This window comes from Canis lupus, chromosome 38 (assembly GCF_011100685.1).
Source record: "Canis lupus familiaris isolate Mischka breed German Shepherd chromosome 38, alternate assembly UU_Cfam_GSD_1.0, whole genome shotgun sequence".
In the NCBI taxonomy this organism is placed as follows: Eukaryota; Metazoa; Chordata; class Mammalia; order Carnivora; family Canidae; genus Canis; species Canis lupus.
Genome location: NC_049259.1, coordinates 6,709,961 through 6,782,049, shown reverse-complemented (window position 1 = coordinate 6,782,049; position 72,089 = coordinate 6,709,961). Strand labels below are relative to the sequence as shown.

At 37.9% G+C, this 72,089-nt stretch overlaps 1 long non-coding RNA gene across 2 annotated transcripts; it reads right to left on the bottom strand.

Moving 5' to 3' along the window:
* Positions 1 to 39,704: 39,704 nt before the first annotated feature.
* Positions 39,705 to 63,400, bottom strand: LOC119868013. 2 transcript variants are annotated; one of them, XR_005385509.1, is made up of 2 exons: positions 63,142 to 63,400; positions 39,705 to 41,524 (listed from the first exon to the last, which is right to left on the bottom strand). It is a non-coding gene; the product is annotated as an uncharacterized LOC119868013 (long non-coding RNA). The 2 variants fall into 2 exon arrangements; XR_005385510.1 differs by lacking the exon at positions 63,142 to 63,400 and adding an exon at positions 49,460 to 49,657.
* Positions 63,401 to 72,089: the final 8,689 nt, after the last annotated feature.

Here is a 72,089-nt window from a genome sequence, read left to right as displayed (position 1 = left end):
GTTTTCTCTTCCTGGAAAAGACATTTATGATTCCACTATGTCTGCCTAGTGGAAGTCTTTTGCCATCAAAAGTTGATTCAAGAATCACTATTTTAGTGGAACTTTCTCCAAGCCCTCAGACTGGCCTAAGCAGAGGCTGTGGATGTCCAGTCCACATCTCCTAGCCCTAACCTCTCAGGCCACTCAGCCCCGCTTTCCAACTGCCAGCATCTGTATTTCTCTGCTAAAGGACACATGTTGTCTGCCTCTGCGGCAAGCCTACATTGACCTGGGTATGTCCCCAGGGTCACTTTCAACCAGTGACTGGTCAAAGTTGAAGTATAAATATTTCAACTCTGTGCCCCTTGAATGAAAAATAACTCTGGGACATGGGTTTTATACTAGCCCAACAGAGTTTTAAAGTCTAATCATCCTCAGTGGTGACTGGCTAATAATGCACGCTTCCTTGTCCATTTTCCGTTTCCTGTCATCCTTGATCATGCCTCTATCAGCATTGTTTTTGCTTATCAAAAACACTTCTTGCCATTTGAGTTTTTGTCTTAGGGTCTGCATTGGGGGGCACCTCAACTAGAACATCCTTTCTGCTCATGTTCCCACTACACTTGGAAAATAATTCCATTCCAACAATCATTTAAATTTGTAATGATCAGTCTTCCGATGCTACTAAATGTCTTGAGGTCAGGAACTGGGTCTAATTTGTCTTTGTATTCTTACACCTACAAAAAGAAAAATTAACAAATTAACAAAAAAAGAAAATTAACAAATATTATTTTCCATATGCTTATGGAGTAAATGAGTAAATTTTTAATGGGTAAATGAGTAAAAAGAAGAGATGGAGGAGAGAGTAGAAAAAGAAAGTTGGATCATGATAAATGATCAAATATAAAAGTGATTGATGAGAAATCAATATTTCTACTTATTGAAAAAGTATAATACGTGGGGTGCCTGGGTGGCTCAGTCGGTTAAGCATCTGCCTTCAGCTCAAATCATGATCCCAGGGTCCTGAGATCCAACCCCATTTCAGGATCCCTGCTCAGAGGGGAGTCTGCTTCTTCCTCTCCCCCGCGCCACTCGTTCTTTCTCTTTGTCTCAAGTAAATAAATAAAATCTTTTAAAAACCCACTAATTTCCTCTTATCCAAACTTAAACTTTCTTTATTACAAAAAAGTATAACTGATAAAAGTAAAATCCTATCTATGTTTCACATAATCCATACGCACATTAAGTAGGTGGAAATGTTTATTTCATAATAATTAAGTGCTTCCCATTCATTTATATAATTATTAAGACAACCTACTGTAGTGTCTGAGAATCCTGCCACAGAGTCCAACTGCATGGGATTGAATCCTAGCTTCCTCTGCACCAGCTGTGTGATTTAGAGTCGTATGAGTCGTATGTCTCTGACTTTACTGTGCAAACCTAAGAATCTTACTGAATGCACATTCTGATTCTATAGGTGGTGAGGTGGGCTTGAAGTGCTGCATTTCTAAAAAACTCCCACAGGAAGCAGATGTAGCTGCTCGAGTAGCCAAGGCCTGGGACAAAGGACTTCTCTTGCTTCTATTTTCCTCATCTTTTAACAAAAGGGATAATAATAATAACCCTACCTCACTGGGTATTGAGAGGATAAAAGAAATAATATATGAAAAGTACCTTGAACAGTACCTAGAAAATGCTATCTATGTTAGCTATTATTGTTATATAATTCATGGTTAATACTGACATTTATATTTATATTAAATTCAGGGATAAAAATCACTGCTGATATATATATTTAATGGTTTTTGAATAGTTTGTATATTGTTAGGATAACTGTTATTGTTATGAGAAAAAATACAAAAGCCATTTTATGTACATTTCACATCCACATGCATACATTAATTGAATGTAAATAATAGCTGATTTTCAATAATTTAAGAAAAAGTGCCAGTTTATTTTTAGCTCCCAGGTGGGAAAATGCAGCAATAACTGGGACCTGGTCAAGACCATCGATTGGAGTACCACGCAGGCTTAGAATCAAGTCCTATCTCTCCTTAAGCAAGTCAAAAACCCTTGTAAGCCTCATTTTTCTCATTGTCAAATGGGAATACTTTCAGTGCTCTGAGGAAGAAAAGAGATAATATCTGTCAGGCCTTTAGCCCAGTACCTGACGCAGAGTAAGCACTAATAAATGTCAATTTTAGGCATTGTTCTCAACAAGTCAAAGAGCCCAGGTATGCAACATATATCTATTAGGCACAGGTCTAAGAACTAGAAGTTGGCTGACAAAAGATAAGGTGGTAGATCCGGCTACCTGATGGCAAGAGACTAATAGGAAATCAGAAGCAAAAATAATGTGGAAAATGTGTAACTCAGGAGAACCAATCTAAATAAGCAAGCAAGCAAGGTAGAGGAGAGTGCCCAGGAATTCCAAGCATGAACAAAGCATTGCTTCAATATCATTGGACTCAACAGAATTTTGATCAGAGCAGAACATGTGATACTAAATGTCATATTTCAGAAGTTAGAGAAATACTGAGGAGTTGATGCTGTAGATTTGTTCTGACCAACAAGAACTACCTAATCGGTGGGGTGGGAATTATTATAAAATGTTAGAGGAGAAAAAATAAAATGTCACCTTCACATTCTTAAGAGCAAAACTGGCCGACATGAGACAGTGAAATACTTACTCCAAGTGACATGAAAGCGTATTTCAAAATATGAAATGATAACTATAATTTCATATTAAGGGCATCAAAGTGACAGATGAAGCTGAGCAAGACAAGATTAGTATTAATTCACAAACAAACTCTTAGCAAGGGCCCTCAAGACAGACGTGAGAAGTCTGGATGCTGTACAACACTGCAGAAAGAGCCCCAAGATTTTAAATCAAGCAGATCACGATCCTCCTGCCACTTGAAAGATAGCATTAGTTTAGTAAATGCCTTGACCTCTCTGTCTTGACTGAGGCACTTCTAAAAATGGGAAGAATAATAATAAAGCCCAATTCTTAAAACTGCAGGAATGTAAAAACATGTGGTCCCTGCTCCATGTTGGGCAAATAGATAGGAATAAGACTACCTACGCTATAGGACAAGATAGGAAAATGAAATGCTGAGGACACAGAACTATTTCCACAGGGACGTTGTGAAGGAAGAGTTCAATCCTGATTAAAGAAATCAGAGCTTTATGAAAGAGATGGCAGGGGTGCCTGCGTGGCTCAGTCCGATAAACATCCAACTCTTGATTTTGGCTCAGGTCATGATCTCAGGGTGGTGAGATCCAGCCCCTCCGGCCCCTCCATGCTGAGTATGGAGCCTGCTTAAGATTCTCTCTCTCCTTTCTCTCTGCCTCTCTCGAAAGAAAGAAAGAAAGAAAGAAAGAAAGAAAGAAAGAAAGAAAGAAAGAAAGAAAGGTGGCACTCGAGTTTGGCCTTGAGTTAGATATAGTAAGTGAAGGGAAGAGAGAAAGAGAGTGAGTAAGCTGGGGGTGGGGGAATATTCCAGGCAGTTTTAGCAAAGACAGAACATGAATATCTAAACATGTTCAGGGACTAGTAAGAAATAAAATGTTTTGGTGCTCAGGAAAGAAGTCAGTGGCCAATAGGAGAAAACAAGATTGGAAGATACGTAAGGATCAGATCATAAAAGACTTCCAACAGCACAACAAGGTGGTTTGACATTCTCCGCATTATCAACACCTTACATTTTTCATAGGCCTTCATTTCCACGTCAGTCATCTTTTTTAACTAAGGTCCCCCAAAATTTCAGGACACCTGAGTGGCTCAGTCGGTTGAGCATCCGACTCTTGATCTCAGCTCAGGTCTTGATCTCAGGGTTGTGAGTTCAAGTCCTGCATTAGATATGGGGCCTACTTAAAAAAGTAAATAAGTAAAAATTTAAAACATAAAAATGGAATTCCCCAAACCTTTAATGTATATAGATGGCCTAATGTGTTCCCACTTTAATACAAACAAAGAAACTGAGTCTGAATGACTTCCTAAGTTACCAACCAACAAATATAAGAGTCAGACTAGAAAGTAGACCTGTTGATTGGCCAATGCTCTTTTCCCACTACCATGCTCTCTCTGTAGGCACTTGGGAGATACAGGATCTTGAATGCCAGGCTGCAAGACTGGTTTTTCAGGCAAAAGCTTTAAATAAACACAACAGGAATTTGCACTCTGGCAGCAGTACATAAGGATGCACTGAAGAGAAGAGATGCTAAGGCTAGATCTAGAATATGAAGGAAAAAAATCAACAAGATGAAATCCAATCAAACACAGTAGTAAAATTGTATATTTAAGTTTCAGAATATATACTTCATAAGTTCAGGTTGTATAAGAACTGAATTAATAGTTCATGAGAAATAGATCCATGACTGTTAATTAATTTCATTACTAATGTAAGCTTAGTGTTAGGGAGCTGCTAAAAATAAATGTCCCGTTTAGCTGTGTTATGAGAAAATTAATGTCCAGAAATAAGACATAAATGAGTTTGTATATTGCTTACACCAAGAAGCGTATCCTCTTGAGCTGTAAAAAGGATGCTCTTGATGAGCTGAACAGATATAAAACAACTAAGATGATGAAAGACCTGAAAAACACTTGTGAGTTTTTTGAGAAAAATGGAAATTTAACAAGAGAAAGGTGATGGGGAGGGAGATAGCTTTCCAAGGGCAAACTACAAGGCAGAATGAAAGCCAATTGTGGGGTTTCACATGTTTCAGCCAAACATAGAACATTTTCCCCAAAATTAAATAATCTGTAAAATACCAAGCTTGATGCTCCAAAAGGACAAGCAACAGCTGAGAGGCTATATGAAGCAGGTTGGGGCTAATTGCTTTCATGGAAATAGGTTTGCCTGGAGGGTTTTGAGGTCTCTAAAAATTTTTGATTTCATAAGTTTATACACACACACAATTATTATGATAAACTCAGCAAATTCAGAATGAAGGGGGGATATAAATTATGGCATTTAAGAAAAGAGAAACTGTAACATATCTCATTCAGTTGCATATACTGTCTTATATTTTTTCCTTCTAATTCATCAGTGGAGAGTATTATGACACATTTCTATACTCCAAGTACAGTGAATGATGGCTGTATGTACTGAGAGTGATTTATAAGTCACCATCTTCATTATTTATAAATTAATGAAATAGCTTACACTGATGGGGATTTTCAGTTACTTTTTATTCCTTGTATGGGTCTTAGAAATATAGTTTTGCTTTCTAAATAATTTATCAGTGTTAAATTATTAAGTGCGCAGCAATGCAATATCAAACACATCATTCAAAGCTTCTTGTTTCTCATAATTTATATGTGCTCTAAGAAAGAAACAGCTGTGGAATTGGACTTTTTTTGTTTTTTGAAAATAGGACATTTTCTTTAACCTCCGTTTATTACTATGCTGTCTTTTCAAAAATTTATAAAATAGAAAAATTCATAAAAATCATTAAATTGTAACTAAAATCACCTGATGTTCTTACATAAAACCTTATATATTATTTTACTAGTGTACTTTTTTCTAACTTGTTTTCTACATGCTTGCCTAATTTAATGTTTATGTGATGTATCACATCTTGAACTGTCAAGAGTGTGACTATATAACAAATGCCTATGTATTAGTCATCAATTTATGTACATGATAAAATCAATCCTATCATTTGCTACACTGTTAATTAGAGCCTTTTGCTAGTCAGTACTTCTGCATTTAGAAAATAAAGGGATATCACTCTGTAGCATCTAGTTTAGGCACTTAGGTGCCATTGAACTATGTTCAAATTAAACTTAAAGTGTGTCTAATTATGTTCTTCTTCTCTATAAATTGCTAATTCAAGTAGTATAGAAATCATATTTTTGACCACACATCTCCTTCCACATTCAAAAATCCAAAACCTATTTATTAAGCACAGAACCCAAACAAATTTCTTCTCTATACATAGTAAGGGAAATACAAAGAAGTAAAATTTTAGAAAGGTTTCAATGAGCTTATGGGCCGTTTGATGAAATAAGATATTTGTAAAGATAAAATTCAAGGTTCTGTAAGATATTTTACAATGATACCTGAGTAATGACAACTAATATAAAAATTATTTTGACATCATCACCTCATATTTTTTCAGATCTCGTTATATGAATGATTCCTTCTTTTGGTCAAACAATCTCAGTGAAGGCACCATTTGTTAACTGTAGATCTATGTTTGACCAGTTATACTGGTGCATCACTTATAAGACAGGCCTTTTGATTTATTACCAGTACCAATTTCCATATGATTTTTATTACTTAACACCCTTAAACATTGCATACATACAATATAGCATAAATCCTGCTGGAACATGAAATGAAATTTTTCAGTTAGCTTTGAACAATTGTGGCCAGTTATTTATTTTTTTAATGGGCACATTCTGTTCTAGTCTTATTTCTATTTAGGGGAATTTTTTTTTTTTTTACTCCAGCTCCTCAAAGATTAATTTTATTTATTTTGCTTCATTTGCCAATGATGCATATTTAGAAGGAGGGTCAGACTCAGCTATTCTAAAACAGGGCTGATCTCTTTTAACACAATATCCAATGAAACAACGCAATGAATAGTTATATACCAAATCTTATAACTACATCTGAAAGATTTTCAAAAAAATTTTCCTCCTGCATTGAAGAGGAAAGCAGAGATTTCTTTTTATGTGATAAATCCTGTTGCCAGAGAGTAGATACTCTGTGTGTGTGTGTTTGCAATTGAGTTGGCTTCTATTGGAAATGTAAAGCTAAGTCTTTAATAGTGACATGACGTGAGAAAACAATTATTTTATTTGAAAGAGAGAGAGAACATGAGCAGAGATCATGACATGGGTTCCATCCCAGGACCGTGAGATCATGACCTGAGCTGAAGCCAGATGCTTAACTGACTGAGCCACCCAGGTGCCCCAGCATGAGAAAACAATTTCCTAAAAACATTTACCTAGCTAAACTAGATGCTCCAGATAAAGGAAAGCCTGATTACATGGAGACCACTTATGAATTAAGAAAGTTAGACCTACTTTAAATTTGTTTTTGTAGAAGTTAAGCACCTCTCACAGGTTTATTTTTAAACGTAAGATGGTAGTTAATGGTAGCACTAACAAATATGTTCACATATTAATTAACCTACCACATGACTATGTGAACACAAGTTGTACTAAACAAAGCTTGTAATTAACGATGTTTGTAATTATTATCTGTAGTAGCATCTAAGTTGCTGCCAAACATTCCTACCAAATTTAGAAAGTGTGAGGGAATATACCCACTAACTCCCTATGGTAAGATTCTTCTAGAAGAAGAGAAGAAAAACTACTTCCAAGCTTTCTGTGGAAAGTATTTTTTACATTTTAAATGATTACAATTGATGCATCATAAAATGCTGAAACTGTTTTAAAGGGGTTTTGATGGGAATTTGGGCCGAATCTAACAGGCAGGTTACATGAAAAACATTGCAAACACACGACAATTTGGTGCCAGATATCTGGTTCATGAGGAGAAAGTAGAGAAAAAAAAAAAGAAATATTTGAGACTAAAGAGGGCTTTATTGCTCTTGTCATTCATCACCAATTGTACAAATAGGCTTGGCTTTAAACTAAAAGCTTCTTGGGAGGTTTTAAGTTTTATAGCTTTGTCCTATTCCTAGGAAGGATGCTGTGGTCCTTCAGCAGATGGCCTAATCATCACATCATAGGCTCAACGGAGCTTCAGATGGAAAATAGATTGTACTTGGTCACCAACCAAGTAGGATATAAAACAAGCTATCCAGTGTCTCCAGGAGGACAAGGAGCCAAAAGGCACATTTATCACCTCTGAATCACAGCAAGGGCCTGCTTCAAAACAAGATTTTCCTCTTCACAACTATTTTAAATAGTCAATTAGTAGGTGATAGGGAGGAGCTGGGAGTGCTGCGAGCTGCATAATGATTCACCCCATAGCAACTTGGGTTCATCGCAATGGGCAGAATGATTGAAAGTTGAACAAAAATTTCTCAGAGATAGTTTGACTTTGGCCATAGATAGAGCTAGCTGTATGCATAGAAGGGAACAATCACCTATTTACTCCACCTAAGAGAAACCAAAAAATTCCACAAACTTCTCTCTACAATACAAATCTAACTGTGAAGGGAGCCTTCATAATGTCATCAGCTTCTTATTAATAAGCAGAAGTTTCACTTGAATAGAGAAACTTAGAAGTCTTTAGACTCCTAACACATTTAATAATCTATTTATTGATTTGTCAAATATTTTTAAGGCCTACCATTCTAGGTTCAGGGAGTAAAGTGGAAAGTCCCTAGTCTCATGGAAATTACTTACTAGTGAGGTGAGAGACAACAATCAAACATATCAAATTTCAGTGGGTGATGGGTATAAATGAAGAAAAAAACACAGTAAGGGTGATCATGATGGTGATGAGGGGGGAAGTACAATTTTATATCGCCCGGTTAAGGAAGGCCTCTCAGAGAAGGGGACCTTGGAAATCTGAAGGTGAGAGAGTGAGGCATGCAAATATATCTGGGAGAAGAGCTATCCAAACAAGGGAACAGCAAATGCCAAGCCCTCAAGGCAGGAAAATGTTTGATATGTTCTATATACAGCAAGTTCCTTGGTGTTTGCATTGGGCATGGGGAGTCGGGGGGGGATATGAATCACAAAGATATTTGGGGGTCTAGAGGAAGATGAGAAAGATTACATAGAACCTTTAAGGCCACAGTAAATATTTTAGCATTTACTTTCAATGAAAAGCCATTCAATGGCTTTGAACAGAGGAACAAAATGCCATTTTAAAAGAATTACTATGGCAGCTGTGTGGCAAATAGATGGAGTGGGTGAAAGCAGGCCTACTGAAGAGACAGCCATTAAAATAATCAAAGTGAGACAAGATCCTGGCTTTGGAATAAAGACAGAGCAGCTGAGGTGATAAGCAGTTGTATTCAGGATATATTTTCCAAATAGACACATAAATTTGTTTAGGGAGTATAGAAGAATCAAGGATGAATGCAATGTTTTTGGTCTGAGAAACTGAAATGAGTTGCCAGACCTATGGGAAAACTTGGGAGCAGATAGTCTTGTGGTAGTGAGAGAAGGGTGGAATTAAGAGCATAGTTTTGAACAAGTCACGTTTGAGATGCCCATTAGACACCAGAATGGAAAAATCGGGTAGGTATGGAATTACAGAGGGAGGTCAAAGATGACTATGTAAACTTGGGAATCAGTTATCATATATTATTATATATATATAATATATCTGGGAATCAGCTATAAATATCACCATCAGTTATTTGGTGATGTTTAAAGCTATGGGATTGGATAAGTTTATGGAAAATGAATATAGAGAAACAAGGTGAGGATCTAATACAAGATCTAGAGTTTGGGAACAGTAGGAGGAACAAAGAAAGACTAAGAAGCAGTGGGCTAGTCAAGCAGAACAATAAACGAGAGAATTGTATCCTGGAAGCTGAGTGAAGAAAGTGTTTCAAAAAAGAAAGGAGCAGCTGTGAATCCTGCTGATTGGTCAAGGAAGTTGAGAACCAAGAATATAGCATTTGATTTGACAATCTGCAAATCATTAGTGATCTTGACAAATGATATTTCTGCAGAGAAGTGGAGAAAGCATGATTAGAATGGGTGAAGGAGAAATGGAGGGGAAAAATCAGAGATGGACATTGTGAACAACTCCTTTAAGAGTTTAGTTACTGTAAAAAGCAGAAGAGAAATGAGATGGTTTAATTGGAGGGTGATGTGGGTATTCAACAAAGGGTTTACTAAAATGAAAATGATTTCAGCAATTTTTTTTTTTTGGTAGGGATCCAATAAAGAGAGGAGGGGTGGAAAGTGAAACAATTGTAGGAGCCATGTCCTTTAGAATATGGGAGGGGTGAGCCCCAGTAGACAATTAAAGAGTGATTGCTTTAGATAAGAGAACTGGGTGTAGTTCTTAATTGTATTAATTGATCAAATTAGCAAGCTCTTTGAGTACTGTTGATAAAGTTTTATTGAACGTTTACATTGTTTTAATCACTTGACATATGCTGTGTCTCAGCCTCAAAACAACTCTGAGTGAAATTGAGCCCACAATTTATTCATTTATTTAATCATTGAACAAATATTTAATAAAATCCTGCTTCCAAGCATTATACTAGCTGTTGGAGAATAAAAAGTAAACAATAAAAGAATATTTCAGTTGTGAAATATTCATGCTATACCAGGCTTTTTGCTAATTACTCATTTATAATCCAATAAAATAATATTTCAGTTGTGAAATATTCATGATATACCAGGCTTTTTGCTAATTACTCATTTATAATCCCTTTTACTTCTCTCACCAATACTCGGAGGTTGGTATTATTGTCCACATTTTATAGATTAGAAAACAAAAGTTTAGAAGTTAAATAGCTTCTAGGAGAACACATCAACAATGCATACTCAGACTGTCATTGCACAGTGCTACCTACATGTTCCCTGCTCTCTACGCTATACTCGATTATGCTTTATCTCTGCATGCTGCATTACTGAGCTAGACAAAAATTATGTGAAGATCAGAAAATTGAGAAGAAAAGATTGCAATGTTCCTAGTACAAGAAAATGGCTCTAGATCAGAGAATAATGGAGTAATGGGGTTGGGGCAATCTGTAAAAAGAGTTGTCAAGAAAAACTGCTCACCAAGGAAGTAACATTTCAGCTGAGACCAAAGGGATAAGAAATACTGGATGAGGGTGCAGAGAAACTTCTTGGCTGAGGGAAGAATAGCAAGTGCAAAAGCCCTGAGGCAGGAAAGAGTTTTGCATGCTCAAGAAACCAAAATAAAATCAATGTACCTGGAGTATAATGGAAGAATGTTAAGAGTGACTTGAGATGAATTGAGAGACTAGGGAGAGCTCTGATATTGCAGGGTCTTCAAGGCCCAAAAGAGGAGTTTAAATTGCATTCTAAGTTTGAGACGTCATTGAAACTCTTTAAGCAGGAGAGGACATACTAGATCTATATTTAAGCACAACTCTTGTGCAGTGTAGCAGATGTATGAGAAATACTGGAGAACAGGGATGATGCACAATCTTGGAAGCAGGGAGAGCAGTTGGAAGGCTGGGTAGTAGTAACCCAGAAGAGAGATAGTGGTGAAGGATGGACATGGAGAAAAGTAGCAAGATCTGAGAAATGGCTTTGAGATGGCATTTATAGGATTTAGTGATGACATAGATGCAGTAAGAAGAAAGAGGGATAGCTCCTGAGTCTTTGCCATAGCATCTAGGTAGATGGTGAGGCTTAATGAGTTTCTACTTACTGAGATGGAGAAACTCAAGGGCAGGGTAAGGTTTGGGAAGAATCAAGAATTGTCTTTTGGATAAATTCTGCTTGAAATATTAGGCTACTGAATGTTGGGGTCCAGTGGAGAGCTCTGGGCTACAGACATAAACTGGGGAGTCGAAGGTGAGGATGATATTCAGTGTTATGTATGGATGAAAGCACCTAGGAGGAGTATAGTGGAGTGAGAGAGGCAGGGAAGAGAAGGGAAGAGAAAAAGATTGTTTAATTAATTTAACAAGAAATAGGAAAGCCCACCAGTATGCTGATGGAAGTGATCCTGGAGAGAGGAATATTGTAGGTAATATTGAAAGAACAGTGTGAGAATCTCTAGAGGAAGTGAGGGAAGATGGGGGCCATACTCCAAAGGAGACCATAGCCATTAATTTAAGAGGGACAGTACATCTTCACTAAAAAGGGGAGAAGTAGAAAACAGGTGCAAGTGTGGGCTAATTTGTTAATCTGATGATGGGAAAGAAGATAAAGAAATCTGCTAATTAAAAACAAACCCAAGGCCTGAGGCAGGCCTATGGCCATCAAAGCGGCATGGCCATTGACAGAACAGCTTTTTAAAAACTGCTTTTAGTTGCCAAACCTGGAGAATCCCTTTTTCCCAGAGCAAAATTGGCCATAATTCTGCCCCTGCCTTGCTAGGGACATCCTGCCTGTACTTCCCTCCTAACAGGATCCTGGTTCAGGTATTTTAGCAAAGCACAGACAGAAGAGGGCTTTCCCCTTTCTGAGCAAAACATCAAGCAGTCAGATTCCTCCCCTACTGGGAGCGGGAGTAGAATCTGTTCCACTTGGTTCCCTTTTTCTTAGTCATTTCATGTGAATAATTCAAAATCTAAGTATTTGACAATTCTGGGCTTTAAACTTCATACACTGACTGTTGCTCATATCAAACTTAGAAACTGTGTCTGACAGCTTTTCCAAATGACCAGTCACAAGGGGTAGCTTCCCTCACTTGCCTTCCCATCTTATTTCTCTCCTCCTTTCTGTTCTGTTTTTATTGCCTGGTCCTCAACAACCCTTGCCAAGACATCAAAGCCTTTGTCTCCCACTTGTTCTCACCCCTTCTCTTTGCCACCCACCCTCTCTACCCATTTTCTAATCAAAAAGTATCATCCTTATGATGACCTTCATTTGGAGTCCTGTGTCCTGTGAGATGACATCCGACAATGCCACACTGTGGTTTCCAGAGTGGTTTCTATCGCAGTCCCAGAAAATCCTTAAATTTAAAAATTCTAACTGCTTGACCAAATTCCGTTTGCAAATCCACATAAATATGGTTTCCCTCCCTCCAGACAATTTCAGGAATGGCATTTTTGTATTCCAATCTATACCCAGCCCTCCCTCGCAGCACTCCCAGCTCATCCTGGGCTACTATCTCTCATCGCTCATTTTGCTCAGTCCGGTCCACCCACTCCCCATCATTCTCCTCAGCCATCCTGTCAAAAAATCAATTTGCTACTTCCTCTGTTATTAAAGTGGCTGATCCAGCAATTTTTCCCTTTTATGGAAGAGAAATGAGGATGGAAATAAGCTCTCCTCTGTTGATCCCTAACATAGGCATGACTGAATTTCTAATACAAGTACTGTGTCATTTTAGATAATTTACAGAGACTGCTGCACTTTAATCAAATCTCATTAAAATGGAAATGTTCATTATAATTCAAGAGCACTTGTGAATTGTACTAGTTTGTTCACTGAAAGCATTTACTTTTAGGGTAACACGACTATAATGAATGCTATTGAAGGAGAAGCGTTGCATATGCCCAGAACTAGACCGAGGAACAAAGAGATCTGGAAATAAAAAAAGATTTAGGTCTGTAGGGAATTCCGAGTCTCTGATATTAAGTCAGCTTCACTAGGGCTGGGGCTGCCGTGTATTCAGTCCACCTGGAGGAAGGGAGAGGAAAGATATGGTCAATTTTTATAAAGTATACCCCAAAACCTGAAATTAGGGCTTGCCCTCTGGAAACAATTACACGGTGAAGTTAATTAACACCTAGAAGTAGAAGTTTTCCCAAAAGGTAGCAGCCATCCTCCTAAATAATAACTTGTAATAATAACTTGTAAGCAGGAGGCTGAAGATTCTACTCTAATTACACAAACAAAGTGTAGACCTGTTTGGGACTCTCGTGGTACCGAAAACTGGCATTGATCATTGTACCTATAGATCTGAAGAAGAGAGTAAGAAGGGAGAAGATATAGATATTGAGTCCATGTGCATCCTGTCACACAGAGGTTCATCCAAAGAAATTCAAGGGTCCTGCTTCCAGGTGCAAACACTCTGGATAGAGCATTGGGTCAAACTGGTGACTGCTTTTAAATTTATGTTTTGCTATAACTTCAGACTGACCAAAAAGCCATAAAAATACTACAAAAATTCTTGTATACTTTCACCCAAATATTAAGTTAGGATTCTGTTTGCTTTATCCTCTCTTTCTTTCTCTCTATGCCCTCTCTGTGTGTCTCTCTCTGTGATTTTTTTAATGAATTATTTTATTATTAGTTGCAGACATACTGCCCATTTACCCCTAAATGCTTGAATGTGTATTTCTTATCCAGCCATGGTACAATTATCGAAATCAGAAAAATAACATTGATTCAATATCATCACCTATTTTATAGACCTTATTCAGATTTTACTAATTATCCCATCCCAGTAATGTCCTGTATAACAACCACAAACATCACAGATTAGCATTGATTCAGTAGCCATGTCTCTTTAGCCTCCTCTTTTCTGGAACTGAGCCTCAGTCTTTCATAACAGTGACTGTTAAGTAGAATACATCACTTATTTAACAAAATGCTTTTCAATCTGGGTTGTCTGATGTTCCTTTATGATTAGGTTAACTTTATGCATTCTTGGCAGGAACATCACAGTCATATTTTTATCTTAGTGATTGTATCACGAGGCACGAATGTCAATTTGCCCTGTTATTGGTGACATTAGCTTTAATCACTGTGTTAAGGTATTTTCTGCTAGGTTTCTCTACTGTAAAGTCACTCTTTTTCCCTTTATAATTAGTAAGTATTATAAATTACTCTATCATTCCATCATCATTCATTAGTTGGCTTTTGAATACAAGGAAGACCTTTCCCTGTGACTTTATTTATATATCACTAGTAACTCATACAATAGATCGTGGTATATCTACAATGGACTATAATTTTTTGCTATTGTTATCTATTTTGATGCTCAAATTAAGACAGACTTAGCCACAAACTGATGACTCTTTAAAAATTCAAACTCCTGGCTTTTATTGGAAAATCAATGCTCTGGGAGAAACTGGAGTAATAATACCGTGGATCTGGGAGCTGAGCAAAATCTAAGCATACCTGCCTTCCCTAACTTTTAGATTCCCCCTCCTGGTTGACTTGACTCGTTTATATTACTTAATCTAGCACTTATTTTTCTGACTTTATTATAGAAGGGGTTTTCCTAAACTGATGCACATTTTTTTAATTTCAATTTTAATCTCTGCAAAGAAACTCCCTGATTATTTTCCACATAGGCTGGCTACAGCGAGAGCACAAACTAACCACACAAGGTTTTAGTTTCTCCATTTTCCTAAAGGTTAATTCTCAGAGAAAATTATTACATTGGCAGTCTGATGTCTACCTAAGTCATGCTTGGATTTTAGCTTGGATTTTAGACCAACAGGAGTGTGTCTTTGACCTTGGAAGTAGAAAACAAACCCTGGAGCACCGAGTGAGGGCTCTGCCCAGCTTTCTGTCTCAGCAGAGTCTCAGGAGACCACACTGGTACCACTTCCATCTCCAAACAAGCAAAGGTAGTTTATACAGAGTAAATACATCACAAGAGTAAACACCAAGCGGGGGGTTTATGGAGGGCTAACACAGAAATGACTGCATAAATGGTAGTTGATAACTTCTTACCCAAGCAAGTAACTTGTGGAAAAAAAGATTAGAGAAGCAAAACATGAAGATGGAGTAGGAGCAGTGATCAGAGACTTCTGAATGAAAACTAGAGGGGAAACAAGCAAACAAAACCAAAACCTTGAGAGGTTAAGATAAATGCCAAGGGAAACCAAGCAAATCAAGCTGTCCAGGTTTCTTCTTGTGATAGAACCTGTACCTAAATGGTTTGTGGCCCAATGTTGCTGTCTTTAGCAGTTCTGTTTAGGATAACATGGTCCTGAACCGAGCTTACTGGGGAGCCCCGGTTGAAAGTGTCATAACATAAAAGTTGTTCACAGGTCTGACATCATTTAGTAGTTATTCCACTCAAATTGTCTTTTTAAGAAGTGTAAATGAATACAATTACAGTTAAAGCCTACACTATGATACATACCTGTCAAATAAACTCGATTTTCCAAAATCATGGAAAATGTTGGAGAATTCCAAAATGTATAATCAAATAGCCTTTCACTTCTGAAAAGATGAGGGATTATAAATTTATGGATGTATGACCCAAGATAGAAAAATTTATCTCGTACATAGTTTGACCTTAAGATAATATTGTTAATGTGGAACTTGTAGCTTGCATGAAATATTACTAACTTGTAGGTTTCTCACCCATTTTATTTATTTTTTGTATATTTTTTTATTGGAGTTCGATTTGCCAACATATAACATAGCACCCAGTGCTCATCCCACCAAGTGCCCCCCTCATTGCCCGTCACCCAGTCACCCCATCCCTCCGCCCACTTCCCTTTCTACTACCTCTTGTTCGTTTCCCAGACTTAGGAGTCTCTCGTGTTCTGTCATCCTCACTGATATTTCCCACTCACTTGTTCTCCTTTCCCCTTTATTCCCTTTCACTATTTTTTATATTCCCCAAATGAATGAGACCGTATAATGTTTGTCCTTCTCCGATTGACTCACTTCACTCAGCATAATACCCTCCAGTTCCATCCACGTCGAAGCAAATGGTGGGTATTTGTCATTTCTAATGGCTGAGGAATATTCCATTGTATGCATAGACCACATCTTCTTTATCCATTCATCTTTCGATGGACACCGAGGCTCCTTCCACAGTTTGCCTATTGTGGACATTGCTGCTGTAAACTTTGGGGTGCAGGTGTCTCGTTCTTTCACTGCATCTGTATCTTTGGGGTAAATCCCCGGCAGTGCAATTGCAGGGCCGTAGGGCAGCTCTATTTTCAACTCTTTGAGGAACCTCCACACAGTTTTCCAGAGTGGCTGCACCAGTTCACATTCCCACCAACAGTGCAAGAGGGTTCCCCTTTCTCCACATCCTCTCCAACATTTGTTGTTTCCTGTCTTGTTAATTTTCCCCATTCTCACTGGGGTGAGGTGGGATCTCATTGTGGTTTTGATTTGTATTTCCCTGATGGCCAGTGATGCGGAGCATTTTCTCATGTGCTTGTTGGCCATGTCTAGGTCTTCCTCTGTGAGATTTCAGTTCACGTCTTTTGCCCATTTCATGATTGGATTGTTTGTTTCTTTGCTGTTGAGTTTAATAAGTTCTTTATAGATCTTGGACACTAGCCCTTTATCTAATACGTCATTTGCAAATATCTTCTCCCATTCTGTAGGTTGTCCTTTAGTTTTGTGACTGTTTCTCTTGCTCTGCAGAAGCTTTTTATCTTGATTAAGTCCTAATAGTTCATTTTTGCTTTTGTTTCCTTTACCTTCATAGATGTATCTTGCAAGAAGTTGCCGTGGCCAAGTTCAAAAAGGGTGTTGCCTCTATGATTGGATGGATTCTTGTCTCACATTTAGATCTTTCATCCATTTTGAGTTTATCTTTGTGTCTGGTGTAAGAGAATGCTCTATTTTTATTCTTCTGCAAGTGACTGTCCAATTTCCCCAGCACCATTTATTGAAGAGACTGTCCTTTTTCCAGTGGATAGTCTTTCCTGCTTTGTGGAGTATTAGTTGACCATAGAGTTGAGGGCCCATTTCTGGGTTCTGTATTCTGTTCCATTGATCTATGTGTCTGTTTTTGTCTGCACACATTTTAGAATAATGGCTGCTATAAGGAGTCAGTTGTCATTTACGGAGTAGAGACCACAAAAAAAGAGAACACAGAAAAACCTAAGCTAAAGCAACACAATAGAATAAGATTGCTTTTTTTAAGAAATGACAAGCATATACGTTCACGAATATCATAAAGTGAATGGACTAAATTGACTTTAGACAATAATGATTCTTCAAGGGAATTGGTTGTGAAAGACTGCAGAGCAGAGGAAAATCTCAGAAGATGCCTGGAAATTTTCTCCCCTGAGAACTAAGAGATGATGCTCCTACCAACGGTTCTCACCCTTGTCTACAGACTGGAATCTCCTCAGGTGCGTGGGGGGTGGGGGTGGGGATATCAGAGCTTCAAACCACATCCAAGGAAACTGTGGTATGGTTGGACTTCAGGCCTTTTTAAATTTCTTTGAAAGCTATTTAAACGTTTATAATAGTTTAAGGATAGGTGGGGAAGTTAGGGAAATTAAAGGGAGATTACGGGTGTGAGAAAACTTCAGATTAAACAGCTAATCAGGGATCCCTGGGTGGCTCAGCGGTTTAGCGCCTGCCATCGGCCCAGGGTGTGATCCTGGAGTCCCAGGATCGAGTCCCATGTAGGCTCCCTGTGTGGAGCCTGCTTCTCCCTCCTCCTGTGTCTCTGCCTCTCTCTCTCTCTCTTTGTCTATCATAAATAAATAAATAAATAAATAAATAAACAAACAAACAAATGACTAATCACCAGGCTTGGTTAATTTATAAAATGAAGTTGCCAGACAAAATTATTAAAGGAACTCAACTATATTAAACATCAAAAGAAAGTTTAAGCACTGAGAAATTTCTAGTTTAAGCTTTAGTTTTTATCCTGAGCACTTTCACTTTCCTGATCTAAGCCTTAGAAAAGCGTGCCATTAGTTTTATTTTCAAATATAGAAATTTTTTTCTGAATAGCTTGCCAATAAAAAGAGTGAACCAGGGAGGCAGTCATTTATCAAGAGTCCACATGACCTTTAAACATTTAGAAGGCACACAAACATGTTCAATATTGCCTTGTATATTGAGCGATAAAATAACCAAGGCAATCTGTAAACAATGAACTATACAATTTTATATCATAATTCCCTGGAGCCTGATACTAAATGTATTTTAAGCTTCTAAATAACATAACCCAAGATTGAGAAATAGTATTTATTTAATACATGTTTAATACATAAGTGAATAAATAAAAAATATTTATAAGACTCAAAATTTTAAATGAATTAAATTCAAATTATATTAGCCCATTAAATATGTTTCAAGTGGCTAGTATAATATCAAATATATAAACCCCATAAATTATAAACAGTTTACCTATTTATAGTTACATGGAATAGAGGTATGATTAAATTTAAAACCAAATTATCTACTTTTCTGACAGTGGTTAACTATACAATTAAATTTTATTTTATCACACGCTTTCAGTAATTAACAATGAAGCATTCTTCTGATATTCTAACAAAGTACTATCTATCTGCTGAGTTATTACTAAGGTGGGGAGCAGGGATCAGAAACTGATTATTAGTATTTCAGTAGGCAAGTTAGATTAATGTATCAAGCAAATGAGCTGCTTGTGAGAGATAGGGAGCTAATATCTGTTCCGGACACAAAGCAGACAGTTTATTTGTGTAATAAAATAGGATTGATAGGGCACGCTTTAGAATTTATTTAGAGTTCTATAATCAGCAAGGTGAAACAAATTATCAATACATCCTATCAACTGCTGAAAGAAATAATCGTGCCCCCAAAAAATATTTTTCTGTCTTTACTTTTACTCACTATTCACATATTTTTGAAGCTTTTATATGCTTAAGGGGCTATGCCAGGCTAGGAGCTACACCACAGCGAGCAGTGCCATGATCCCTTTGCCTCAGAAACAAGGTTCAGTATTTAGGATTAACAGAGCTGGATATTTAGGATTAAAGATGAAAGGTCAGCAGGAAATTATGTGGAAGAAATCATACCACACAGACAAGGCTGAAGTCCATCAGGAATAGAGTTTAGTTCACTACCAAAAATGCACTGGAACACTGGCTATGATCCTAGCTAAGGGCTTTGAAACTTTTCCTCCAATAATTCCTCCAAGAGTTTCCTTTACATTTCTTTTCCCTATTTGCCACAGAGTTCAAGTTTGAATTTTCAGTATCACAGCCAAGCTACCTCATAGAGTAAGCTCAAAAGTCAAATCTCCCCATCCACAGAGCCCACAGCTCTAGCCTGCTACTTCCAAAACTTTTTATAATTTTCCTGCAATAATCCCAGAGAAACCAGAGGACCTGGGTTTTCCCCTTCTCCAAACTACCTGTGCTCCTCACGTCTCCTTACCCTAACCTGCAGAATGTAGAGCAAGAGAGAAAGTGGATTCACCAGCTGCTACTTACAAGAAACGGAGGTCTATTAACCAAGAAGCCATGTGGATGGGAGACAGAACAACTAGCTTCAGAGCAGTCTTGACCATCAACCTCTGCCTCTCGTTTGCTTGGCATCCTCTCTGTTACTCTTGTTCCCAAGCAAAGAAAAAAAACAAAAACCAGACTGATCCTTCCTCCCAGGGTACTGAAGAGATTAAGTTAGATAATAGGTAGAGCTTTTTTTAAACAGTGCTCAATAAATGGTAGTGATGAGTTATTTTTAATTTTTTAATTATTTAATTAATTATTTAATTTAATTATTTAATTTTAATTTATTTTTAATTATTTAAACCTGTTCCAAGTGCCCTAAACATATTGTGAGGAAGAGGGAAGGAAAAGATGAGGCCATCCAGACCCCAAAAGTAGGCCTGTTCAAAGAGTTCTGATTTTGACTCCTCCCCATTCAAACAGGGCAGGAGCTATGTATGCATTCTCTCCCTATACTTCAGCACATAGCCCAGTTCCCCATCCACAGAATCCATTGAACTGGTTCATTTGAAAACCATTGGTCTAATGAAAAATATAGCCTAATGAAATTATGGCCCCAGTCATGACTCTAATATTCAAGCATGTTATTTAACTCTATCTTGTCTTAGTATACCTGCTAGTTGGAATTAATAATGCTTGCCTGTGCGTAGCCAAGAGTCATAAGGAAAAATGAGAAACAAGCACGTCTGCTATTGTAGAAATGGAAACGAAGACATTCAAATTATAATGTATTTTCTTTCTATAAAAATATTATTTTAAGTAAAACAAGTATAATAATACCTCTCCTGGGGTTACTTTGAGACATAGAAAGAATTGATGTAAAACTCTTGCACAATGACTGACATGAAATAAAAGATTGATAAATTACAATAATTCTTTTTATTATTATTACTGGGGGGAAAGTAATTTCTGCCTCCCGAAGGAGGAATACAACGGAACAGCTGTGCAAACAACATACAAGTTCCTTGAAATTAATAGAAAATGTTCACATCTCAACTTTCGGGAGTCCATTGTGTTCCTGTTTGCACAATGAGTACACCATGTGCAATGGGAATGAGTCAGCTCTGTCCAAGCTTCCTTAGGATGTTATAAAATGTGGCATGATGTTAATGAGCAGCAGTCAGAGCTCTTTAAGACACACCGATATGTTTCGTCACAAGTACATTACAAAATAAATAGGATGTTTATTTTGATCACCACACCTTCATAGTCGTCAGTGGTATAGAAGTCAGCCTGCCATGAAGAAACTCCCAAAGCAAATGAGATGCAGATCTCTGTACAGGCTTATCATTTGGTCGGCCTCAACATGTCACCACAGGTTTAGATGATCTTTTTGAAAGTTCCCCACCTTTGTTATACATATGAAGTGCATATTACACTTGTCTAACGTGTTTTCATCATGTTATTAGCTTATTTGATCCTCACACTACTAGAGATTTGAGTAGGTACTAAGGTCTCTATTTTATAGCTTGAAAAACTGAGATGCCATGAGAAGTAATTTTAACAGACTCGATGATTAAGACAGAACTATAATCCAAGTTTCTTTCCATACATTTTGCTATTTTCATATATCTCCAAGGCTCCAGGAAAATAAAACACCTCTAAATCACCCACCATCTTAAAAAAAAAATGACCACAAACAATGCACCCAGATAGATATAATACAACTTATTCTTAGAACTTGAGCAGGAGAAAGGTAAGAGTGTAAGACTAATTAGGTTTCCAGTAGTGTTCTATATGTAAAATATGTGAACTATCCTCATGAGTAAACTGCAATAAAATATATGGTTGCATCAATGAGTGTCACAGAGCCTTATCAAAGTTAAAGATTATGAAATCTATTTGTAGGGCTAATTAAAATATCTTGTCACTGCAATTTTCTTACTATAAGAATAACAGATTTTCCCTTTTGTGATCAGTACATCATACGGGTCCTGGGCAATGAGGAGAAGTAGCCTCCTCAAGATCATCCCATGCCTTGAAGAGACCTCACTTGTACAGGAAAATCCAGCCAATCTGAACACTCACTTCAGGAAGACAGAGGTTAAATGGGGGACTCCCTTTCTTCATTTTCTACTCATGGTCCTCAAAATACATTTTTTATGATGACTATCCCTTCTTAAAGACTTTCCTTAAAATTTATTTAAACCTGATTTTACCTGACCCGTGTTCCAAAATATTGTGGGGTTTTTTTTCCTTTTGCAATTAGCATTTAAAGTAATCAAAAATTCCCTAGGAAAGAAGTTTCAACTTTCTATAGCTTTATAAATATGGAGCAAATATACCCATTTATCTTTAATTTTAATGAATGTCCCTTTTAACACTTTACTTACCTTGAGAGAAAGGAATTATCATATTTTGCAGAAGTTCCTTGAGAAATAACATTAAATGAAAAACAGCTCCTTACTGCTGCCCTAGAGAAGAAAGATAATTTCAGATGCCTGGAAAAATAGCCTTTTAGCTTTTGTTAAGAATTTAACACAATTTATTATTTTACCACCATACACCATTTTGTATACAATCTCAAATAGAACAAAACAAATTTTCAGAATTCTAGACTACTGAGAAGAGTCTGGGAAGCAACTATAGTATCTTGTCTTCAAAACTGTTCAAAGTATGGGTTATTCTATAATATAGTAAGTATCATTTCAGGGTAAACTATGATCAGCCTATCTTAAAAGACTCTGTCCCAACCTATAAATAAATAAACTTCTGCCTACCAGAACATTATTTATATATAATGATCATGATATCCACTGACCACAGGGAAAATCTCTTCCATTAGAAATACTCTGACCAAAAAAAAAAAAGAAAAGAAAAGAAAAGAAAAGAAAAGAAAAGAAAGAAAAAAAGAAAAGAAAAGAAAAGAAAAGAAAAGTAAAGAAAAGAAAAGAAAAGAAATACTCTGACCTCTTCACACAGTAACGTAAAGAATTTATACTGAAAATACTAATAATTCTTTATAATATTTTTAACTTTCTCAAGAATATAAAAATCAGAAATGGCATTTTAATTCATGCAATTGTCTCCCTTTTGATGTTGGCTTGCTAGTCTCAAATGGCTTACACATACAAAGTGAAGGTGTCCTAACACTGTGTAAATATACTAGGTGACTCTATACACTTCCCAAGTCTAAGCTAATATCATGAAGACTCTTGAATCTATAATTCTATTAGTCTCTACTTTTTCTTCAATCTGTCTTCATAACCCCAAACCTATATTTTCAATTGACATACCCAACTGACATTTCAAATGCAACGCTCATATCACCCTTCCCTAATCATCCAATAGAGACACTTTAGAGGTATTCCCTTCCATACTCCAAGTAGTTTTTGGTCACCAAATTTTTAAAAGCATTCAAAACGTTCACAGGTGCCTGGGTGGCTCCATTGGTTAAGCGTCAGATTCTTTTTTTTTTTTTTTTTTTTTTTTATTTATTTATGATAGTCACAGAGAGAGAGAGAGAGGCAGAGACACAGGCAGAGGGAGAAGCAGGCTCCATGCACTGGGAGCCTGATGTGGGATTCGATCCTGGGTCTCCAGGATCGCGCCCTGGGCCAAAGGCAGGCGCCAAACCGCTGCGCCACCCAGGGATCCCTTAAGCGTCAGATTCTTGATTTCAGGTCAGGTCGAGATCTCGAGGTCATGAGTTCAAGCCCCGTATGAGGCTCCATGCTGGGCTTAGAGCCTGCTTAAGATTCTCTTGCTCCCTCTCCTTTTACCCCTCCCCCTATGCTTGCACTTTCTCTAAAAAAATTTTTTTAATAAAATCAAAAACAAAAATGTTCAAACCAAATTGTTTTTGCAGTCAGAATAGAATTAGAAATAGAAGTGAATTTTGATGTCAGACAGCGCTGTGTTTTAATCACCAGATAAAAAAGGGAATAAGAAGACCTATCCCATAGGGGCATCTGGATGGCTCAGTGGTTGAGAATCTACCTTCCGCTCAGGTCATGGTCCCAGGGTCCTGGGATCGAATTCGCATCAAGCTACCCACAGGGAGCCTGCTTCTCCCTCTGCCTATGTCTCTGCCTCTCTGTGTGTCTCTCATGAATAAATAAAATCTATTTTTAAAAAAAAAAGAAAAAAGAAAACCTATCCCATATACGTTGTGTGAGGATTTATAAATGTAACACCTGTTAAGGAATTCATATAATTCTCAGTTCAAAGTAAGATTATCATCTCTCTTTTCTAGACTGCCATAATAGACTACCAGTGGTCTTTATGCTTTCTCTCTTCTTTTATTCCCTTCTCCACTATTCCACAATGAAGCCATTAATTGCAGTATTCTTTTAATTGAAAGCTTCCTGGTTACCAAAGGAAAACATAACTTTGTATTGGAGGAATGAAGCTGTCATCACTACAACCTAATGGTCAACCTTGGCACTACTAACAGTAATGAAATCTGACGTGTTATCTCTTGATGAGTTAAAGCAAGAGGAACTCAACATGACACGTTTTTATATCAGAGCAAAAGAAAATGTTTCGCTGGAATCTACTCAGGCCTGTAGGCCTAATTTACACATTATAGGAAATACAGAGTAACAAGCTAAACAACAACAAATCAGACAATCTGAGGAGGTAAAACATGAATAATTGGGTAATCTGTTTATCAAGTTAGTGACACAAAAAATAAAAGAGAAAAGAGGGGACTATTTTAAATTAAAAGAGGTCAAAGACCTGTAGATGTAATGATGGGCCTGGATTGTATTCTGGTTTTGATAAACCAGCTATAAAGATATTTGGGGTACAATTGGAAAGTATTAATATAGCCTAAATAATAGACAATGTTAAGGAATTATTGTTAACTTTTAAATATTTTATAGTGTTATTTGTTTACATAGAAAATGTTATTTTTTAGGGATGCAGAATAAATCATTTAGGCATGGAATCATGATGTTGGCAGTATAAAGTATTTCAGTAATTAAGAACAGTAAAGTTCACAGTAAAACCCCACAATTTTGGGACACGTGGGTGGCTCGGTGGTTGAGCCTCTGTCTTCGGCTCAGGTCGTGATCCTGGGGTACTGGGATAAAGTCCCGCTCAGGCTCCTCTGCCTGTGTCTCTGCCTCTCTCTGTGTCTCTCATGAATAGATAAATAAAATCTTTTTAAAATAGATGAAAATAAATTAAAACCCACAATCTTTAGCACATTACTATTGTTGATACAGCAGTTTTATTAAAGTGGAAATATAAAGCCTAATAATATTATCATTTTAACATATAAGACATCTAAAAAGTTGTTAGCGAGATAGCTAATTTTCTTTTTTTCATATTAAATCTTCAAAATCCAACATACATTTTATACACACAGCACATCTCAGTTTGGGGGTAGCTACATTTCAAGTGGTCAATAGTATGTGTGGCTTTGTCTTCAGTACTAGACTGTGTGGGACTACATATGGTAAAGTTCAAATTCCTCTAGAATGGCATAAAATGCTATTCTTTGTCTGGTCCTAGCCTGTATTTCCAGCCCCATCTTCTGTTGTTTACCCTCTACTTCAGCCATTTGCTAACATGCCCAACATATTCACGCATATACTTTTACATGGACCACATCCTTCTGACAGACTGAGCCCTCTGCTTTCATTAGTCTGAAGAATTCAACTCATTTGGCAATAAAGATGTTCTTTTTATTACATCTTATCATGGTGACTGTGATTTTTACTTGTGTTTGTTACTTTCTGATCCTGGCCAAATAGTGAGCTTTTTTAACAGGAGAACCTGCTATAATCATTTTTTTAAATTTTAAATGCCATAATCATTTTTGTACTCCAAGGCATATTTGATGAAAGAAGAAAGGAAGGAAGGAAGGAAGGAAGGAAGGAAGGAAGGAAGGAAGGAAGGAAGGAAGGAAGGAAGGAAGAAGGAATAACTTCACATTGTAGGTTTTCCTTTTTATCACTAATCTGAGCCTTTATGTTTTTAGCAGCTCTTCATAGTTTTATTCCTATTTTACACAACCACAAAAACATAGGACACAAACACTTTTTAAATCAGAAATGCCAAAACTATGACATCAAATTAAAGCATTGACACTGAATCCTGAGATGGGGGTCAGAGTAGCTCTAAAGAGTTTGTGCATGAGAGAGAGAAACAATCTCTTTTTTTCTCTTTTAATTTGTTTTTAATAAAGAATGACTACCTGTATGCAGGTTGTGAACTTATGCAAGTTTAGGCCTCAGTTTACTGTTTTTCTAAGATGAGGACGTTGAGGTTTTTTTTTTTTAATTTTTTTTGAGGAGGTTGAATTAAGCGATCACAAAAATCATTTCAGCTTTAGCATTTTATGACTTTAGACTTTCTCTATACGTATATATGAAACATTCATGACTGCATAAACAAATTCATTATAATACTACTTAATGGGTAAAGAGAGGGGGGATTGAGTGAAAGTAATTCGAGGATCAGAAGGAAAAAAATTGGATTTGGGCTACAGAATTCTTCTTACACCAGAGGAATCCCTTGCAACATTCTAGGTTGTTATCATTGTCTTTTCTCTCCAAGCCCACTCCTAGTTTTTGACTAATTTCTTCCACCCAACGTATCATGAAACATACCCGTGGTGCAAGTATGGCACCATTAATCTCTGAGACACACAGCTAAGGTGAGACACTGGGTTTCTAAGACATGACAGCAGAGACTTCTCAGTGTTCCCTTGGGCCTTTATGAAACCAGATATCCAGTGAGTAATGAATTAAGATATTTACTGTGAAAGATAGGCAATTAAAGCAACTACAGAAACGACTCATAAACACAGAGAACAAACTGGTGGTTGCTAGAGGGATAGGGGTGGAAGGATAGATGAAATAGGTGAAGAGGATTAAGAGGTACAAACTCCCAGTTGTAAAGTAAGTCACAGGGGTGAAAGTACAGCATAGAGAATGTAGTCAATAGCATTGTAATAACATTGTATGGTGACAGATGGTGACTACGCTTATCATGATAAGTGTTGAGTAATGTATGGAATTGTTGAAACAATATGTTGGACGTCTAAAATTCATATAACATTGTCAATCACACATCAACAAAAAAATGTAATTTAAAAAAGTTGAAATAATACAAATAAAGTGCAAAATAAGTTTGGTCACTGGGTCTTTGATTTGTTTCTTTAAAGTTTGTTGTGTTGTTTTTTATTTTTAACACATCTCTGTTTCAATCATGCACCCTGAAAGCAGCTGCTATTTACACAGAATCTCTGTTCTAGTAAAGTGAGGAAGATTCAGGTAAAATCTTGGTAACACTGGTGTGATAGGTTTGCAGCACAGTAAGATTTGTTCTGATAATATATGATATCTGTATTTGTAAGAATCCCTTGTTGAAAAAAGTTTTTTGTTTTTTTTTTTCTTTTTAATGGGGAAAATGTGACTAGAGACTGGAGCAGTGTTTCTCAATGTGTGCTTTGAGGTTTACCTGCATAAGAATTATTTGAGGAACTCAGTAAAAAGGCAAATTCTTGGGATGCCTGGGTGGCTCCGTGGTTGAGCATCTGCCCTTGACTCAGGGCCTGATCTAGGATCCCGGGATTGAGCTCCCTGCAAGGAGCCTGCTTCTCCCTCTGCCTGTGTCTCTGCCTCCCTCTGTGTGTTTCTCATGAATAAATAAGTGAAATCTTTTTTTTTTTTTAAAGGCAAATTCCTGAACCCTACTCCAGACCTGCTGAATCAGAACACTTTGTATGGGTCCTGGAAATCATGGTTTTTATCAATTGCCCCAGATGATTCTAAGGCACAGGGCCAAAAATCTTCCAAGTACAAGCAGGGATTCCTATAGGAATTTCTGGAATATATGGTAAAAAAATAACTCTTGTGTTATTAGTTTTTGTTTTTTTAAATACATTGGTGGCTCAATGCTAACAAAAACAAATCAAAATAATTTTTAATTTGTCCTTTGATTCAAGTACTCATGAGTCTTTGACTTTGTCCTGGCCTTGTTAGTGTAGTACAGCATCATCAGGAAACAGAAAAATAAAAGACTAATGAGACACTAGCTACTATATAAAATGGATATAATTCCCATAGTTTGTGTATATAAGCTTTCTTTTCCAACCTTGAGAGGTGTTATTCCTAATACTTGCAAAACAATCAGTCATGATCCATGTGACGAAACCATAATTCATATTATTCCACTATGCTGAATCAAATTTCTGTAATGAATAAGCATGTTTTAAGACAAGGACCTGTATTTTTTCCAATTTCTATCAAAAGACCATCAAATATCTTTATATAACAATATAAATGTATTAATACATTTCTAGATATCTGGATATATTTAACATTACACAAAGAGTCAATGTATCTAGATTTTTCCTAAAAATACCCCTGTTTCCTAATAATATTTTTAGCCTTTTTTTTTTTTTTAAGTGGGCTCCATGCTGGGCTTGAACTCATGACCCTGAGAGCAAGACCTGAGCTGAGATCAAGAGTCTGATGCTTAACTGACCAAGCCATCCAGGTGCCCTTTAGGTCCTCTTATTACCAAAAATTAATTTCAGAAAAATCTTCTACATTATGAACACTATTGTGGAACTGAGCTGTATAGATGATAATAAAATCAAGTATTATCTTAAATCTGCTTTATAAATAAAACTAAAATACTATCAAACAATCTAATAAAGTATTATCTAAAAGGTAGTTTAGTTGTCTTTGTTGATTTTCCCCCTAGAAAAATTCTGCCTTGGAACAGATCTAAAAAAGAGATCTTTTCTGACATAATGTTTCCTAATGTTTCTTTAGATAGAAACTTTGTGATAGTGTAATTTTCTTTTCATTTAATGGCATTAAGCTTACAGTGATTCATGATAGCCTTTGAAATAAAACAAAACAATCACACATTTAAGAGTTGACAAAAAAAATGATCCTGAGAGGACCAGGATGGACATTCTTCTCCTTTATTAGATTTTGTAATCATTTTTTATTTCATAAACAGTTGTTGAGAACTTTCTCAATGATATATGTGACAATAGGGAGGGTAGGAGATAGACAAAATTCCTGTTCTTAGATGGTTCACATTCTCAAAAGGGACCAAAGAGAATACAGATACAGGTTACTATTATAAACTATAAAAAAATACATGAGAAAATAAATGACTCATGGAAAAATAAAGACAGAAGAAGGAGAGGAGAGTAGAAGCTAATATCTAGAGTATAATCTCAATGACCATCAAGACTGTACTGGTACAAATATGAACCACCTTCGCCATCCTGGGTCCCATGATATTAGCAGCTCATCAAATTCAGAACTTCCCTTACTTTCACACACAACCACAGCAATTGCTTGCTTTGTGTTCTAGTCCTTGGGGAACTGACAGTTTTCATCATTAATTTTAATTAATTTGATAATACCTTTGGTAAATTAAGATGTTACAACCTTCCCATAATATTTACACTTTAGTATCACTTCTTTACAGAATTATTAATTTTTGTTAGTGGAGGGTGTCTTCATTTGGGTTCTCTCAGAAACTGAGCCCAAGATAAGGATTTAAGTGCAAATACTTTTTTTAGAGATGACACTAGGAAAAAGTGGAGGAGCAAGGAAGAGAAGTGGAAAATAAAGGATGAGCTACCAGGCAATTTACCACTGTAGGTAAATACTGCAAAATCTCTGTGGGGAAGTCTGGGCACTCATGGAACACATACCTCAAAGTGGAACAGGATCTGGGGTATTTTTACACCAACCACTACCTGAGGGCTACTCCCAGAGGAGTGTTAATTCTTTGACACTGTCAGTGTGCCACACAACTGACAAAGTTGATTCAGAGAAAGCCTCAGAAAGAGATAGAGGAGCTGGAAGTTAGAAGTTGGGTCAGTGTGTCCTAGAGTTAAAGGACAAGGGGAATAGATGGCACCATTGGCAGTATTTCCTCCAGAGAGAGAACATAGTTTGAAGACATTTTGAAAGAAATCATTATTTTAGTGGCTCATCCCACTTCCAACCCCACTTACATAAATAACTCCTTACATATAACTTTCTTTAGGTATACTTTGCAAAAATTAAAGTCAAGATGTGTGTATGAAATTTATATTCTAATGTCCCATGATAACTTATCATCTATTTTCATATGTCTATGTGTTGGGAAATTTCAAACTTCTTTTAACACCTCTTCTCCCAGCACCCACTGGAAGCCCAGGCACAGTGCTCAGGGGCTGAGGATAGATATGGAAATGACTCTGAATGGTTTGAAGAACGGACTAACATAAAAACAAATGTGTACTAAGTTCAATGTTAGAAATCTGTTCGGGACAGCCCGGGTGGCTCAGTGGTTTACCGCCTCCTTCAGCCCAGGGCGTGATCCTGGAGACCCGAGATCAAGTCCCACATTGGGCTCCCTGCATGCAGCCTGCTTCTCCTTCTGCCTGTGTCTCTGCCTCTCTCTCTCTCTCTCTCTCTCTGAGTCTCTCATGAATAATAATAAATCTAAAATAAATAAATAATAAATAAATAAATAAATAAATAAATAAATAAGAGAAAAATTATTACGAAAAAAAAGAAATCTGTTCAACTGAAAGAGATAGCCCAGAAGATGATAATTCCCTGAAGGCCATCAGTGAAGGCCCAAACTGGGGGATGTCTTCCTTAGGTTTTGAAGGACAAATGGATGAAGATGAAGCTGTGAGGGCACACCAGGCAGAAGAAAGAACCTGTATAAAAGATTGAGGGGTGAGGATTCACTCTTGTTAGAGTGTGTGCAAATAAAGGACATGAAAAATGTATTTGACAGGTCTCCTCCTGTTGGATTTTTAAATTGTTTTCCTCACTTTGTTTTTCCAGATAATATTACAATGATCATCTCTACACTTCCAGACTTTTGTTTCCCTTAGATTATTTTTTTTTAATATGAACTTCTGAACTGGAATGACTTGGTCAAAAGAAATGCGCTCTTATCAGGAGATACGTCTTAACTGGAGTGTGGATAAGGGAATTTTAAGCAAAATGATTCAGTGGCTTAAAGAATGGAACAGAGCTTGCAGTGGGGGGTCCTTCCTTTCTTTCTCTTCTGTTTGGGCTCCTTGCCTTTTCCTGTAAATTTCTACAATGTGGTTCAGCAGTAGGGCCACGGGCTTGGTGACTATTCTGGCTGAAGGTGCTACACAGAGCTGACCACCAGAGTCCCGACTATAAATCATCTTACATATAATAGAGCTCTGTTTTAAACTGCTTCTTTGTCAAAGAAGAAAGTTCACTAGAGAGACTAAATTGAGCTGCCAACCGGAAAGCCAGTGGTTGCCTTTTGTAAAAAGAATTTTGAATAACTTTCAAGAATATTACAATTATTTATATTTTTTATTTCTAAAGCATTGTAACCAATATTTTTCTGAAATGAGGTAGAAGTTTTTCTTTTTACTCATCAAATGTTCAAATTAAAAAGAAAGACGCTTTACAAGAGAAAGAAAAAAGCCTCTTAAACCTTTTATCAATAGTTTTTACATAAACACTGGAAAGCAGGGATGCCTGGGTGGCTCAGTGTTTGAGCATCTGCCTTCAGCTTGGGGCATGATCTTGGGGTCCCGGGATCAAATCCTGCATCAGGCTCCCTGAGTGGAGCCTGCTTCTCCCTCTGTCTGTGTCTCTGCCTCTGTGTGTGTGTGTGTGTGTGTCTCATGAATAAATAAATAAAATCTTTAAAAAAAAAACTGGAAAGCAGTATGGAGCAAATTATTTTTTTAAGTTATACAAGTCAGACATAAAATTTGTGTCAATATGTGAGAATAAGAATAATTCGAGGCAATATTCACCAAAATCAGAGCATAAACCCGTTATTGAAGTTTTAATTTAAATACTAAAAAAACATAATATGTTTACCTACACACCTATGTCCTTTACAGAGTTCAAGACCCCAGACTTGATTTAGTTTATTAGTCATATCACTGATACAAAGAAATAAAATTAAGTAAATAATCCTGATTCACACAATTCCCAGCTTTTGAACTCAGTACTTTTGTTTACTTTCCTGTTTTCAACATTTCTGGATTAGTTGCATACATGAAGATGTTCCTTATTGCTTCAGATGAAATTGCTTCAGGCCATTTCCTAAATGAAATTTTGTAATATCTTTCACTCCTTTGATTTTTTTCACATTATTATTTCTTTTCAAAGTAAAGTAAGGAAAATGTAACACAGAAAATGTTTCCACATAGGTTTGTCTGTTCCAGCTTCTATCAAAGAATGAAATTATCTTTTAGGCCATCCGCTCCTCACTTAAGCAAAGTTATTTTAAAGAGGGGCATCAGAAGTGTTATCTTCTAAATCTCTCTCTTTATTTTATTTAAATGTGCTCCTTGAGACAGAGAATCTCCATAGTCACTTCTGGCTATCCAGACCCACCCTGGCAGAGGCCTGTATCTTGCACATCTCAAACCCATTAAAATGACACAATTTGGGGTCCTCAAAACTGATGCCATCATCTGCTAACTAATTCTTACTAAGATGATGAACGTTATGGAGGTAGTCGGCTAGCTTAATTGGTGGAGCTTGTGACTCTTGATTTCAGGGTTGTGAATGTGGAGAGATTACTTTAAAAAATAAATAATACATTAAATTAATGGTGACCAATAAAAACATATTTGTGATGTTTAATTTCTTATCATTCTTTTTAAATAATCAGGCTCGGTGAAGCAGATGTTTTGAACTGACCGTGTGAACTTTTCAGAACTATTGTATGGATCTTATCCATTGCTCTTGGCTACTAAATAGCTGCAAAAGGGTAGTGATCTATTTTAAGCTGTAGTGATCTGGATGGAAGTGTTCCAGATGGTTAATAAAAGGAAACTTTTTAAAAAATAAATAAATAAATAAATAAAAAATAAAGGTTATGAATGGCTTAATGCAATCACTTTCTATATTAGAAAGAGTATCTCATTTCGAATCAGTAAATACTCTCACAATCTTGCTCCACCACCCGCTCAGTTTTCTGGACCTTCATTTTAACAGTGTAGTTTAACATTATTGAACACCTAGTTTGTGGCACTACCCTGGGTACTGGAGATACAAAAATAATTGAGAAAGACTAGGTCAATGCTCTCAAGTATATAGAAATACGTTCCACAGGGAGGGAATGGAAAGCTAATTGTTTTTGGAATTTTTTCTTTTTTTTTTTTTTTTTTTTGTTTTTTTTGTTTTTTTTGTTTTGTTTTTATTTTTTTTGGAATTTTTTCTTTTTCCCCAAAATGCTACGCTTTGGTAAAACCTCTCAGAAAAGACAAGTTCTTCTCTTGCTGGAACTGGAAAGTCTGTTTACTTTTTCTCTTTAAATCTTATTTGTCCTAGTTTAGATATAATAGGTGAAATAATTAGACAGCAAAATCACTAAGCAACCTTAGGGATTTTCACTTAGGAAAGATTTCTAAGCCCTGTATTAATAAAGCAATTGCTATATCGGGCATACTGTGAAAATAAGTGGATGAGATCTAACTATTAAAAATAAACAGAGAACATCTGATCCCTCACTTTTTTACAGGTGAAAGAAAAAAATGGAGTTTGGAGATGTCAAGTGGTTTGTCCAAGGCCATATAGCTAGTGAGAGGCAAAGGCTAGTGAGTGGCTAGTGAGTGGCAAAGAGACCCAAAGCTAAGTCTCTTCATTCATTCTCTAATTCATTTCTTTAGGGAACACTTCCAGAGTATGACTACGTGCAAACTGAGCAAAGCACTGCAGGGAACCCCAGCATGCATGAGACAGGCTCCCTGTCCTTTTCCTACTATTTAATGATGAATATCGACTGCATTTTATGACAGAGATGAAGAGTTAGTTTGAAGAGAATTTCTTTATCCAAAGAAATGAGATGAACAAAATTTAAAAGTCTGAATTATTATACAGTATGCAAGGTGACATGAGTCCTCAGAGTGGTACAATTAATGAGCCATCAAATGTGGTAGAAGCTAATGAATATTTACGCTCAAATCAGAATTGTAGCTCGGTTGAGTGAGGATAGATGACCCGAACTGTGCCTTTGATCTTAATCTCAGGGACAAAGAAGAAAGAAAAGCAGCAGCAGGAAAACGCTTTCTAAATAAAAGATTGAAAAGAAAAGACTAAGGTAGAAAAGTTACTCCTGTTCACTCACAAAAAAGAGGGTGGGAAATTCATCTTATGGGCACTCTATGTCTAAGTCTTACTTCTTCAGAACCCAACTGCAATGGAACTGTTTTAGAATTCTAGTTGAAATCTCTTTAGGTTAAAAAAAAAAAAAAAAAAAAAAAACGTATATGGAGGGGCACCTGGTGGCTCAGTCAGTTGAGCATCCAAGTCTTGATTTTGGCTCAGGTCATAAGCTGGAGCTCCATGTTGGGCTCTGTGCTGGGCATGGAACCTGCTTAAGATTCTTTCTCTACCCCTCCCCCACCTCCCTGCTTGCACACTCAAAAAAAAAAAAAGTATATGGAAAGAAAAAGTCGTCTTTGTGAATACTTTATCATGGACTTTATTGAACTGTTCCTGGATGTGATTCAGGGGGTTTAAATGTCAGATATAACTGGTGTGAGTCTCAGTAATAACTATGTTATCTAAGAAACTGGATTCTATCCATAAATCCACACTGAAAAAAAAATGTGTTTGTTGCCATTTGTATCTTTGGCTATTAGAATACTTTTTTATTATTTAAATTACAATTAGTTAACATGCAGTGTAATATTAGTTTCAGATGTGCAATATAGTGATTCAACACTTCTATACAACACTTGGTGCTCATCACAGCAAGTGCCCTCCTTAATCCCCATCACCTATTTAACCCATCCGACCCACCCACCTCCCCACTGATAACCATCAATTTGTTCTCTATAGTTATGAGTCTGTTTCTTGGTTTCCCTCTTCCCCCTCCATGATAATTTGCTTTGTTTCTTAAATTCTACATATGAGTGAAATCATATAATATTTGCCTTTCTCTAACTTATTTTGCTTAGCATAATACACTCTAATTCCATCCACATTATTGCAAATGGCAAGATTTCATTCTTTTTTATTGCTGAGTAAATATCTGCTATAAACATTGGGGTGCATGTATCCCTTTGAATTCGTATTTTCATATCCTTAGGGTGAATACCTAGTAATGCAATTGCTGGACTAGCTATTAGAATTCTTATAAGAATTTCCCCTCTGGGGGCAGCGCAGGTGGCTCAGTGGTTTAGCACCGCCTTCGCCCCAGGGCATGATCCTGGAGTCCTGGGATCAAGTCCCACATCGGGCTCCCTGCATGAAGCCTGCTTCTTCTTCTGCCTGTGTCTCTCTTGTGAATAAATAAATAATATCTGTATTCTTCCCCTCTGGTTGCTATCCTTTTGATATAGAGACTTGTATATTCTCTTTAGTGTGTCATTGGTTTCTATAGATCCCAGATACTATAAATTTGGGAGTTGCCATTTCTCACCCTTTTTCTACCTAAACCTCCTTTGGAGACTCTGGTCATTTCGCTGCTATACATTACTAAATTTTTTGTGATTAAATACTCACCAAAAAATAAACTAAAACAAAAGCCACCCTAGTCAGAGTGAACACCAGTCAATGTCTATAAGTTCCCTTTAAACATAAAGGAAGTTCATGTCTGTTGTATACTATCTGTGACATGAGAAAATAGCCTGAGGGGGAAGTAAGGGCCACAAATGTACCCAAATTTGTGTGAATTCCTCCTTTGCCAGGAAGACTATTAATACATCTGTCTTGTTTTCTAAGGGAACTTGTACCTAAAGGGGAAAATAAGCCAAATCTGACTTTATAGAGATAGTCAAAGTTAATCCTTCCATGATGCAAATGGAAAGAATATGACAGTAATAATCCCATTTTTAAAAAATGTCCTCTGTTAATAATGCATTCATTTTCTCAAGGCACCACAGAAAAGAAAGAAGCATTGTTGTAGGCGTCTTTGGGGAAGAAAAAAGGTTGCCTGGAATAAAACACATCAGGTTTCCAAACTACAACGAAACTCATCCACAGCTGTAAGGATATTTCTAGGGAGGTCATGTCCAGAAACAGATTTTCAAAACGGGGTGTGGAGTTACGGGTAGCCTACAAATGTCCAGTGCAGTTCTGCAAGATGCACCAAATTCAAATAATATATTTGGGCTATAAATCATACACAAAGAGTTATGGCAACATTTCAACTTTATCTTCACCCAAATCTCTGATGAAACCAAGAATTGGACAAGTGCACATTCTTTGTTTATTTATTTTTTGGATTTGGAGGATTTTTGTTATTTCAATTTTTTGTTTAAACTGGTGCTTGGGAACCTCTTAGGAGTTCAGCAATCGGTCAAGCACTGGCTGGAATAAGCTAAATTGGGCCCTCTTTCCTGACAAGTTTAGTTCCTCAGATTATATACATTCTGTGCATACAAAAACTGAAAGTATGAGGAAGGGCACTAATGGCTGACCACAAAGCACATTGAGTAAGTCACCAAAATGCAAGGTTAGCCGACCAAGTCTTCAGGGGTAACTGACTTCCGCTGGACCTGGGCCTCCTCACCACCTATGCCAAGGGTACTGCCAAGAATTTAAGCTACAAGAGCAGTCAGGCAAACCTCACTGCCGTCCTTAATATTTTAAACAGTTGCAATATATGGATGACAAAGGAGCTTCCCTGACCACTTCGTCTACTACAGGTGCTCTCGCTTGTTCAGCACGATAGCTCCTGCGAAACATCCCTCGTATTACTTCATTTTTGTAAATTCAGCTTGGAATGTGGGATTCCTATAACGCAGTGAAGTCAGGTAGATGGATTCAAATCCTGAATTCAACCTCATGCTTACCATTCCTGCAACTTTGAGCAGGGTACTTGAACTCACAGAATTTCCACTGTCTCATCTGCAGTTCAATTCATACCTTTTGATTCAATAAATATTGATGAAATACAGCATTCCGTGCTAGGCCTGGGGAAATAAATACATAAGGGACAGTTGATATGGGCCAGCCGTGGCAAGTTGCAGGCAGCCGCAGAACCCATGTAAGGAGGCTACTGAATTCCCACAATGTAATCAGGGTGCTTGAAGGCCAGTTGTCTGGGTACCATGACTTTCCAGGACCCAGGAGGGTTTTGCTGCTTATAACCCACGGTGGGCCACGAGGCAGAGAGGACTCGTGTGGCCTTTTCCCAGCCCTTGGGAGAGACTGTTTGTTCTCCAGCTGCGGATGTCCCCGAGACAGCCCAGAAGAAATCTTGCCAAGGAGTTTTGCCAAGTTTGGAAAAGCTCAGATCAGGATTCCTCCTCTAGAAACCACAACACATTTCTCTTTGGGTAGAATAAAGGAGAAAGAAAGGGGACCTGAGGGAACTTGACAAGTAAACAGAGGGCATCTTCCCCTTTGGAGGCTGAGGAAGGAAGTACAGAAAATCTTCCCAGAGAGAGAAAGAGAAGTAGAGGGGAGAGCATAGTCTACCGGCAGGCAAGGGCCTTGGGATTTTCTTTGACACCAGCCCCTTGTGGAACACTGAGTCACTGTCTTCTTATTTGTCCAAACATAGGATTAAGCCAGATTATTGCTCAGGTTCCTAAAAACCTTGACATGTCCCCAAACTGCACCATTGCCTAGCCTCCATCATCTCACAACAAATGATGGTTCTAACACGTGATCTCGCCAAATTAAATAACAAAAAGGCCATAGTGGAGGTCTGGGTAGAAGGTCATCACTGACCCTGCCAGAAATAAAGCCTGCTACACACTGGAACAAGAAAACCCAGAGTTTCCTCCTGCTATGTCTTCCTAAAAATGCCTTCCTTTGGAATTAGCCCCCACTTCCTTCCACGAAGTCTATCACAGGGATTTGAAGCTTGCTTGACTCTAGGGGAATAGACCTGAAGATGTCTTGGAGCATCTGTGAATCTAGTGCCCAGTGCTTTCAGAGTTCATTCAGCACTCTGATGATAGAAAGTCACATTAATAAATCACCCCTGGGGCACCTGGGGGGCTCAGTCTGTTAAGCATCTGCCTTCGGCTCAGGTCATGATCTCTGGGATCCTGGGATCGAGTCCCGCATTAGGCTCCCTGCTCAGCAGGGGAATCTGCTTCTCCCTCTCCCTCTACCTACCACTCCCCGTGCTTGTATGCTCTCTCACTCTCTCTGTCAAATGAACATATAAAACCTTTAAAAAATAAATAAGTAAAAGATAAATTACTCCCAATGCAGACAATATATATTTTCTGGCTGCGGTGAATGGGATTCTGGTAATATTTTCACTGCCCTTATGGGTGTTGTATGACCACATGCTTTTGTAACTAAAGAGACCAAGGACTGAGGGTGAAGGAAGCTGTTGCCTCATATATACTGAGAGCCCAATGATGAGCACATATTTATCTCAATGGGCAGGATTGAACCCCAGAGACAGGGAGTAAAACAAACAAGTAAATCCCAGTTACCTGGGTTCAAATCCTACTTTGGCTTCTGCAGGCTTTTGAACAAATGACTCTGACAACTTTAAAGTTTAGTCCTGCTTCCTCCCCACTTCTCAAGATTGTTCGGACCATAACTGTAACAGTCATTATGGCTCTTCACAAATATTCTGAGGTGTCTTATTTTTTCTTTTCAGCCACAGGTTAAGATTGTACCTTTCTCTCCTCTTCCTCACAAAATATAAGGTGGGCAATGTGACTTGATTTGCAAATGGAAAGTGAGCAAAAGGTCACCTCTGAGCAGAAGTTTTAGAAGCTGTAAGCAATTCTTTGTGAGTTGCCATGCACTCATTGTCTCTGCCTGGAGACCAGCAATGTTTCCAGTAGTGACTGTTTGCTTGAGTCCTAGAGTCCACAGCTTGACCTGCAATGGTCATATAGCTTGACTTTGTTGCCTTGGCCCCTGACATTTGGGTATAATTCCAATAGCAGGATAATCTAACCATGGGTTATCAGGGGCAATAATGATGAAAATTGGTTTTGGGGTTGTGAAAAAAAATACACAATGTTCTATGGCCTGCAAAGGGCCATATAAACAGGCATACAATTTGTGGTATTTAAATTTCATGGGGGAGAAGGGATGGGTAGGCATTTAGGAAAAAATTTTCTAAGAAGTCTCCTTAAAGGTACAATAATGGGGGAAAAAAAAAAAAAACATGTAGATTGATAGATCCAGATCTTGAAGACCTTTGAATGCCATCTTAAGGAACTTGAACTTTAACTTAAGAACAACAAAGAGCCATTGAAGTGCTTTGAGCAAGTTAGTGACACACACGCTTATGTTCAAGGAAGATCACTCTAGTGGAAGTATGGAGAATGGACTGAAGTTGCACAAGACCAGACGTTAAGTAACCAATACAAAGTTAATCGCAGGAATCCATGCAAGACAGGATATTGGTCTTGGTGAGTAAGCAGTACTGATGGGAGAGATTCTAGAGGCATCCATTCTCCCCTTTATCATTTTTAACATCACCCTCCCTTGTTTAGGGTGGCATTGTGCCCAGTAAGACACCTCCCCAGATCCCTTTGCATAGCCTTGTCACTTTTCTAGAACAGTTTACTAGCCCTGGATGGTCTTCGTGCATATTGTTCATTAGGAAAGAAAAATAATTCCACTTTTTATCCATATATCTTCAATAAAATGCATATATTGGGAGACAAAATTAACATAATTTAGTAGAATAGGACACTTACTTTTTAGAGTAGGAAGGATTTAGAATGTAGAGTACCTAACACTGTCCAAAATAGAAGCAAGCAGCTAATGTTAATTGCCTCCTCCTTCTGTCTCTTTGTCCCTATTTAGGAGTAAAAACACTTCCAGGTCAGAAACCAAAAATTCTGGTCTTCCTCTTACATTTATTTAGTAACTAGCATGTGAAAGGTATCTTCCACATTGTATAAAGCAAGCATTTGATACTTGTTGTGGCTGATCCCCTACAGTTTTAATGAATGTTTAAATATTACTTTGATATAGGGAAAGCATTGTTTGTAGTAAATGTTTTCAGACAGACACATACAAAAAAAATCCCAAATGGATTATTCAGGTTTATGTTGCTACAGAGGATCATTGTACCAGGTGATTCCTTATTCCATTTTATTTAGCTCTTTTGGCAGTTTGATCAGTTTTGACTCAGTCATGGTGAAAGCAGACTTCATTTTGCAAGACTTTATTTTCATTAGATAATGCTCTGGGTAATCTCTGATAAAGAGAATATCAAAAATAGGAAGTAAAAATAAGAAAAGCACTGAGAAATAGCAAAGTAAACAATAAATCATATGTCCTTCTCTTCAATGCAGTTATTTTATGTAAAGAGGGGGATAAAAAGATTGTTTAGGTAAATTTATCCCAATCTTCTTAAGGTCTGTGAAAAATAAAGTGAAATTAAAGCAAAAATCAGTTAAGAAGGAGATATAAATATGATCTCAATTCTGTTGGGCTGGGGAAACAATAATACATCTATTAGCACATTTAGGAAAGCCATACAAGAAGACTGAAAGGAAGTGCACTGGGGAATCACCATCTATCACCAAGGAATGTTATCATGGTTGTATGTGATTTAGAATATATATATAGAATATATTTCTAGATTTCTTGTGATAACTACTTTTATAATCAAGAAAAAAGACACTTCTTAGAAAGCTTTTTAGACAACATTCCTTTGACTTGAGAGAATTGTATATGGGTCTCTAACAAGCCTTTGAAAGTTGTTCAGGTGGCTCCTCTCACTGTTGATATTTATTCCCTCTTCACAGGATTATGGAGTCAGGGAAAAAAATATGAGGTGGGGATGAAGTACCATAGTCAAGGGGTTAAGAACAGAACCATGGACAAAAACCACCCAACAATAGTAACTGTGGAAATGTGTGTTAATAAACCAAAAAGTGCTTTGAGTTTGAACTTATAAAATTATTTTCATAAATACAAATCCATAACACACAATAAAACAGAATTATAATGTAAACAGACATGTGATGAACAGTCTGTGTATCATCTTGCCACACTAAATAATAGTACGTGAATGCTCTTCAGTAACTGATGAGATCTAGTCAAATATAAATAAAGGTATAAATAATGCCCTCAAACCGAAGTCCATTTATCTCAACTGGATGAGAAATTCTGTTTAGTTAAACTTCACCCCTTGCTGTTAGCTGATCACATTTACCAGAGAAAAACACACCAACTGAAAAAATAAATGGACCTCTAAAAAGAAATGTGATCTTTCAAGCAGATCTGGTGAAATGTGTCTTCGGCACAAAGATTTGACAACTTACTATTTGCAAAGAATAAAACTGTTCCTCCAGGGTAAATAAACTCAATAAATATTAATTGATGAGTAAAATCTTGGGTTAAAAAAAGGAGCTAAGTAAATTTTCTTTCCTTGGGTAATAAAATAAGAATAAAAGGAAGGACATTGTGTTAAGAACCCTTCGGGAGAAATAATTAAATTGGTTGGATTGGTCTCCACATTTTTCAGAAGTTTGCTTTACACTTCCCCCCCAAAAAGCCACAGTAGGCAAATGAGCCAACTGTTAGGCAGATGGCAATGCGATGGCCTTGCAGTGTGGAAAGCAAGAGCTTCAGAAGGTCAGCATAGTACCCAGGGGCTATAGAAGCAGAGCTGAAATGAAATGTAGGGTGAACAAGTGAAAGGAGAATGGAAAGGGCAACTTCCAAAGAGGCAGCATAAAATCAGATGCCATCAAACTTAACCACAAGGAGAAAAAAGAAAAGGCCTAACTGGATGACAAATGACAAAATATAATACCCAAAAAGAAATGGAGAAGAGAGGAGTCATATGTTCTCATGTGAATATCTAGATAGTTCCCAGATATGCTTAGAGTAAACAGGCCCATGTGATCATGAGTTCTTCTCTCTCTGCCTGGCCTCTGCGTGGCAAAAAGGATAGAAGTCACGTCTCCAATTTCCACTTGGTTTCCCTTTCTGCAACAGTATAGCAGGTAGTTTATATCCTGGAGGGAAAAAAAAAAAAAAACTCTAAGAGTAAAAACAAACAGGTTATCAATTTGAAAAACAGAAATGTAATTCTAGGGATTAAGCCATCTTGATGGTAACACTAATTTTCCTGAACACTATGATGAAAAATGAAATGGACAGAAATGGATACTTTAAACATTGAGATTTTTGCATATCCTCTTATTTCGTAAGGACTTTTTTAAAGCAGTGCTGATCTTATTTAGTTTTGGATCACCCCCCCCAAAAAAATTCCCATTGAAAATGACTAAACTGCTGCTATCACCAAAATGGCTTTCGTTCTGTGACATTATTTCATTTCCACCTCAAACGATGTACTGTAATTCATTTCTGGTACTAACCAGCCCTCAATTTTAGGGCTCAGTCCTCCACAAGATAGCTCCCCACTTCAGATGATGGTCACATTTTCAGTTAATCAAATTCCTGATTAACTGGCTACAAATTTGGGGACCCATGACCCCCTAAGGTTTGATTGTTCACTAGAATGACTGACAAAACTCAGGAAAGTGTGAAACTTACTATCACAGTTTTATTATTAAGGATATAGAGGACCAACCAAATGAAGAAACTTGTAAGGCAAGGTCTGGAAGAGTCCCCAGTGCAAAGCTTCTGTGCCTTCTCCTCGTTGAATCAGGGCCCTCACGCTCTAGCACATCAATGTGTTCTCCAACTTGGAAGCTCCTAATGAACTAAACTCCAAGTGGCTACAACAAAAAGCACATGGCTGGCATATTAAGAGATGACACTGGAAAGATAATTGAGGCCATGGGCGGGGGTAGGAGGAGGCTTTGTATTCTGCACTGCATTTGAATATTATTTTTCAGACAATGGAGAGCCACTAAATTTTTTTGGAGAAGAATACTTCACTTTGTGTCCATGCTTCCTGTTCTTTTGAGAGCTTGTCTTTTGAGAGCTTGGAGACAAAAATGAGACCAATTAGACTATTGAAATAGTCCAGAGGCGGTGGGGCAAGATGGCAGAAGAGTAGGATCCCCAAGTCACCTGTCCCCACCAACTTACCTAGATAACTTTCAAATCATCCTGAAAACCTATGAATTTGACCTGAGATTTAAAGAGAGGACAGCAGGAATGCTACAGAGAGAAGAGTTTGCGCTTCTAACAAGTACAACTCGTTTTTAGCCACTCTGCCCTGAGCAAAATGACTAGAAAGATGAACTCACCACAAAAGAAAGAGTCAGAAACAATACTCTCTGCCACAGAGTTACAGAATTTGGATTACCATTCGATGTCAGAAAGCCAGTTCAGAAGCACAATTATAAAGCTACTGGTGGCTCTGGAAAATAGCATAAAGGATTCAAGAGACTTCATGACTGCAGAATTTAGATCTAATCAGGCTGAAATTAAAAATCAATTAAATGAGATGCAATCCAAACTGGAGGTCCTAATGACGAGGGTTAATGAGGTAGAAGAACAAGTGAGTGACATAGAAGACAAGTTGATGGAAAGGAGAGAAGCTGAAGAAAAAAGAGAAAAACAATTAAAAGATCGTGAGGAAAGGTTAAGGGAAATAAACGACAGCCTCAGGTGTTTTAATTGGGGTTCCAGAGGATGCTGAAAGGGACAGAGGACCAGAAATCATCTTTAAACAAATCATAGCTGAGAACTTCCCTAATTTGGGGAGGGAAATAGTCATTCAGATTCAGGAGATAGAGAGATTCCCGCCCCCCCCCCCCAAAATCAATAAAAACCGTACAACCCCTTGACATTTAATAATGAAACTTGCAAATTCCAAAGATAAAGAGAAAATCCTTAAAGCAGCAAGAGACAAGAGATCCCTAACTTATATGGGGAGAAATATTAGATTAACAGCAGACTTCTCCACAGAGACCTGATAGGCCAGAAAGGGCTGGCAGGATATATTCAGGGTCCTAAATGAGAAGAACATGCAGCCAAGAATACTTTATCCAGCAAGGCTCTCATTCAGAATAGAAGGAGAGATAAAGAGCTTCCAAGATAGGCAGAAACTGAAAGAATATGTGACCACCAAACCGGCTCTCCAAGAAATACTAAGGGGACTCTGTAAAAGGAAGAGGAAGCCCAAAGAAGCAATCCACAAAACCACAAAAACAGGGGCTGAATAGGTATTACGATGACACTAAATTCATATCTTTCAATAGTAACTCTGAACGTGAACGGGCTAAATGATCCCATCAAAAGACGCAGGGTTTCAGACTGGATAAAAAAGCAAGACCCATCTATTTGCTGTCTACAAGAGACTCATTTGAGACCTAAGGACACCTACAGCCTGACAATGAAAGGTTGGAGAACCATTTACCATTCCAATGGTCCTCAAAAGAAAGCTAGGGTAGCAATCCTCATATCAGATAAAGTTTATCCCAAAGACTGTAGTAAGAGATGAAAAGGGACACTCTATCATACTTAAAGGATCTATCCAACAAGAGGACCTAACAATCATGAATATTTATGCCCCTAATGTGGGAGCTGCCAAGTATATCAATCAATTAATAACCAAAGTAAAGACATACTTAGATAATAATACACCAATACTGGGAGACTTCAACACAGTGCTTTCTGCAAATGACAGATATTCTAAGCACAATATCACTAAAGAAACAAGAGCTTTAAGTGGATCAAATCCAACTGGGCCAGATGGATTTCACAGATATATACAGAACTTTGCATCCGAACACAATTGAATACACATTCTTCTCAAGTGCACATGGAACTTTCTCCAAAATAGACCACATACTGGGTCACAAATCAGGTCTCAACCGATACCAAAAGATTGGATTGTCCCCTGCATATTTTCAGACCATAATGCTTTGAAACTTGAACTCAATCACAAGAAGAAATTTGGAAGAAATTCAAACACGTGGAGGTTAAAGACCATCCTGCTAAAAGATGAAAAGGTCAACCAGGAAATCAGAGAAGAATTTTAAAAATTCATAGAAACTAATGAGAATGAAGATACAACCATTCAAAATCTTAGGGATACAGCAAAAGCAGTCCTGAGAGGGAAATACATCACAATACAAGCATCCCTCAAAAAACTGGAAAGAACTCAAATACACAAGCTAACCTCACACCTAAAGGAACTGGAGAAAGAACAGCAAATAAAACTTACACCCAGCAGAAGAAGAGAGTTCATAAAGATTCGAGCAGAACTCAATGAAATCGAGACCAGAAGAACTGTGGAACAGATTAACAAAACCAGGAGATGGTTCTTTGAAAGAATTAATAAGATAGATAAACCACTAGCCAGCCTTATTAAAAACAAAAGAGAAAAGACTAATTAATAAAATCATGAATGAAAAAGGAGAGATCACAATCAATACCGAGGAAATACAAACGATTTTAAAAACATATTATGAACCGCTATACGCCAATAAATTAGGAATCTAGAAGAAATGGACGCATTTCTGGAAAACTACAAACTACCAAAACTGGAACAGGAAGAAATAGAAAACCTGAATAGGCCGATAACCAGGGAGGAAATTGAAGCAGTCATAAAAACTTCCCAAAACAAAAAAGTTCAGGGCCAGATGGCTTCCCAGGGGAATTCTATCAAACATTTAAAGAAGAAACCATACCTATTCTACTAAAGCTGTTCTGAAAGATAGAAAGAGATGGAGTACTTCCAAATTCGTTCTATGAGGCCCACATCACCTTAATTCCAAAACCAGACAAAGACCCCACCAAAAAGGAGAATTATAGACCAATATCCCTGATGAACGTGGATGCAAAAATTCTCAACAAGATACTAGCCAGCAGGATCCAACAGTACATTAAGATGATTATTCACCATGACCAAGTGGGATTTATCCCTGGGATGCAAGGCTGGTTCAACACTAGTAAAGCAATCAACGTGATAAATCATATCAACAAGAGAAAAAACAAGAACCATATGATCCTCTCAATAGATGCTGACAAAATACAGCATCCATTCCTGATCAAAACTCTTCAGAGTATAGGGATAGAGGGAATATTCCTCAGCATCTTAAAAGCCATCTACAAAAAGCCCACAGCAAATGTCATTCTCAATGGGAAATCACTGGGATCCTTTCCCCTAAGATCAGGAACACAACAGGGATGTCCACTCTCACCACTGCTATTCAACATAGTACTAGATGTTCTAGCCTCAACAATCAGGCAACAAAAAGAAATAAAAGTCATTCAAATTGGCAAAGAAGAAGTCAAACTCTCCCTCTTTGCAGTTGACATGATACTGTACACAGAAAACCCAAAAGACTCCACCCCAAGATTGCTAGAACTCATACAGCAATTTGGGCAGGTTACAAAATCAAATGCCCAGAAATCAGTGGCATTTCTATACACTAACTGAAGAAAAAGAAATTAAGGAGTCAATCCCATTTACAATTGCACCCAAAAGCATAAGATACCCAGGGATAAACTTAGCCAAAGAGGTAAAGGATCTGTACCCTAAAAACTACAGAACACTTCTGAAAGAAATTGAGGAAGACACAAAGAGATGGAAAAATACTCCATGCTCATGGATTGGAAGAATTAATATTGTGAAAATGTCAATGCTACCCAGGGCAATTTACACATTCAATGCAATCCCTATCAAAATACCATGGACTTTCTTCAGAGAGTTGGAACAAATCATCTTAAGATCTGTGTGAAATCAGAAAAGACCCCGAATAGCCAGGGGAATATTGAAAAAGAAAACCAGAGCCGGGAGCATCACAATGCCAGATTTCTGGTTGTACTATAAAGCTGTGATCATCAAGACAGTGTGGTCCTGGCACAAAAACAGACACACAGATCAATGGAACAGAATAGAGAATCCAAAAATGGGCCCTCAACTCTACGGTCAACTAATACTCCACAAAGCAGGAAAGACTATCCACTGGAAAAAAGTCTCTTCCATAAATGGTGCTGGGGAAATTGGACAGTCACATGCAGAAGAATGAAAATAGACCATTCTCTTATACCAGACACAAAGATAAACTCAAAAATGGATGAAAGATCTAAATGTGAGACAAGAATCCATCCAAATCCTAGAGGAGGACACGGGCAACACCCTTTTTGAACTTGGCCACAGAAACTTCTTGCAAGATACATCTATGAAGGCAAGGGAAACAAAAGCAAAAATGAACTATTAGGACTTAATCAAGATAAAAAAGCTTCTGCACAGCAAAACAAACAGTCAACAAAACTAAAAGACAACCTGCAGACTGGGGGAAGATATTTGCAAATGACCTATCAGATAAAGGCCTAGTATCCAAGATCTATAAAGAACTTATTAAACTCAACACCAAAGAAACAAACAATCCAATCATGAAATGGGCAAAAGACATGAACAGAAATCTCACAGAGGAAGACATAGACATGGCCAACACGCACATGAGAAAATGCTCTGCATCACTTGCCATCAGGGAAATACAAATCAAAAGCACAATGAGATAGCACCTCACACTAGTGAGAATGTGGAAGTTTAACAAGACAGGAAACAGCAAACATTGGAGAGGATGTGGAGAAAGGGGAACCCTCTTACACTGTTGGTGGGAATGTGAACTGGTGCAGCCACTCTGGAAAACTGTGTGGAAGTTCCTCAGAGTTAAAAATAGACCTGCCCTACGACCCAGCAATTGCACTGTTGGGGATTTACCCCAAAGATTCAGATGCAATGAAATGCCGGGACACCTGCACCCCGATGTTTCTAGCAGCAACGTCCACAATAGCCAAACTATGGAAGGAGCCTCGGTGTCCATCAAAAGATGAATGGATGAAGAAGATGTGGTCTATGTATACAATGGAATATTCCTCAGCCATTAGAAACGACAAATACCCACCATTTGCTTCAACATGGATGGAACTGGAGGGTATTATGCTGAGTGAAGTAGGTCAATCGGAGAAGGACAAACATATGGTCTCATTCATTTGGGGAATATAAAAAATAGTGAAAGGGAATAAAGGGGAAAGGAGAGAAAATGAGTGGGAAATATCAGTGAGGATGACAGAACACGAGAGACTCCTAAGTCTGGGAAACAAACAAGGGGTAGTAGAAGGGGAGATGGGCGGGGGGGATGGGGTGACTGGGTGACGGGCACCAAGGGGGGCACTTGACAGATTGAGCACTGGGTGTTATGCTATATGTTGGCAAGTCGAACTCCAATAAAAAAAATATATATATACAAAAAAAAAAAAACAGGAAAGAAAGAAATAGTCCAGACATCAAATGACAGGAAACCATGGTACAGAACAGTGCAGGAATACCAGAAAAGAGAACCAACAAGATTCACAGGTCCTGGAGGCACAAACAGGAGAGGTTGAAGATGATTCCTGAATGTCTAGCATGCCTGACTAGGAATATGGTATCACTGAAAACAATGAGGAACTGTCCTAGTTTGCTCAGGCTGCTCTAATAAAATACCATTAACTGGATGGCTTAAATAACAGACATTTATTTTTCACAGTTCTGGAGGCTGGGAAGTCCAGGGTTGAGGTGCCAGCCAATTTCATTCCTTTGGGGCCTGTCTTTCTGCCTTGCTAACAGCTGTCTTCTCGCTGTGTCCTCACATGGAAGGGAGAGAGAGGAAGCAAGTTCTCTTGCTCAGGAACAAATAGTATCATTTCCCATATTCTAAAACCTAGCACTGAAATCACCCCAAGCATCCTCAACCACGATTTCCAAGGTATCCTGACTTGACTCCACCTCTTTTTACAGCATCATGTGTTGTCACTCCTTTTCACTCTTCTCACTCAATAACGTTGAGATACAGATAATTCACGAATGTGTCACAGTATTTTAAGGATTCCTGTTCTCACTCATGCTATTCCCTGTGTGGAATACTCTTTTGATATCCAACTTTTTTTTTTCTCTTAGGGATGCTCATCTTCCAAGGTTCAGCTCCAGGATCATCTCTTCATAAAGCTTTGTGGGAACACATCTCACAGGTACCCTGGGATGCCATCATAGGATAGAGTGTGTCACCGATCCATTAGTCTGCCTTTTCCATTAGACTGTCAGTCCTTGACAGCAGAGATTCTGTGCACTCTACTCTCTACCTCTAATATTTAATAGTGTATGGCATTTGACCGCAGCAAATTTTTTTTAATTTCTTAAGCGTGTCCAGTTAGTTAATTAACTGACTTTTCAACACTGAAACAAACATTTGTGAGTGATTAATGTGCAAAACAATCCCTGGAGTGCTCTGCTTTTCTTTCCCATGTGCTGCACTTGTTATTTAAGTGTCTATTTGAAAGGGCCAATGTCTAGACGGGCCAAAATAGGCAAGAACAAAAATTCTAAGTGTATTTCCTTTCGAGAAACATAATCTATTTCTAAAACAACCTTGTGGAAAGTCCCTGAAGAATAGAGTGGAATAGAGCATCTTTTCATGAGTCACCTCACTCAGCTGTTTCCCCATGAAGAACATGGAAGGTTTGTTTGACATGAAAATACTAGAAAATGAGACATGGAAAAATTATATGGACATGGCAAAGGATGCTAAACACTAAAAGAGATCATTCAAGTTGGCACAAAAATATAGATAAGCCATGTTTCTAAAAGAGTATAAATATGATCAAAGCAATTAGAATGAGAGATGATTTGGGCAGAAAAATCTAGAAGACGTTAAATTAGAAATTTTATTTTGTTCAGATTGTACTGTATTTTCTTTGAGATTGCAAGTTCCTAACCCCATGACTGTTTTTATTGAACACCCACAGTGAATGAGGCTTTGTTCAGCAGGATCTAACAAAACACCAGTGTAAATCATTCAGCAAGCATGGCCAAAGGATCACTACACCAACAATTAATCAGGCTTTCTGCTCATTCTCCTTTCCAGGGGTTAAAAGTTATAAGTATTATGTCTAATAAATTGAAATCTGCCATATATCTACTAGGTCACAGAGCACGCATTATAAAATAAAAACATGCCAAAACAAAATCGGTGGTCACTTACATTATTTCCTGAAGCATTTTCAAACACATCCAATCTAAAAATAGATTTGTAAAACAAGCTGTTATCAATTTAGAAAAGAACACAAAGTTAAATTCTCTATAATCCTGAGCAGAAATAAAGGGTTCATCAATTGTACAGACTGTAATTTAGCAAAAGCTCATTGTGACATCTTGTTCAATATCCTGAAAACAAAAAATACTCAACACCTATAAAAACAGCAAAATGAATAGCTTCAGAATGGGCTGATATGCCAACAACCACACACAAAAAAACTATATAAATGAGAGATTTTGCTGTGGCTAAAGAAACACTGATAAAAGGAATCTTGAATAAGAACTATGAGATTAAAAAAATAATAAAAAATAAATAAATAAAAAATTTAAAAAAAGAACTGAAATTGAATGCTAAGAATTAAAAGAATGCTTATGATTTCTGATTTGCTTGGAATTTGTGACAAGACATTCTGATACATTTTTATATTCTTGAGAATTGTTTTTGTATATTACAGTAGCTCATAATTCAGGGTTCAATTCTTCAATCTAAAACCTAACATTTGGGCAGCCCCAGTGGCTCAGCAGTTTAGCACCGCCTTTGGCCCAGGGCATGATCCTGGAGACCCGAGATCGAGTCCCACATCGGGCTCCCTGCACGGAGCCTGCTTCTCCCTCTCCCTCTGCCTCTCTCTGTCTCTGTCTCTCATGAATAAATAAATAAATAAATAAATAAATAATCTTTAAAATAAAATAAAACCTAACATTTTTGAGCACCTACTATATATATACACACATATATACACATATACATATACACACATATATATACATATATATGTGTGTGTATATATATAATTAGGTAAATTATATATACACATATATATCAGAAATTAGGTAAATTAAAACAAAAGTCCTGTTGTCAAGGAGTGAACCCTCCTCTTCTAGTGGAAACTAACATGTAACTAATTACAAAACTAATGATCAATTTCAATGATAAAAGTATTTCCCCCAGATGGATGGTCTAGAGATATTGACAACTTCCTCCAAAAGGATGACTTTAGATAGAGAAGCAGGCAGGGCCCATTTCAAGAAGGGAGAACAAAGTTTTTGCTTTTTGTCACAAACTAGATTGTAAGTTTACTGAAGGCAGAGACTGTCTTTCCCTTCTTTATAAAACTCAGTGCAGAGTAAAGTTTCAATGACCTTGGTTAATTGCCAAATATAGTTCTGCTTAATGAAATTAGCTAATTTAGAATTTGACAAATTGGAGGCACCCAACGAAAAAAGAATAATGGGACAATAAGAAGTCTTCAGGGTGTCTAGGTGGCTCCATCAGTTAAGTATCTGACTCTTGATCTCAGCTCAGGTCTTGATCTTATTAGGGTCATGAGTTCAAGTCCCACATTGGGTGTGGAGCCCACTAAAAAAATTAATGTCAAATCTTCACAAAACTGAAAATAATTCATTCATATCTCTTCAAAAGAAAAATATAATCTGTCAGAGTTAGCCATAGGATTGATAAATATTAGTCTGAAGCCAAATACTGTTTCCAGGTTTGCTGATTCATGTGGCTCATATCCCACAGTCACTACCTCAAGTACAAGCAAATTCTGGGTTTCACATACCCCAAATGTAAAAAGAAGCTTTTGGTGTGAATACTTAAAGGCTCTGGCTTGTACTGGCTTTAACAGAAAAAATATAAGTACGTCCAAGGTAATTTTAATCTTGACTACAACTGAGAGATTTAAAGCTTTGTCACTGGAGAAAGGAATAAGAAAGACAAAGAACAAAATGAAAGAAGAATAGAAATAAAGAAAAAAAAGGGAGAAGGAGTAAAGAAGAAAAAGAAAACAATGTGGGAAATATGAGAGAGACACAGATATTCCATCACTAGGATCCGAATTATTACCCAAGTTCTACACTAGAAAAATCTCTATATGATGTCCTCAGTAATCACCAAAGACTTGGATAATAATTGCATATCAAAATGCACAGAAATCCATACAACCCGTCACTTTACTTTTTGAAAAGTGGAGTTATTCTCTTCTGTTATTTATGATTTGAGATGTCCATTTGTTCTGATTTTCTAGTGTATATGCTTCCTTGAGATTAACTTCAACTGTCTCTTCAAGTCAGCTATTATTCTTAGTTCCTAGCACCCAATCACCATCAGTCAAGTTAGTAGATGCTATTGCCCAGGACGTTCCCATGGAAGTTGAGAAAAAGCTCAGGTTCTCCAATAGCATTAGGAATAGCCCTTAGTCTGGGAGCTTTGGTGTAATTTACAGCAGTATAATACCAGGTCAGTTTGCACTTGTCAGCATTTGTAGTATATAAGAGTAATAGTTTTATTTTTAAAGATTATATTTATTTATTTGAGAGAGAGGGAGAGAAAGCATGTGCAAGGGGAAGGGGCAGAGGGAGAGGGAAAAGCAGACTCCCCGCCAAGGAGGAAGTCAATGTGGGGCTTGATCCCAAGACTCTGAGATCATGACCTGAGCAGAAGGCAGATGCTTAGCTGACTGAGCCACCCAGGCGCCCCTAGAGTAATTGAGTTTTAAAGCAGTTCTATGAGGGACAAGTTTTTGGTGTGTGAAAACGTTCAATGACAAGTAGGCACAAAAATGGTGGGGGAGCGGGGGATGTGCAATGCCATTCAACAGCCAGTCCACTTCTAATTTCTTCCCAAACTGTTTTAATTGGTCCTCATTGTTGTGAAAATAATCTGGCTCATATTTTAAGTAAAGATTGCCTATTTTTTGTTTGATTGTTTTTGAGAATGAAGGAGGCTTTTCACTACTTATTTTAGTAACTATTATCAGAAAATATGACTCTTTCCTTTAGATGTATTATTTATTCTATAAATGGTGTGAAATGTATGTAAATTCAGGGTTATTTTATCCCTCTCCATTGTTCTGAGCAATGTTGAATAGACTGGGAGTAGGGTCTCTGCATGGATCAGATGATAGTTTACAGAATGAAAGAAGAAAAAACATTGATATTACTCTGATTTTTTGTTTATTACTTCGATTAAGTTATCCAAGTAATGAGAGTCGAAAAGAAAAAACTAGTTGTTGTCTCTCACATATTCTTCTTGATAAAGATCACTTTACCAAGGCCAAATATCTTGTAAACGTGGTCTTCTCTCCCCAGAGATTCCAATGCATGCTATCCTTGACCTGGATTTCATTAAAGTATATATCTTAAATTTCCCAATTATCACTCAACTCAATCAATCATCCATCAAAAACTATTCAAACTATCAGTTAATCCCCAAGCACTATTCTAAAATGATTTGCCAAGAGTCCATTATCTTAAAAGCATGTGAGGCGCTGATAACTCTGTGCTATTGATCAGCGTGTTCCTTATCAGCCTGCCCTGCAACAGGGCAGTGATCACTGGGTACATTTCACGGCCTGGTGACAATGCCCCTGGAACTTCTTCAAGCAGCAAGATGTTCCACAGCAGATGGGGTTGGTCTAAGATAAGCCTAACATTTCTACATCTTCTGTAGCTAGCCGTGTTTGAATTAAGAAAGAGTGACAGTCGTTTTTAGACCTACACTTTCTTAGAGACTCAGAAAAATAATTCATAATTTTAAAAGCCAGCAAGTAGGACCTTCCTATTGAGCAAGTGCTTCATAAATCCTTGATTTAGAGTCACAGATCTGACAGAGATCTCGCAGATCACTCCAGCAAGTGCTTCCCAACGTTTTCTGATGCTCAAATCCCTTTCATTGTAATATGCTATCTTGAGATCTCCCTAGAATCGTAGCTCCTTGGAATGTGATCTAGAACAGGACGAGGATTCAGGTGGACATGACCCCTTGGCCCAGTGATTCTTCACCCCCTAGAGAGGAGAACAACTGAAAGAAGGTTAATACATTATTACCTAACTTTCTTATCTTTGCCAATCCGATAGGTAAAAACCTAACCTCAGAACAGTTTTAATTGAAATTTCTCTTATTATGAACAAAGCTCAACATACATGACTTTACTTTGAAAGTAAATAATTCATAAACCCAGGACTGCTATTAGTTAATTTAGTCAGCTCTAGATTACCTGAGATCATGGGTAGAGGTGGTCATTTTTCCTGAATTGTCAAAAACGATATACAATGATTTAACGATGATATACAATGATTTCATGCTAACTTATTTCATTAAAAATGTACAAGTCTACTTTTTAATCCAAAAATATTTAAAAGAATGCAAAAAAGAAAAAACCACCAAAACTATGTTTAGGAGCACTAGATATTACATAAAACACTTAACCAAAAACATGGCCACAAGGTTCTGCTTTTTAATATCTTACAACAGTGCTTAAGTTAGGTAAAGGCATAGTTCAGAGCAAATGTTCTTCCTTCCCCTTTCCTCCCTCGGAGTCAAAGACCTAAATAAATGGAGAGATATGCTGTGTCATGAATTGGAAAACTCTGTACTTCTAAGATGAAAAAATCAGACTTCTCCAAGCTCCATACATTCAGAGCAATCCCAATAAAAATCCCAGCAGGAATCTTTTTTATGAAAAGCAACAAATTGATTATAAAGTTTATGAGGAAAGGCAAAAAATTTAGAATAGCTAAAATACTTTTTTAAAAGAGGTCAAAGTCGGAGAACCCATACTACCTGATTTCAAGACTTACTGTAAAAACTACAGTAATCAAGGCAGTGCAGTATTGGTGAAAGGACACGTCATAGATTATTGAAAATGAACTAGACCCACACACAGTGATCAATAGATTTTCAAGAAAGGTGCAAAGGCAAGTTAATGGATAATACACACACACACACACACACACACACACACACACACACACACAGCTATGTGTTTCCTAATGTCTACAGAACTCATGCAAATAGTATTCTTACCTTCCCTCATGTGGCCAGTTACATACATCCTTGTCTCAGGCCTTTTCCAAAGAACTTATGTGTCACTTGATCCCATTCTTTAGTAAAAAATTCATGTGAAATATTAAATAATTATATCTTTATATTTTATTTCCTTTAAAAAGCTTTTATATAAACTAATGGAAATAAATAACAATAATAAGAATAATAGCCACCACCTATTGAGCAGCTATGTTTCAGACCCTTTACTAAGATCTTTATTATTCATCATGTTTAACCCCCTAAACAATTTGAAGATTATTATTCCCATTTTCCAAAGTAGAAAAAAGGTTAAAAAAGATGAAGCCAGGGGATCCCTGGGTGGCTCAGAGGTTTAGCGCCTGCCTTGGCCCAGGGAGTGATCCTGGAGACCCCGGGTCGAGTCCCACATTCGGGCTCCCTGCATGGAACCTGCTTCACCCTCTGTGTCTCTACCTCTGTGTGTGTGTGTGTGTGTGTGTGTGTGTGTGTGTGTGTGTGTCTTTCATGAATAAATAAATAAAATCTTTAAAAAAAAAAAAAAGATGAAGCTACTCACAAGACTGTGAACTCATTCAGGGTAAAGACCATGTCTGATGAATCTGGGTAGCCCCAGAATCAAGCACCAGGCCTGGCAAGCACTCAGTAGATGTTGAACATATGAATAAAACTCACCCCAAGTCATACGTTGAGTAAATTGTGCCACTGGAATTCAATTAGGCCTGTCATAGTACTCCCCCATTTAAAGACACCCAATACTATCTAGAATATAACCCCAACTCCTTACCTTGACCTACAAAAAAAAACACTTGGAGATGCCTGCCTGCCTTTCTAGAGCCCATTTCACACCATCCCCCATTACTCATTGTCCAACTTCTGTTCCTCAACCACAGCAAGCTTAGGGCTTTGTCATTAACTGCTGCTTCTGCCTATATTAGCCCTCATTCCCCTCTCTCATCTATACATGGCTCTATCCTTCTAGTCATTAGGATCATGGTTTAGAGACACCTGAGTGGCTCAGAAGTTGAGGGTCTGCCTTTTGGCTCAGGGCGTGATCCCCGGGTCCTGGGATCGAGTTCTGCATTGGGCTCCCTGAGAGGAGCTTGCTTCTCCCTCTGCCTATGTCTCTGCCTCTCTCTCTGTGTCTCTCATGAATAAATAAATAAAATCTTTTTTTAAAAAAGGATCATGGTTTAAATGCCACCTCCATAGGCCTTCTCTAACCCACCCCTATCCCCCTCACCCACTGCTAGTAGTATAAAATAGCCACCCAGTGACTTCCTATTATTTATAGTACTATTGTAATTTTCTATATTGCACTTATCATGTTCCAACGTTTTTCTTATATGCTTACTAATGCATTTACTGTCTTCCTCCTCTGCTAGAATATGCTATATAAATATTCAAGGTTTATATTTTTCCACTTACAGCTTCTAGATTTAAAATAGCAACAAAAAAAATTAAAAAAAAATAAAATAGCAACAAAAAATAAGGAAGTTGGATGATATTATTTAGTATACACCTAAGTCCCAAGAGCAAGGACATTATCGATCTTGTTCACCACAATCCCCAGAAAATGGAAAGACCCTGCCATATAGCAGGAACTTAGCTGATAGACTAAATAAATGATCAGTGTTTCGTTTCATGCTGTTTTCCTATGGTCATGCTTATAGGCCCCAATTGAAGAAATAAATTGTGCCACAACCTGTTATTCCAGATCTCTCTGAAATATTCTAGTCATTCCCTATGCTCTGGTACTTCCTTTGTCCATATGGCACTCTGCCTCCCCAGTCTGGCAGCAGCCTCCTAGTAACTAAAGCAACTTGTGGAAATTAACAGCTGTACCATTGATTCTGAGGCCATGCCAGGGGTATTCCCCAACAGGTGCCAAGTTTAAATATAGGCTGCAAGGAAATGCTCTATTGCTGGTGTAAAGTGGGATCCCAGACAACTGTACAGCACTGGGACTCCACAGGGCCAAGAGTCTCTTTAGTGACATTTATGTTTATATCACCAAGGCACAACCAAAACAGTTTCTCTTTCACAGACCATCACTTTTGCTTCTTTTATCATAGTAGTAAGTAAAAGAAATTTCTTGGCATTCATGTAAATAGTTTTTTTTTAATAATAAATTTATTTTTTATTGGTGTTCAATTTGCCAACATACAGAATAACGCCCAGTGCTCATCCCGTCAAGTGCCCCCCTCAGTGCCCATCACCCATTCATCCCCACCCCCCACCCACCTCCCCTTCCACCACCCCTAGTTCGTTTCCCAGAGTTAGGAGTCTTCCATGTTCTGTCTCCCTTTCTGACATTTCCCACTCATTTTTTCTCCTTTCCCCTTTATTCCCTGTCACTATTATTTATATTCCCCAAATGAATGAGACCATATAATGTTTGTCCTTCTCCGATTGACTTACTTCACTCAGCATAATACCCTCCAGTTCCATGTAAATTGTATAGAACTACTCTATCCTTCTACTCCAATTGGCTTTAGAATATCACAGATGTCTTATTTCAGCCCCAGATCCCTATAGTTTATGTATGATCATTTTACTCATTTTATAATTTCCTAGTCTGGCTAATAGCTCAATACCAAAAAAGTTCTTTTATCTGTTGCAAAGTTCCCACAAAAGAGTCCCAGCTTCTCTAAGAGCTGCTGTTGACAAAGCCCACGCTTCCCACCCACAGTGCCTTGGTGAAATGCTTATGGAAGGTAAAATAAAATTTGAAGATGTTTCTTCACTTAAATCATGAATGCATTTTTTTACAATGTTAGCCCATATCCACCATTATTTGTTCGTAAATACTGCACTTTTCAATCTGACATTAATTTGAAAATAGAAATCCCATCTCAGGGGTATCTGGATGGCTCAGTCAGTTAAGCATCTGCCTTAGGCTTAGGTCATGATCCTGGGATCCTGGATGGAGCCCTGAGTCAAGGTTCCTGCTCAGCAGAGAGTCTGCTTCTCCCTCTCCTTCTGTCCCTCCCCACTGCCCATGCTCTCTCTTGCTCTCACTCACTCTCTCTCTCTCAAATAAATAAAATATATTTTTAAAAAAATCCTTAATTAAAAAAGAAAGAAAGAAAAAGAAAGCCCCTCTTAGGACAACAAACTAGATGGTCAGTTCAGAAATGGAGGAACCACACTATCTTGAAAATTACCAAGAGATAGCTTCTTCAAGTTTCCTTAGTAATGCATTAGTCTTTTATAGTCTCAGAATTGAAGGCTGAGGAACAGCAATGGCACATGAACCTGGCAGTCTAAAAATGAACTTTGTTATTCAGTGACTTAGGATAAGTGACTTACTATAAGATAAAACGAAAAAAAATCAAGATACAAAACTGACAAAGTATTTTTTGTTTAAAAAAAGAAAAATGTGGTCATCTCTAGGTACTTGAATAATGCATTACTTTTGTTTTTTCTACTTTTTTGTAGTTAAAAGAATTCAACAGTGAATATGTACTAGTTTATAATTTTTAAAAGTATTTCTAAATACTTTAAGTATTTCAGTTCAGTGCTCACATGTTCTGTAAGTATCAACATCCTCATTGTACAAATAAAAAACTGCTCAGTCAGGGCTTTGTCTCGAAGTTTATATATTCTTTATTTATCATATTTGTCAAGTTCCCAATTAATTCCCCTGCCAGCTCTACACTGACGTGCCAGACAAAAGAAGGGGAGTTATAATAAAGGTTGAAGGAAGAATAGAAACTGGGGAGTTTATATGTGATATTCATGATTTTGACCAATTATAGCTGAGTCAGTGGTAAGTGCCCATCACAGCTTTTAAGATTAACAGTGTGAGGCAGGAACTGTCCTAGGGATCAGAACGCTCCCAGTAGTTTGGTTTTGAAGATAAAGACTCCAACCACCCGCTCTAACTGTAAAGAAAAGCAAAAGGAACAGACGTCACTGGCTGCTAGCTTACCGACAGCAAACTACTATGATTCATTATTTTTGGCAAGCAAATTAGAGATAGTAATGTTTTATTTAGAAGTTTTGTACAATTTAGCAATACGCAGGAGGTCATGTCTCACAGGACTTCACCAGGGTAACATCACGTAGGTTTTGCAAATCTATCCAAATCAATAATGAATTATTCCTTTGATTTAGGCATATAATAAAAAAAAATCAACTTCCTTACTTTTTGTTGTTAAGTTTCATCTAGGAGCTGTAACTGGAAAAATAGGAACCATAGCATGTTTATTAAACTGATTCATCTATTTGTATATCATATCCCACTAGTTGCAAAACATTTCTTTAAAAAAATGTTAATTCTTAAAGGAAATTATGAAATTCTTTACCACTATCCTCCACATGGACTGGGGGGAAAAATGCAATAGCTGCTGGCTTTGAGGAAAAAGTCTTTTTTTTTTTTTTTCTCTTTCTCTCTCTGAGAAAAATAGAACTATATTAGGAATACACAGTGACTTGAAGCTCTGATCACCATGAAGTTCAGGAAATATGTTACCTCGTTCTAACAAGGATATCCTGTGTCAGTCTTCTATAAAAGTGTGTGTGTGTGTGTGTGTGTGTGTATCTCTGTCTTTTGAGAACCTGTAATGTCAGTTTCATATGAACCTTACTTTTTACATTACTGAGCATAAAGAAAATACAAATGCTAAAAAACCTTTCAGGCTTTTTAGGCAAAACTGCTAAATACTACAAATTTTCTTCAGGCAGGAATTATATCATGAAGCTCCACATAAATATTGTGATACGAATTCAAGGTACTTGATGCTACTTTGTGGCTATTTTTTAAATATAACTATATATAATTTCTTTTCCTTTTTCTAAGGATAATCCATGCTTATAAAAAATTCAAACATGCCATAACAAAAGTAGAAAATTAAAGTCCCACCCTACCAAATGACACTTGTCATTGACATTTGTATGCTCATTTTGAATAGCAAATCTTTTTGAGAGTACAAAGCCAAATTTAGTTAAACCTGGCATTCTGAATGCCAACTCTATAGACTCAGCAGGTAGCCTAGAACACGTTGAGAACAGGTCATTTGTTGGTCACAATGAAGTTAGGAATTCCTCATCAATTCATTCATTCAAAAAATACAAACATTGAGTATTTGGAATCTCTCCCCAGGCTGTCTACTTATTGCTGCTATTTTATCATTAGGCTTCTGTTTGAGAGTATATAAATAACTTTTTCCTAAAAAAAAAAGTTAATTTGTAACAATAACATTTATTCAATAATTATCGCATTAAGCTAAGCACTTTGCATATAGTATTTTATTTAATATTTACATTAACCTCATGGAGGAGGGATTATTTTTATTCCCATATCATAGCTGAGGAATCAGGGACCTACAAAGGTGAAGTGACTTACTCAAACCAAGGTCACTGAGTTATAAAACTGAAGGTCGCAGGATTAGAATGAAAACCCAGAGCCACCTCACTCCAAAGCCTGCCTTCTGAACCCCAGTGCCATATCCTTCCACAGTGTAAGCTTTCTGTGAGGAGGGAATGTCGCTAATTATTAACATTTTAATGTAAATGAGTTGACCAGAGGGGTGTACACGGTAATGTTCTACAGAGGAAGGGGGTGGAGGGGACACAGCAATATGATCAGCTGGAGAAAAATGATGACATTGGACACTTTCTTGGAAAGGAGACTCCAAGAGAAGGAAGGAAAAAAGAAGTAAGAAATAATTCAAAGATATCTAACCGATTTTACAATTACATCCCTAGAGGTAAGTTGAATTGGCTTCTGTGTAAAATTCTCTTCATTTAAAAATTATTCTTGTGAGTAGCATCATATTTTTCTGCTACTGTATGCACAGTAACAGATTACTGAGTGGTCAAACCAATTATTAGTATGTTGATCAGGAGAACAAAGACAATTTCACCAACCACATTTCTTTCTTTAACTTTTCTTTCCAAGTATTTTACAGTGGAGTAGAAATCAATAATTTTGGAATATATTTTTTGCAGATACCAATAGTTTTTTTGTTCACAACTGTTGAGGCTAGATATATAACTTTCTGAAGAAAAAATAAAAGAGAAAAATATGAAAAATATTTCTGTCATGTACATTTTTTAATCTCGATCTATTTCATCCAATGTAGTAGTGACTATCTAAATTAAATCAAATTAGAATTTCAATTCCCCAGATATATTAGCCACATTTCAAGTGGTCATTAGCCATATGTGACTTGTGACTACCATATTGAAGAGCCCAGATATATAACATTTCCATTATCATAGAAATTTCTATTGGACAGCGCTGATCTAGATATAAAGCCACAAAGTAAGAGAGCATTGTTATTTATACAGTTAACTAACCTGATGAAAGGAGCAAAATAATAAAAGAAGCCAGCTTGCATCACATGGCTGGCTTATTCAACCCATCTCTGACGTCTTGTGGTAAACTACTTCTGTTATTACCTAGCTTTATGAACTTTCACAGGTACTCAGTTAAATAAATCTAGTGCCAGAAACAGCAACCAAGAGGAACAAGATTCACTATACCCATGACAGTTATAAGTTGAAAGTAGATAAATAGAGGAAGTTCTCTGTTATTCACCCATTTTACCAATGAGAATGCTAAGACTCAAAGAGTTTACTTGTCTAATGTCAGGCAATAAGCAAGTGGAAAAACCAGGGGGAAGCTCTAGGTTTGCATGACTGTGAAACCCAATCCCATTCTATGAACTTGGCCTCTTGCCAACCGTATCATAAGACAGAATGCATGAAGGTGACACTGTTGTCTAATGGAAAGAGCAAGTTAAGAGAAAGTTTTGACACCTGTTTTAAGCTGGGTTCCCCCAGAAACAGATCCCAGGAAAAGAATGTTGAGCGTTAGTGGTTGGTTTAATTTGGAAAGTAATGCCAGGAAGCCCTGCCAGTGCAGTGGGGAAATGAGATGGGGAGGGAAGGAGTCCACATAGGGTGCACTGAAAGAGAAGATTAATTCTGTAACTGGGAATAAATTCCACTGGCCTCCTCTGGGAAATTGTGGAGACCTGTCCTCAAGGTTTTTTACCTCTAAGAGGAAGCTGAAACATGTATTCTTCAAACTTTCTCCTTTATTTGCTAAGGGATACTCCCAGGGTCATTAACTCTCAAACCCCTTGTGGACTGCCCCAGGCATGGGCAAAAAATAAAATAAAATAAAAAAATTTAAAGCCTTCAGGCAGAGAGTCTCAGGTACTTGAAGTCAGAAACCTTTGACACAGAAAGGCCAGTAGAGATGGGAACAGTAAGTGCCAAGAGGGTATGACTGGGACACAGGGAGCATCTCCACAGTCTTGGACAAAGATAAGCTTGACTTATGACTCTGCTGCTACATGCTTTATGACTTTGGGCGAACAAGGACCCATCAAAGATTACACATTTTATTTGGTGGTTGTTACGTCTACTATGTCTCCATCTGCACATTGTGCCAGGAATCCATAGGAGATGATCTGTACCTCACATTGCATCACATCAGGAGGCTCACCACGTCTGAATGTTCCACCATTAGTTGTGCTAAGTTCATCAGTGGGTAAGATGCTTCTGGCTGGATCTCTCTGGCCCTCAGATTCTTTTTTTATCATGAGGAATACAAATAGTCACACTGCTGGATTCCTATGAGGATTAAATGACATAGTCCAAGCAACTGGTATGTTGAAGTCCTAACTGTATTCTGAGTAAGGAACATAATGCATAAATACAGTAAGAGATACATTAATGAAAAGCATAATAACACCTGGAAAAAGTAGAGTGGGAGAAGAGACAAATGAGTGTATACTTGACAGCTTCACAGAAAAAACCAAGTTTTAAGAACAGATGGAGAAATGCCTTCAAATGTCAGTACAAAGAAGAGCAAAATACAAAGCACAAGATACAAACAGCAACATGGATTGGAAAAGATGGGAAAGTCAAGGTGGTAAAACTGTGATGAGGAGAGACTGGGGTAGGGGGGATTTAGATATCATGTTAAGTACTTTGGATTTTGTGTGATAGACAATAGGAAGCCATCGAAGGTTAGATTTTGTTTTAAGAATCACTTGGCTTGTGTTTCAAGAATCTAATGGTGCCAGATATCTTTTATTTGCTCTTCAGGGTCCCCTTTCACCTTTCTCTACCTATTTCTCTGCTCCATGAGGTCACTCAAGGACCTCATTGATATGGGTTTTCTTGGTTTCTCACTTCCATGTGGTTTTGACCAGTGAGGAGTCCTAACAATATGAAAGAGAGGAGAGTACTTCCCCCATCTTCCCTACTGCAGGGTCACTTCAGGATGGCTCTACCTCTCTACACAAGACAATAGTTCCTCTGAAAATATGTTCTCAAGACCCTCTCATTCTTGATTATGGGAAAGGATCCTTCCTCTCAAGCCTAGACCTAAAGAATCCTTCCTGTTAGCAGCTCAGGGAATGCCAAAACCACAGCTTGGATTCTGTCCCTACCCCACCCATACCTTTGTGCATAGGCCCTTTATTAAGTTCTCCTTGAATTCTCTTATTGGAGGTTCCATATGTCTCCTGCTACATATATTAGTAGTACCAGAATTTACTCCAGGAAACAGACCCTCAGAATAAAATTCTATGATTGATTTGTTTATCCATTGAGGATCTTAGAAGAATAAAGTTTGGATAATCTTACCAAGAGAGAACTCCTGCCCAGCTAGAGTACAGGCAGAGAGAAATGAGAACATGATCATATACAATGGTCCAGAGAAAGGAAGCTCTGATTACCAATCTATGCTGCATCCAGGTCTAGATGTATATGGACTGTATCAACTCTTGTTTGCATTCCTTTTTGTTTATTTTGCCTTTTCCCCCCTGCTGCCTTATATGAAGAATCCCAGTAATTACCAGTGTTTTAGTTCTGGACACAGATGTGACTGAACAGACATCAGCCCATGATGATTCAGTAGCCAAGGAGATTTCATCTGTTCCTTGTGATGGAGACACAAACTTTTCCCAGAAACAGAAATAGATGCTAAGGGGCCAAAGGAATGATGGTACCAGATGTCTTGTTTACCACTGCAGATCCGAGAAGCTGTTCCCGATGGGTTATATCAACTGTCTCCTTTGCCTTCTGGGCTGCAGTTTGATGCTTACACGGTCCTAGCAGGAGATTTAACAAAGCGATGAGAATGAGGTGAGGGCATTTATTCTTTGGCTCTCAGCCTGGGAGTTGCCTCTGGCCAGTTGCCTCTAGTGACCAAAGGAGGCATCGTTCCTGCCACAATGAGTGTTATAGACTGAACTGTGTCCCTGCTCCCCGAATTTGTATGTTGAAGCCCCTGATGTATCTGGAGTAAGGAAGTAATTAAGGTTAAATGATGTCATAAGGGGGAACCCTGGGTGGCGCAGCGGTTTAGCGCCTGCCTTTGGCCCAGGGCGCAATCCTGGAGACCCGGGATCGAATCCCACATCAGGCTCCCAGTGCATGGAGCCTGCTTCTCCCTCTGCCTGTGTCTCTGCCTCTCTCTCTCTCTCTCTCTCTCTGTGACTATCATAAATAAATAAAAATTTTTAAAAAATGATGTCATAAGGGTAGCACCCTGATCAGCAGGATTAGTATTCTTATAAGAGACCCCAGAGGGACACCTGGGTGGCTCAGTGGTTAAGCGCCTGCCTTCAGCTCAGGGTGTGATCCTGGAGTCCCGGCATCGAGTCCCACCTCGGGCTCCCTGAATGAAGCCTGCTTCTCCTCCCTCTGCCTATGTCTCTGTCTCTCTCTCTCTCTGTGTCTCTTTGAATAAAATAAAATCTTAAAAAAAAAATCCATTAAAAAAAAGAAGAAGAAGAGATGCCAGAGAGCCTGCTCTCTCATGAGCCCTCCTCTCTGTCTGTCTCTCTCTTTCTCCACTTGAAGACACAGCAACAAGGGGCCATCTGCAAGCCAGGAAGAGAGATTTTTACCATAACAAAATTGGCTGACACCTTGATCTCAGACTTTCCAGCCTCTGGAACTGAGAGAAAGTAAATTTCTCTTGTTTAATCCCCCCAGTAGATAGTATTTTGTTATGGCAGCGCAAGCTGACAAAGACAGTAGGCCTCTCTGGAGGGCCCTCTCTTTTCAGGCTTCTGTAACAATTTCCTGACCTGTCAGTCCAGATCTATGGGCAGTTAACAGCCCAACTGCTCCTCTGTGCACACACTTTTATAAACAGTCCTGTTCAGCCCTGCTTTTTTATCCTATTTTAAGCATGCCATCTTTTTCCTGTATAGGGGTCTTGACTGATTCAATAACTCTAGATTTCATGTGAAAGATGAAATGAATAATGCAGGAAGCTAAAGGCAGGGGGACCAGTTCAGGGTCCCTTATCTTTTAAGAAGTATTTCCTGAGCAGTTGCCTCGTGCCTAGTACAGCAGGAAAGAAGAGAAGCAAAGTCCCCACCTCAAGGAGTTTTCATTTTATACAGTAGATAAATAATAAACAAGTAAATAAATAAAGGAGGTAATTTTAGGCTCTAACCTGAGCTCTCCTGGAAATACAGTGCGAGGACAGAACAAAAGGGTGGAACCTGCTTTAGCGAGGTTGATCAAAAAGGCCTTGGAGGAGAGGACAAAAAAGAGATTGAGAAGGTAAAATCAATCATACTGATGAATGACTACATATGAAAAATAAAGAAGTAAAAGGCATTTAAGGGACGCCTGGGTGGCTCAGCGGCTTAGCGTCTGCCTCCAGCTCAGGGCGTGATCCCAGGGTCCTCAGATGAGTCCTGCATCCAGCTCCCCTCAGGGAGATCTTCTCCCTCTGCCAATGTCTCTGCCTCTCTGTGTGTGACTCTCATTAATAAATAAATAAAATATTTTTTTAAAAGGCATTTAAGTTCATCCCAAGATTTCTACCTGAGTAACTAGGAAGAAATAGCACAACCTCTCTCTCTAGCAGATGTGAAATAGGCCTATGATCTCTGACAGGGATTGGCAAACTATAAATTCGTCTTGCCCCTTATTCTGTAAACTGAATATTGTTGAAACCCAGCCATACTATGTCATGTATTTGTTGTTGGGGGTTGCCAGCAGCTTACAACAGTAGAGTCGTATGGTTTCAGCAGAGACTGCGTGGCATGCAAAGGTAAAAACACTATCCGGCTCTTCGCACACAAAGTTTACTGACCCCTTCCTCCATGGCATGTGGCCACAGCACCATGATATAAGGAACTGAGAAGAGGTCCACTTCCTCTAGGAATTTTCAGGCAGCTACAGTGACCCTTCCCGTCCTTGAGTGACCTGGGGGAAATTCGCACTCCAGCTTCATCAGTACATGGGAGTGGGGTAATCCTACTTTCTCAGCCCTAAAATAAACTTGTCCAGGAACTCTGCTAGAAATGCCCTGTCAGTGATGAAGAAACAAACAGAAAAGAAAGCTCTACCCCCTGGCCTGGGGCAGGACTCTGAGTGGATTTCTGCATGACCAAGCAACCTCTAGTTCTCTGCTCGCTGCTTCTCACGTCTCCATCCCTACTTTCTAAGTCATACTGTTGGTTCTGGCTGATAGTAACACCTAATCCACCCAACAATATCTACATCAGTGAAAATGATTAGGATCAGAGAATCATCCCTGGCTCCCACTTTGCAGCCTCTGAGGAAAGCTCTATCCCTGTCTACAAGTCAAGACTGGATAGAAGCCTCTGCTTGCAGAGAAGGAGCAAGTATTGTCCTAACATGGGTCACAGTTGCAGGCAAATTTATTGATGCACTATGTCATCTACAAAATAACTTGTTGCAGAGTTGAATTAACATTAGCCCCAAGGATGGCTGATGTTTAAAATAATATAAAGTATTTTATTTCAAAATAAGACTGTGTCCACAAGATTATCTCTGTTCCTATTTTAAGCTTTTAATCCAATAAACAGCACAAACTGCCCTACCATCATTTGCTTACCCCCTTGTTACCACTTTCTATGTATCTATTTTTGGCCTTGCTTTTAGCCACAGGATTGAGTCTGAGAGCAAGCAGATAGGACTCAAGAAAGATAGATGACGGTTTAAATTCATTCTCCCAGAATAAAAACCAAAACAATCTTCTCCCATCCAAAGAGCATTCAAAGCTGCTTAGCTAATTGCCAATTGTGAGCAACCATAAACATGTGACAGATTTACGGGATTCTAGTCCTAATGTTCATAGTGTAAACTCTCACTTGGCTGATCATAAATTCATATGCTTTAGAGCAAAATAGCTGTAGACAGTGTCAGGTGAAAGCACACATGATTTGAGTATTAAACGAGCTTCAGCAGAGTGCTTGGATGGCTCTAGATTTCAGCTCAGGTCTCAGGGTTGTGAGATGGAGCCCCACATCGAGCTCCACACTGGGTATGATACCTGCTTAAGATTGTCTCTCTCCCTCTGCCCCTCATCACTCTCTAAAAATAAAAAATAAAAATAAAAATAAATGAATGAATTTGAGCTGTGGCCCTTACTCCGTGTCCCCACTGGACAAGTCTAGCCTACAGATTCTTATTTGAAAAGTGCAGGGATTGATTCCACAGAGTACCTTCCAGTACTAAAAGTCTATGGATTTCTATCTGGTATAGTTTAACCACTTACTTTATCGTAATATAGAAACTATCGCACACAAAGGTGAACTCTAAGATAGCTGGTTAGTGGTATAACTGAGTTTGGAATCAAAGTCTTTGATATTTTATTTTAAATTAAGTGTGTGTATGTGTGTGTGTCTGTGTCTGTGTCTGTGTCTGTGTAGGTGTTCTGAAGACCTCAAGATCATAAGAATGCAATAGTCCTGGCACCAGGCCTAACTATGTGTGAATTTCTGCATCTTTCTGTTCTTAGACCAGAAGGGACCATAGAGGTTGTGCAGTGACACCATATTTATAAATTATTTTAAGAATTTATAAGTAAGAACTTGTAAGACACCCCATTGGATTACCAAAGCAGGAAGCACATCTCAGACTCTAGAATATTTGAGGGGCTGAATGCTGATGGTATTTGTACTGATTTTCAAAACAAGTGATATTTCCCAAACTTTCTTAATAATGAATGATTTATCAAAAAAGCTAATAATTCAATGTCATTTGTTGATTTTTTTCTAATTAAAAATCATTTTCTAGGAATCATTAACTGCTTAGTATAATGTCTTTGTTGTGGCATTATTTTAATTTTACTATAGAAATAGGATTATGCCAATTTCCTTTGCCTCAGAAGTCTTGGAATGGAAAATTCTGCTTGTGGAAGTACATGTTTGTTGGTTGATTTTAAAATAAAATTGTACTTTTAAATAACACTGGTCTCCATCACTCGAGGCATTTCGTTGAGAACATAACCATTTAGTAAATTTTTTGTTCTGAAATGTAAATGTAGTTTGGCCAATTTCATTCACTGACAAAGGGAATCTTGTAACCAAACAATATGAATTCAGCTTATTTATTCATGATACTTTAACACTGTGCATAATTAAAATCAAATGTCACTGCCCTGCAGAAGACATTAATAGATATTGCTCCAAAGAAGACATACAGATGGCAAACACGTGTGAAAAGATGCTCAACATCACTCATCATCAGGGAAATGCAAATCAAAACCACAATGAGATACCACCTCACACCTGGAAGAATGGAAAAAATCAGCAACACAAGAAACAAGTGTTGGTGAGGATGTGGAGAAAAAGGAAATCTGGTGAGGGGAATGCAAACTGGCACAGCCATTGTGGAAAATAGTATGGACATTTGAGTATGAAAACTCAAAAAATTAAAAATGCAACTACAATGTGATCCAGTAACTCCACTACTGGGTATTTACCCAAAGAATAGTAAAACACTAATTTGACAAGATATATGCCACCCTATGTTTATAGCAGCATTATTACAATAGCCAAACTGTGGAAACTGCCCACGTGAGCACTGATAGATGAAGAGATAAAGAAGAGGTGATATGTATATAAATATTCACACACACAATGGAATATTACTCATCCATAAAGAATAATGAACTCTTGCCATTTGCTACAACATGGATGGATCTAAAGAATATAATGCTAAGTGAAATAAGTCAGTCAGAGAAAGACAAATACCATATGATTTCACTCATATGTGGAATTTAGGAAACAGATGAACAACAAAAAAAGCGACTCTTAATTATAGAGAACAAACTAGTGGTTACTCTAGGGAGGTAGATGTGGAAATGGGTGAAATAGATGAAGGAAATTAAAAATACACTCACCATGATGAGCAATGACTTATATACAGAATTGTTGAATCACTATATTATACATCTGAAACTAACACTGTACATTAACTATACTGGAATTTTTTAAAATTAAAAAAATGAAAGTTTATTCCATCAACTGAAGTCACTAAAAAAAGTCACTGCCTTAGAAATAAATGTTCAGTAGAGGATTTATTAAACACACAGTGGCACATTCATAAAATGGAAGACTATCCATTAAAAATGTGTTTTATGGGACGCCTGGGTGGCTCAGCGGTTGGGCACCTGCCTTCAGCTCAGGTCATGATCCCAAGGATCTAGGATCGAGTCCCGCATCGGGCTCCCTGTGAGGAGCCTGCTCCTCTCTGCCTATGTCTCTGCCTCTCTCTCAGTCTGGGTCTCTCATGAATAAATAAATCTTTTTAAAAAATTTAAAAACTTAAAAATGTGCTTTAGAAAAAAAATATATTGTATACATGAAAATATTCATTATTAATTTAAAAACCAGATTCCAAACTATTTGCACCCTGTGGTCCCCACTTTCTAAGTCTGTATTTAAAATTTTAAAACTGGATTGCATCAGAAAATTCAAGTCAATTTTGAGAAAAACGTTTTGCTAAAAAGTTTTTTAGTATGGTACTATTTTTTTTTTCTTTATCTGGAAAAATTCATTCCTAACATTCTCTCTCCCCATTTTGCAAAAGCCACCACTTCCTTCATCCTCATCAGAATTGATAAGAATTTAAAACGGTATCATTCCATTTCTTTTTAGACTTAAATTTAAAAGCTTCATGGTTCAATTACAGTAAGAGAATCTGAGAATCTAAAGTAATTTGTCTCTAGTTTGTTTTTCCACTTAATGAGGAAGTATACAGTTCTGATAATATAAAAATGATTCAATATGAATCAATTTTCAAAATACCATAAATCATAGATATTGCAACTTCAAAGCAACGTTACTTCCTTGTATAACTGGAAAAGAGGAAACCTCACACACACACCCTGTTCTAATTCCTGACCCCTAGGGCTGTTTTGTACTAAAGAAGCATAATTGCCTTGCGGAGTTTACAGAGAATGGTGTTGGGACATCCTGATCAGCCTAGAAAAGCCATCAGGAAGGAAAGAGAAATGTCAAAGCGTTGGCCTTGTCTTTGCGTCCCTATCAATAGAAGACCTTATGATGGGCCCTAGTTTCTTGTGGTAGGTGGGCCTTAGGACCAAATCTGGGACCAGGGAGGTGAAATAGGATGAAGAGTGACATTGAAATGCGTAAGAATAATAAGTCCCTGTACTGATATTGTAGTAGATGCTGTGGGGGTGCCTGCCCAGTCCTGCTCTGATCTACTTTGCTGGGCTTATTTATCCATTACCTGCCGCTAAGAGTGTTGACTCCCTGTGGCTCCCACTTCCTCCCCTCCTCCAAGCTCTCTACTGAGCAGAGCCAGGCCTGGGAACTTAATCTGTTCTCTCCTCCCACCAGAGCCTGCAGCTCCAATCCAACAAAAACTACAAAAATATAGCCCCCTTATCTCCAGGAAGGGCCACTCTCCAGTGCAGTCTTATGCTCCGCAACCCAGCCCTACCACTCCACTGCACCCATGCACAGGCCAGGGCCAGATGTTACCTTGGATCCCATTTTACCCAGCTCCATCTCTCCTCTGCCCTGGTTACTCAATCTGAGAGGTTTCTCCTGAAGAGCGACTCTCAACAGATCAAAGGAATCCCAAATCATTCAACCTCTGCCTCTAGGGGGCCCAACCTAAGACCGATTTTGGCGTGAGGAAATGATCTTATTTCCTGACCAAGTACCTGGATTCCATCTGTAGATGATCAGCAAGGACACAATGATTGGAGTGACTCATTTTAGACCACTTCCTGCTGAGGAGGCGGTTTTGCCTGGCCCTCCAGACTGGCCTGCATATAGCTGGGTTGCACTATGTTCAAGAAGTAAGGTTGGTCTTGAAGTCTCTGTGTCTGAGCATACCTCTGCCTGTGAAGGGCTGTGGATGTGCATGGTGAAGACAAATTGCCCTTCTCTCTTGCACGCTTGAAGGAATGCCAAAGGCCAGGCTGGAGAGTCCAGAAGAATCCCCCATCATCGTAGCAGTCTAAAATAAATAATTGCAATCACTGTCCCCACCAATCATCTACACCAGGAACGGCTCCCAGAGCAAAACTAAACCTGTGGCAAGGGGCTGGGAGTTCTTAAAAGAAAAAGGGGACAAAGATTCCGTATATTGTGGAGTATTCCTCAAGTGCTGTGAACAATCTAAACTCCACTCCTTTATTTATCTCTGCTCTTTGAGAAGTACTTCCTCCCTCTTACAGCAACTCTAAATCTCATGCACACTTCAAGGCCCTGATGTGCTCTATGTACTCCATACTCTACATCATCCCAACACTCCTTGCCACGGAAATGTCTCCTCTCTCCCGATTTATACAACTCTTATTGACTATACCATATCTTTTTAGCATATATTCTCATGCCCTGTTCCTGATATCTTTATGTTTATGTCTCTTCTCTCCCACTCATTTAAAAGCCCTTGAGGATAAGGACTATATCCTATACAGAATCTCCCTAAATGTTATGCACATTATAGGATTCTTAGTAAATATTTATTAATGATGTTGGCATGTATATTCATTGCTGAGCCTGCAAAATGATATGTTTTAATGTGGATCATAGGATTTGGTGAAGTCTGCTAATTAAGATCTTTTCCTGCCCTAAGAGATTACCAAATGATCACAGGGATTGAAGAGGAGTTAGTGTTTTGTTGAAAGCAGAGATAGTAAATTGAAGTTCAAAGAGGATCAGTTCTCCCAAGTAACCCCCTGTTCTGCCCCCAGGTGCAGTAGAGGATGATGTGGTTAGACAGCCTTTACTCACAAGAGATATAAGAGGGAACTCTATGCCCCCAATACAGGGCTGTTTGGGGGAGGGGAGGCAGGAATGTAGTGTTCGTAAGGTGAGGTCATCCTCTTCCCTTAACATCCTTTTTGGACTGGTTTTTACATCAAAAACTATGGTCTAACTTAAGAGACTTGTTTTTGAAGTTTTTGTGTAACCAAAGAGTTGGTGACAATGGTACTTCGTTCCCATTCCAGTTGGATGTCCTTTGAGCCACCAGAATGGCCAGTCTGCCCCAGTGCTATTTGAGTATAGGGGAGAAGTAATATGGCAGAGAGGAGCTAAGCACTCTCCTAGAGGTACACAAGATACTATTGCCTTTGGGATCCAGAGTTAGGAACGCAGAGGATAGACTAGGGCCTTGGTTGGTCAACAGAGTGCTACCTGTTTCAGATGAATCTTCATGTAACTACCAATTAGAAATCAACAAATATGATAGCCAGGTCCTGGAAGAGATTATTATTATCTAGAAAAGCTCCTTGAGATTGAGTCCCTGATCAGCAGGATTGGAAGGGGCCTCTGCCTTCCCACCCCAAGTGGATAAGTCGCTAAAGCAAGTACAAGTAGTTTCCCCTTACCCATGGGACATATGTCCCAAGACCCCCTAGTGGATGCCTAAAACTGCAGATAGTACCAAACCCACTATAGATTAGGCACAGGAAGAGATTAACAACAGCAACTAATAATAAGCTACAACAATTACGACAATATGCTGTAATAAAGTGAAGTGAATG